This window comes from Benincasa hispida, chromosome 3 (assembly GCF_027475165.1).
Source record: "Benincasa hispida cultivar pf3 chromosome 3, pf3_genome.v1.1, whole genome shotgun sequence".
Taxonomy (NCBI): domain Eukaryota; kingdom Viridiplantae; phylum Streptophyta; class Magnoliopsida; order Cucurbitales; family Cucurbitaceae; genus Benincasa; species Benincasa hispida.
In genome coordinates, this window is record NC_143480.1 from 51,369,641 (window position 1) to 51,441,729 (window position 72,089).

Here is a 72,089-nt window from a genome sequence, read left to right on the forward strand (position 1 = left end):
GTACTTAATGTAAATCTCCTTTACATCAATCCTCCACTAGATTTATCTCATACATCATATATAATCAAAATACCTCTTGTCAATTTGAACATTTCAAGTCAACACTAAGAATTGATCCTCAACTGAATCCATTGAGCTACTAAGGGGACCTCATGGACCTGTAGCTTGAAGCTCCAACGATACGTGAATAATTTACCAAATCTTTAGTCACAGGATCCACCATCTGTTAACTGCCAGGCACTTCACTAAAGACCGACAGCTGAACTCTTCTTACCATAGATATATTGTGTGACCATTTTAACAAATCAACAGTGCGACAACCCTTCACAGATCACTCGTAAGTACAGCTAAGCCAATAACCGTTATTCCCCTATAGTTACATCTGTCTCTTTAAGTATCACTGATCCCTCTAATGAACATAAGTCATAGTCCTACTATTACTGAGTCTTCTCTTCCAAAGAGAAGTTGTGGCCACTATATTCAAGCCCCGGAATTAGCCCTTAAGAAAGTAATCTCTCTACTTATCCCTACTTCGGGAAAGAAGTGAATTCCATATTGTGGATTGAGTTCCCAGCTCCTAGATCAGACAAGTCCCCAAAAAGGTAGGCATGTTGAGTTGGCAATCTGGCCACTCTCACCCATACTAATCAAAGGACTGCCCTCAAAGGCAGGAGTTCCCAAAACACTCAGGATTAAGGTCGTATCACCTATGGTCGTTTAGGTGAGATGCAAGTCTCCAGTATCAACGGCGTTATATACAAAGTCTAGTCATCTCGTGGTCCAGGTCTTATACAAACTTTTTGTATAGGACACCCCTACTTCACGTCTCCACATGAATGGTCAGAATCTACCATATGTAGTAGTTTACAACACTTGCAAATCTCTACAAAGCGAGCCGTATCCGTAGTGTTACCAGGATTAGGTATCCCACCTTAATCTTTATACTACAAACATATTTAGATTATTACTTAAGGCATGATCCACTTGTATATCACATATACATGCTTAAGTTCACATAAGATAGCCAAGGAGCTTTGTTTATTAGATATGAGTAAATGCCATAATTAAATAACACTTATTTTATTCATTGAACAATGTCTTTACAAAACAATGAGACTCTGGGAGAATTAGGACACAAATCCCAACATTTGTAAGATTATTATTATTATTTTAAAAATTACCACGTTAGCATCTTTGTGAAGTATTTCATGGAGATGTTGATTTAGGGACCAAAATTGAGGATTTCTTAAACTTAGAGATTTTCTTAGCGCACATTCTTCCCCCTCAAACAAAGTATTAAACCTAGACCTTTACTTGAATAAATTTGTCCAAATTTTTTTTAGTATTACGGCTACCTCCATCCATTATTTGCCACAAAAAATAACATTTAAGAATTACATAGGTCCACAAAATAAATAAATAATAAATTAATAAATTATTTAATGACATGTCAAATAATGAATGAATGTCGTAGGTATGCTATAATACCTAAAATTTTCCACTTCCACCAATTATAGCTTGTTTTTCATCTTGATGGTCCAATTGTTGGGAATGTCCTAGAACTTACAGTTTGTGTTAAACATTCTATTTATCAATAATAATAAGTTATTGATATTGCACTCTATTATGAAAATCCAATAAACATATCCATGGCTTAGGGTTTAGGGTTATAGTCTGAATATTTTAACTTTATGTAGTGACATAAACATAATCAAGTTAACAGTATATAGCCTAAATGGTCTAATAAGTATATGGATGAAATTGCATCCTGGTAACACTATTGGATGCGACATACTCTGTAGTTGTTACAAGCAGTTGTAAAGTGCTACAAATGATGTCATCCACAGATTGTTCATGTTAAGACATGTGAGTGAGGGCATCCTATGCAATGAATTTGGATATAGACTGGACCATAAAAATAGTCACTTTTCTTTATAATAGCCATTTACTGTTAAAACAGACTTTTTCATTATAAAATAACCTAGACTAACTCGATCTTAATCCTGAGCTAGCTATGAACTTCTGTTTATTCAGGATTATCCTTTAATCTACAACTGGTGAGAGTAGTCCAATAACACTACTCAATAAGCCTCCCATTTTGAGGATATGACCGGATGAATAGCTGGGGACATAGCCCTGCAAGATAAAATTCACTCCTACCCAGTTTAGGGTTAGCAGATAGGTTGTTCTCTTAAGTACTAATTCCAGGTCTTGAACAATCAAGGCCCCGCATTCTCATGATAGAGAAAGGACTTGATTCATAGGTATTATGAATCAAAATTGTTCATTAAAGGGTCAGTGGGAACTTAAGGAATAAGATGTATTCATAGGGGTAAAACGATTATCTTGACCCAACTGTGATGACGAACCACCTGTGAGTGCTTCTTGATACATTTGGCCTAGGGCGGAGACCATTGGGAAGGAAAGATATTGGTTGGGAGGGGGCACATTCCATTCTTCTTTTGATCCAATTCCATATTCCTGTGAACCAGAGACTGGAACCTTTTTTTTAATGAAGAATACTAGAATAAAAAGTTTGCTTAATCCAGGGGGAGTTCCTTGTAAGTTTTTTCACTATATGGAGATGAAGATGGAGAGAAATACAACTATTTATAGTGTAGGAATATCTGATAAGGGCATTCAACATGTCTAAAAGAAAAGCTTAGCCTAATGTTATTGGCAGGTATTTATGTTACAAGTTAGTTTCCTAGGAATTTCCAGGAACTGCCACACAAGGTACATCTTGTGCCTATGGGCCGCTATAACTATCCAAGAAGACACTCGAAACAGGAAGGATAAACAAACCCACACAGTGGACTGCCGAGCTACAAGTCCCATGACACAGGAGTGGGATTCTCTAAAAAGCCAAGGTCGCAGGTGACCAAGAGGGCCCACTTGGAGACTTTGGAGCTCAATCGATAGGGAAAGGGGCGAAACAGCTCGACCGCTAAGCTTGTTGATGAGAGATGGGACAACATTTTTCGTTGTCTTTTTTGAATTCCTTTTCACCGGGTGGGGATTAGGATAAAGGGAAACCAGAAGTTGGTGGCTCATAAAATCCTCAACTTTCATTTATCCACATATTCGTTCATCCCCACTGGGGGAATGGGATTTGCCCATAAGCTACAAGGGCGAGGTTGTTGAAGGTGAACAAAAGTGGAATGACGGAGATTGGATGGCTTGGAAAGTTGGGTCGGGTTTGGGACGAGTTGTGGGCTACATTAGATATGGGTTGAAATTGCGAGAGCTGATATAATGATGATGTTTGGGAAGAAGTAGGCCTGATGGTGCCAAAAATTGAGGAATGACAAAGTACTCCTTTCTTTACGGGGCTCATGGAGTGGAGTATTTCGAAAGAGGGGCCAAAGAAAGATCAATTTATTGATTATGGTTATATCAAGTGGACATAATATATCTACAGTGAAGGGAGTTCAACTATGGGCTATAGTGAAGTGACCCATTAGTTAACGAATGGGGATTAATTCGGTCTAATGAGTTTAGCCGATTAATCTCGAATCGTTGGAGCCCATGATCTGTAGGTCCACGAGGTCCCCCAACTAGCTCGTAAATGGATAAACTTTAGAGTAGCATGATAAGTTAATTTGAAACGTTCAAATTAGAATGAAACAGAATAGAAGAATTTATATTTAAATATGATTTAAAAATATGAAGGTGAATTTGTGTAAAAATTAATTTAATATTTGATATTAAATTAATTAGAACTATTTATTAATTTTGTTAGAAAATTAATTTGTGAAATTAATTTTATAAATTAATAATATTTTCAATTTTAAAATCAAAATTGATTTTGAAATCTTATTTGATGAAAAGAAAAGTTTGAAAATAAACAAAATGGAAAATTGGTTTTTTCCATTACCATCTTCAAGTAGCTCACTCAAATCCCGTTGATATTCTCTTCAATTACTCCAAGCATGAGCTGCATCTCATGTAGCCATCTTCTTTGCATGTTCATCTGCAATAAGTAAAGAAGATTAGGGCGGAATTGAGGCATGCATTAAAAGAGTTTTTAGAGAAAATTTCATGTTGAAGAAAGAGTTCTTCAAAAAACTGGTGCAGTAAGCTTTTCTATTGTTCTCCGTTGGTTCAAGCTGTTCGTGAGTCCCACAACTTATTCTAAAACTCCAAGAGGATAGTGGGGAACATCTTGAAGTGGTTCACGGTGAGTTTTGGAGAAGACAACTGCTGAGGATCAAGATCTTGAAGAGTTCTACAAAGGTATAACTTCAAACCCTCTGATATTAGATGAGCATGCTTTAGTTTATGCCAAAATTAATGAATTAGAATGCTTATTAATCCTTGTTTCTTTTGCTACATGTTGATACACTCTTACACCGACTAGTTCACTTCTTGAGGTATCATCACTAAATTGAGCTCGATTGAACGCATATCACATTTGCATGACCATAGTCTTTCAGGACGAGTGGGAAATGTCCTGATTGAGCACAGTCAATGCGCTCTCTCTATTTCTATTTGTTCTGAATATCTAATAAGAACTAGGTTTAGATTTTGGCTTGGATACTGATCGATATGAACAACAGTCCTCTACTTATTGTCACAATAGTATGATGTTGTCAATTCTATTAAGCAATATTTTATTCGACATTTAGAACACATTAAATCAATCCAATAAACTAAGATCCATGATTATTTTATGTAATTTGAATAGTATGTGGTAGATATATAAATAGATAATGTTCAAGTAATAACCTAAAAGGTCTACAATATATGGATAAAGTTGGGTATCTTATCCTTGTGACACCGTGGATGTGACTGATAACTTGTAGAAATACAAGTTATTTATGCCACCTTATGTAGATATTGCGGCTAAAAGTTAGTGAATATGCACCGATTGCATGAAAATTAGCCTAGAATTACAATAATTATAAATGATTGCAATTACACCCACTAATACCGTAAAGATGGAAGACAAGCCGAATTTACTCTGATTTGCAGGAGACCAAGTCACCGCTTGCGCTCAAGGCTCACAAGAAACTGATCAACGCATCTCTGTCACACTGCGCCCATCAATCAACAATGAAGAGAAAATTACCACAATGATGGCACAACGCGACAGTTGATTCGGATTGTAATTCAACTGCATGCGGTAATAAAAAAAACACCGCATGCAAATCCACGATCGAAAGATGTAGTTGGGCAACACAAAAGTGGAGGATTGAGACACGCGTACAACTAACGGTTGTGCAGAATTGACGTTTTGAATGCATAACAGAAGGAATAATATCCCTCCATCTTCGGAATTACCATGACAATCAGTAGGGACCACAAGGCCGGGTCAAATACCTACACCTATAAATACCCCATAGATTTTAGAGAAAACTTATGCTACTTGATACAGGGCTAAGTGCTGCTAAATTGTTGAGAGAAAAGGCTGAGCTGAGTGCTTAAGTGAAGAAACTCGGGAAAAAGATGAGATAAGGCCGAGAGTGAATCTTAGATCTAACCTGCCAAACACCCGATCGGAAGCGGTGTGCAAAGATCCCTGCTACCGATGGAGCAAGCCTGAGAGGGAAGCTCTTCCTACCATCAAATCAATCCTATCCGGCAAGCAGATCTCCACCAAATCTGTGCCAAGACATTGGCACTTGTTTGTATCTGTTCTATCTCTTCCATCGTTGTATTTCATTCTCTCTTTATCACTTCATTCATACACCATGTATCAAACGCTTAATAGACATATTAAATGTTTCGATAACTTTCATTTACCATTTTCTGTCTATTTCCGTTCACCCGTCAATCACTTTCTTCATGATGTCTTCTTAATTCCCTGATAAACAATATGAATTAACCAAGTACTTAATTTGTATTAAAGATATAAAATGCGTTTAGCTAACGCATGCTAGATGGCATCTTCACCTGTGAGAACAGAAGTGAAGATGCCATTCTGATCTATCGAGAGAAGGTTGGAAGAATGTGTTAACTAAAGCGAGTAGTACTTCTAGACATGGAAGCAACCTTGTGTTCATTACGCTAGTCTCTGTTTCACCATAGACATGTGGGAGCGTGGTCGATCACTGAAATGTGTACGCCAAGAGAAGAGCAGAACAATATTTATAGCTTCAATGCAATTAAAAACTTGTGCTGTTTATATTAATTGTCTTTCTCTTTCTATTATGTTCATAATACTTGCCACCGCATTCCACGTTCTTTGCATAACTTTCACAACCAGCCTTGACCCCAGCATCTTGTAACATGAAGCATGTATCTTGTATCATCTAGCTTAGGTTACTGTGTTTTTATTTTATTATCGCATCTTTACTGTTTTACTTTATTTTATCGCAATTTTAATACTCGTACAAACACACCTTTAAAGATTGAAAAACTTGGTCGCATATATCATAAACATACCACAATAACCTAAATCAGTCCCCGTGTTCGACCTCGAATCATACCGAGAAACTTACGGTGGAATTACACTTGGTTCCATCGTAAGGAAACTTGTGATAATGCATGGCATACTACATGAACATCCATAATTAACGCATATCTAGCAGTAGTATCGCATCATTTTGAGCATAGAAGATCATACATCTCAGTGTTAGCGTATAAAGTCAACAATGACCCACTTTGTAAGTGTTACAAGAGCATAAAAAATATAAGACTGTATTTGTTCCCTTACACCTTGAGGGACGAGGCTAAGAGGTGGGCCTACTCACTAGAGCCAAATGAGATCACTTAATGGGAGCAATTGGTGGAGCGGTTCATGAAGAAGTTCTTCCCACCTGCCGTCAACATAAGGCGACGAAAGGACGTGTTGAACTTTGAACAGAAGGAGAATGAGACCCTGAGCACTGCTTGGGTTCGATTCATGAGACTGGTGAAAAACTGCCTGCATATTGGGATCCCTGATTGCGTCTTGATGGAAACATTTTACAATGGCCTGAACAGAGCAACATAGACTGTTGCTGATGCCTCCGCGGCAGGAGGTTTTATGGATAAGACATATACAGAGGCTAAAGTCATCCTCGACCGCATCTCGCGGAATATGGATGACTAGATCGATGATGGATATAGAGGCCGAGGCGCCGATAGAAGGAAAAATGAAACAGCCATTGTCCCTGCAGAGACAATGACCACGTTGGCCGCACATGGCCACGGTGACCTCGATCCTCCAATCAATGGAAATTAACCAATGAGCCATTGCTCCACAATTAGCGCAACCCGTTGCACCGGCTCAAGTGGTTGCAATCAGTTGCGTCAATTGTGGAGGGGCTCACGGAGCTGACATGTGCACATTGAACCTTCAGTAAGTGTGCGCTATCCAGAACAACCCTTTCAGCAATACCTATAATCTGGGCTAGAGGAACCATCCCGACTTCGGTTGGGGAGGTAATCCCAACCTAGGGGGGCCAGTTAACCATCAAGGGGGCAGTAGAGGAAATCCTCCTTTTCACCACAATCAAGGGTAATCAAGACCGCACAACCAGCAACCATCATCATCTAACACCTCGGGAAGCTCGTTAGAGACGCTGCTGAAGCAATATATGGATAAAAACGATACAGTGATGTAAGCACAAGTGGGCCAATTGGCCTCTAACTTAAAAAGTCGAACATCGGGAACATTCCCCAGCAATTCAGAAGCCCCGGTATCTACAGGGAAGGAGCAATGTCCTTAAGACATTGAGCAGGCAAGCCTGATCGCCTGCGGAGATATGGATTGTGATCACCCATGACAACACAATTTTCGATCCATATCTCAATACTATGTTTAATGCTTTATTCAATTTCTGTCTCTTTAAATTCTAAATTCTGTCTTCAATTCTTCATTTAATTCAATTTTGAATTTATGAATTTATTTCCTCATTTACTTCTTTGTATTTAATTATGTCTCATCTTTAATTCTTTGATTTTTTTTTTTTTTTTGTAATCAATGTGTTGTGTTTTAAATGGTGGATGATTGAGTAATAAAGGAAAATCTATTGCCGCAAGTAATAGCACTTGTGTTGATGAATATATATATATAATAAAAATAATCAAAACAAGTAATAACAAATATGCAAGGCGACAATGGACGCATCTCAAACCAATTAGAAATGCTTTTCATTCAACTAACTCAATTGTATTGAGTTGACTGGTGTGTTACGCTCGCATATGTCCTTTGCCCGTCCATAGCCAAATGCACTATGTTGAGGTATCCTCCAAAAATGCGTCGATTAAGGGGTGTGTTGCGGGGATATATGCGGTGTTGCCCATCCACTACAAAAATACAGTTGCGTTGGTGAGTACAATGCGTTATTCTTTATCATGCGTCCATTCAAATAAAATATTGAAGAAAAATTCTTTTGGCAACTTGGGGGGAAGTCCAATCGATTTGTATCCCCAAGAAATTATGATTTGGCAGACGAAAGGACAACTTTACCTGAAATTCCATAAATTAGGGAGGTGGAATGACGCGCCTGTTGAGCTGCTCGAGGCCTATCACCGCAAAAATCGCGTTGGGCCCTACCACGGGCCAACCTATAAATATGACCTCCTTCTTTGTTGGAAACTCTTTACCTCACTTTGGCAAACCATAAACCCTAAGCATCTTGTAGCCAGACCTTTCTTTCTCCCCTGCAGCTCAAGTTTTTAGCAGACCTTTCCAAGCTCGTATCCGTGGCTGACCAAACCCTAAACCAATCCGCTTCATCTTCCACCCCTAACCAAGTAGCCATGCGAGAGGTAGCATTCCTGGCTGCCAGTCGCAGGCTTGCCGCCCAAGCCCACACTATCCCCAGACTCGCCGAAAGAGCCCGGAGAAACCCTCTGGCCGTTAGGCCTTCTGTGTTCAAGAGAGGATGAAGCACCGAGAGCATGCCTTCGCCAACACCTTCCATCTCAACTGAAAGTGAAAGGAAGAGACGCGATGATACGGAGGTGTTTGGCAACATCCTGTGTACCTTGGAGCAAGGAGGTAGACTGCCCGAGGCAGGGGTTGTAAACCAACCACTGCCTATGGAGGAGGAGGTGGTGGTAGTGGTGGATGGAGCAATGAAGGGTGGAATAGTGGTGGTTGAAGAAGAAGAAACGAGGAATGATGTTCTGGTCCCAGAGACTCAGGAGGCAACTGCCATCGCATAAGCCTATGACGAACCTCCAAGAAGAGAAGAAGAAAAAATTGTGATCAGGGAGAAAGAAGAAGAAGAGATTACAATCGAGGTCAAGGAAGTTATGGTTACGTTGGGGAACCCTAACATTGCGATGGAAGAGGTTGCAGGGGATGCGCAACCAGAAGGGGCTGAGAAGAAAAAGAAGAAGAAGAAAAGCAAGGGAAAGAAGGCTGGAGAGGCGGAGTCTTCACATCATCGTAAGGCAAGAAAGAACAAAGAGCAAAAGGATCATGATGAAGATGAAGAGGCCAAGAAGAAGAGGAAGAAGAAGGAGAAAGAAGAGAGAAAATTACACCGACGTGAAGAGAGGCGCCTGAAAAAAGAAGAAGAAGCAAGGCAGAGGGCTGCAAGCCCTGAGAAGGATGGAGAATCAACCTCCATGAGGCAGGATAGGGGGAAACGACGCAGTTGATGGAACCGGTGCAACCTGAAGCAACGCAATTGGTTGCGACGAATGAAGGAGAAGAAACAGAAGAAACCCACCTAATGCGGCGTCGCAGGGAGAATGTGCCGCAAGGGTCCATCATCGACCTTCAGAGATTAATTTTGGCATTGGAAGAGGAAGAGAGAAAAATAAAAGAAGAGGAGGAGAAGCAAGAAAAGATGGAGAGGGGTAAGCTCATCATCGCAGAGGGAAATAGAAGAAGAAGATTGGAGTTCGAATAGATGCGAAGCAACAATGAGCTTGCCAGACTTGAAGAGATCTGGAAGCGCGAAGAGGAACAACACCTATTGCTGGCCTCTGAGTAGTTTGAAGAGGAGTTTGTAAGTGAAGAAAGAGAAGAAGAAGAAGAAAAGAGAAGAAAGAAAGAACAAGAGGATAGATTGTTGTTGGGAAAGAAGAGAAGGAAGCGCGAAGCCAACCAGAGGCGCTTATATAAGAGCAAGGGCAAAGAACTCGCTGAGCGTGAGAAAGAAGAACAGCGCAAGGAGCGGGAAAAGAGACAAAGACAAGCAACCTGCCTTGCATTGGCAAAAGCCAAGGCTATAGCAGAAAGTAGCGAACCTGTGGTGGCCAAGAAGCGCTCATCAAAGAAAAAGGAGAACGGCGATATGTTGATCGAGATGGGCTTCTTTCCTGCACCGAATCCACTACTTGACCTCATCACGAGCGTAATTTTGGAACATGGGTGGGACACATTCTGCCAGTGCCCATCCATCATAGTGCCTCAGGTAGTGCGAAGCTTTTACCGCGGGCGACTACATGGAGATAGGGATGCGGTGACCTTTAAGGGTGAAACAATATACTTCAGCGAAAGAACATCAACGAAATTTATCAGATGAAGGACAACCCTAATGCACCAGGGAACAAGATTATTGATGATCCTACAGAAGAACAGATGGCAAACGCACTGAGGGTATTAACGCAACCGGGCACAAGATGGTCGATTTCACTTAAAGGCATCCGCACTCTAGAGTCCAAGTCCTTGCTTCTTGAGGGAAGGCTCTGGTTTACCTGGTCAAGAAACGGTTGATCCCAACAACGCACGACAGAACTGTATCAAGGGATCGAGTAATGGTCGCATACTGCATCAGTCGTAGTATTCCTATCGACATGGGGCAGTTGATCGCAAGGCAGATCAGAGCATTGGTGGAGCATATACGGGGGCAATACTTCTTCCCGTGGATCGTCTCAAGTTTATGCCTAACTACGGGTGTAGGCATTGATGAGAAGCCCATGCTAGAAGTCTACGACCTCATCAACATCAAAATTTTGAGGATGCTCCTCAAAGATTCCCCGCACTGCCCCGAGCTGCCAGCAAAGAGACCTGCGATCGATTTGAATGCACCGCAGGAACCCAGATAAAAAAAGAAGATGAAGAGAAAATAAGGGAAAAGAAAGGGTTCATCAGTCACCAGAGTTAGATCTAGAACCTACGGAGCCCCTTCCCTTTGTTATCCGACCTCCATGCCCTCCGAGCCCGCCAGCGTAACCCTCTTCCCTTTTACACGAACATTTTACAAACCTTCTTCTTGTCCTCAACTCTCCTGTTATTTACCCAGCAGCCCTATCTTCACCAACAACTTCATCACCGAAACCCACCATCCCACCATTGCAAGTTGATGACCCACACGATTTGGGTGAAGACACCTCTACCCAACCCTAAAACGGTACTGGCGAGACATCACAGGCACAACCATCCTTCACCTTCATGGATGTTAAGTTAGCTGAAATGAGAACCTTCTTCTCTCAACAGCATCACTTCTTCAATCAACGATTTGAGGTAGTAATGGAATGCATTGATGAGATTCAACGCAGTGCTGCGACTTCAAGAGAGGCGCTCATCAATATACAGCGCAATATGCATAGGATTTTCCTGCACCAAAGACATATAGCGAAGCGTAATCAAGGGCATTTTAATTTCCTCACCACCTATCTGCATGGTCCAATGGTGCCTCCACATCTAAGGTAGCACTTACTGTTTGATGACGCTCCTGTTGCACCGCCTCAACATCCCCCGCCGGATCCCCCTACTCCTCAACCTTAATGTTACAATTTCTTCCAATATTAATTTTTTTTTATGCGGCCATTCTTTACTTTGTATTTAATTCATTTATTCTTTGTGAGTCAAATTCTTTGACTCTTGTACAGACAATAGAAAATTTTGTATTGCGTTCATTTGTACTTTATTTGTATACTTTGTTAATATTTAATACAATCAGAGTACATATTCACTCCACTTTTTGCCTGTGCTTTTTTCTTTATCTTCCTTTGTTAATTTTTGTGACATTCTTAATCTTTTATTTTTACGATCTTCATTGCGTTGCTATGATGTATTATATGTTTATACTTAGAAACATTTATCACACTTAGTAAATTCTGACAAACACTTAGTTAATTCTTAGTTTACCAGTACTTTACCTTTTATCTTTCAAAGTTCTGCTCAAACATTCTTTTTGAAATTTTCTTCTAAGTGTTTGTCTAGTCTACCCAAACAACACAATGAGGACCTTGCTTATCTTTAAATTTGGGGGTGGGGAAGGTCTGAGTAGATGAGATCAGGAATATGCAGTATTTAAGAAAATGTATCCATTTTCATATAAAAAAAAAAAATCTATGCAAAACTCCAATGTTAGCGCAATGGAAATTTCAAAACTGATCTCAACCTGATAAGAGTTTAGTTGTGAAAGGAGCCTGCTCGTAGTTGGATGTTCGTATGACACCCTTAGGAGCAAGCCAAAACGAAGATGGGTTTCCAATAAAAACACAGTATAAAAAGAGAAAAATAAAAGAATGCAAGAGACAACTCCTCTGAATATCATGAGTTAAAGTTGAATTGGCACACAACCGTAGTTGGATGTTCGTATAACACCCATGAGAACAAGCCAAAACGAAGAGTGTAACCATGATCAACAGTCTCTAAGTGAATAAATGACGCAAAGTTTTGCTCACCGCATATAGATACATCAAGCTGTTTTGACAAAGAAGAGATAAACATTCTATTTTGAAAACTAGAAAAGCATCTTTGAGCAAAATTTTGTTACATAGAAGAATAAAGTAGGGCTTGTTAAGAATTAGCAAGGATAGAAGGAAATTTTGATGTCATGTAATGTGCCTAAGTGTAACATTCGAAGTAACCAATCGTCGCAAAAATATAGGATAGGAATTAAGCATGATTGCCTGAGTAGAAGATATGTTTGAGGACAAGCATATATCTAAATTTGGGGGTGTGATAACTTGTAGAAATACAAGTGATTTATGTCACCTTATCTAGATATTGCGGCCAAAAGTTAGTGAATATGTATCGATTGTATAAAAATTAGCCTAGAATTACAATAATTATAAATGATTGCAATTACATCCACTAACACCGTAAAGATGGAAGACAAGCCGAATTTTATTCTGATTAGCAGGAGACCAAGTCACCGCTTGCGCTCAAGGCTCACAAGAAACTGATCAACGCATCTCTGTCACACTGCGCCCGTCAATCAACAATGAAGAGAAAATTATCGCAATGACGGCGCAATGCGACAGTCGATCTAGAGATGTATTTCAACTGCATGCGGTAATAAAAACAACACGCATGCAGTAATAAAAACAACACCGTATGCAAATCCACGATCAAAAAATGCAGCTGAGCAATGCAAAAGCGAGGATTGAGACACTCGTACAACTAACAGTTGTGCAGAATTGACGGTATTATTGCATAACAGAAGGAATAATATCCCTCCATCTTCAAAATTACCATAACAATCAGTGGGGACCACAAGGCCGGAGTCAAAGATCTGCACCTATAAATACCCCATAGATTTCAGAGAAAACTTATGCTACTTGATACGGGGCTAAGTGCTGCTAAATTGTTGAGAGAAAAGGCTGAACTGAGTGCTTAAGTGAAGAAACCCGGGAAAAGACGAGATAAGGCCGAGAGTGAATCTCAGATCTAACCTGCCAAACACCCGATCGGAAGCTCTGTGCAAAGATCCCTGCTACCGATGGAGCAAGCCTGAGAAGAAAACTCTTCCTACCATCAAATCAATCCTATCCGGCAAGCAGATCTCCACCAAATCTGTGCCAAGACATTGGCACTTGTTTGTATCTGTTCTATCTCTTCCATCCTTGTATTTCACTTTCTCTTTATCTCTTCATTCATACACCATATATCAAACGCTTAATAGACATATTAAATATTTCGATAGATTTCATTTACCATTTTCTGTCTATTTTCGTTCACCCATCAATCACTTTCTTCATGATGTTTTCTTAATTCCCTGATAAACAATATGAATTAACCAAGTACTTAATCTGTGTTAAAGATATAAAATGCGTTTATCTAAGGCATGCTAGACGATATCTTCACCCGTGAGAGCAGAAGTGAAGATGCCATTCTGATCTATCGAGAGAAGGTTTGAAGAATGCGTTAACTAAAACGAGTAGTACTTCCAGACATGGAAGCAACCTTGCGTTTATTACGCTAGTCTCTGTTTCACCACAGACATGTGGGAGCGTGACCGATCACTGAAAGGTGTACGCTAAGAGAAGAGCGAAACAGTATTTATAGCTTCAATGCAATTAAGAACTTGCACTGTTTATATTAATTTTCTTTCTCTTTCTATTCTGTTCATAAACTTGCCACCACATTCCACGTTCTTTGTATAACTTTCATAGCCAGCCTTGACCCTAGCATCTTGTAACATAAAGCATGTATCTTGTATCATCTAGCTTAGGTTTACTGTATTTTTATTTTATTATCGCATATTTACTGTTTTACTTTATTTTATCGCAATTTTAATACTTGTACAAACATACCTTTAAAGATTGAAAAACTTGGTCGCATATATCATGAACATACCACAATAACTTAAATCAGTCCCCGTGTTCGACCTCGGATCACACCGAGAAACTTACAGTGGAATTACACTTGGTTCCATCGTAAGAAAACTTGTGACAACGCATTGCATACTACGTGAACATCCATAATTAACGCATATCTAGAAGTAGTATCATATCATTTTAAGCATAGAACATCATACTCCCAGTGTTACCGTATAAAGTCAACAATGATCCACTTTGTAATTGTTACAAGAGTTGTAAATATTACAACCGATTTGATCTAAATCATTCATGTGGAGACATGTGAGTGGAGGTATCTTGTACAAAGAGTTTGTATAAGGCCGGACAAAGAAATGATCGATCTTTCTTTATAACACTGTTAATTGAAGAGACTAACATTTCGTAGGATGACTATAGGAAACTCGATCTCAATCCTAAGTGAGTTTTGAACTTCTGTCTATGAGGGCAATCATTTGATTTGTATGGGTTAGAGTGGCTCGAGTTGTCAACTCAATAAGACTACCATTTTGGGGATGTTCAAGTAGAGAGCTGTGAACATAACTTTACAAGATAGAATGCACTCTTTCCCGTGATTGCAGCCTTTTCCGGTGTCGTTTAATTCTCGAAAAGGGTCTCGAAACAAAAGAAGATTTATAATACACCAAATTGCTCTATTACTAAAAAACATAGAAACAGTGGTGTGTGTGAGGTCAAACCACAGAGTAGCCAATAACTAAATCTCTTTTAAGCTAAATTTGACTATAAAAGCAATAAAAACTGGGGTTTGATTTTTGGACAAATTGAAAACATGCAAGAAATTAAAATGCAAAGAGTAACTGTAATTTAGGAATGGAGCCCATCTTTTTTAGAGAAAAAGGGAGAATTCTAAGAAATTTCTATCATGGGCCTCAATAGTTAGACAAATGTTCAATTCATGCGTGTACAACTATCAAATTGATATGATTTAACTAGTCTCTACAAAGGTTGATAACTAATTAAAACAAAATCAATCAAGCATCCTAATTGTGAATTAAGGTCAGAAAGCCAATATCTTAATTGAACTATATGGTCTTAATTTTACTGGGTTCTCAGCAATCATATAGAATTAAAAATCATATGCATTAAGAATGAGGATTCAATTGTGTGATTAACTGATCAATAGCCTTATTCAATTAACCAACATATTCTTAGAATCTAGATTAAACATGCATTACCAAGATTCAAGACCAGCCTATAAATCTAAATATTCACATTCAATCTTTTGCCACTAGAGTGATTTTAGGTACAGACAAACACAAAGGAAACACGTAGGCTCAAAATCAACTAGCTAAGACATGCGATTATGATAGGTTCGTCACTCCAACATGTAAATGTAAATTTAAATTATAGCAAGATTCAAAGAAAGCATAAAATTGAAGAACGTAAAATTCAATCAAAGAAATCTCAAGAAAATTGCATTAAACCTCTACAAAGGTCTGACTTCAAACCCTCTGATATTAGATGAGCATGGTTTAGTTTCTGCTAAAATTAATGAATTAGAATGTTTATTGATCCTTGTTGTTTTTTCTGCATGTTGATACACTCTTACACCGACCAGTTCACTTCTTGGGTATCATCACAAAATTGAGCTCGATTGAATGCATATCACATTTGCATGACCGTAGTCTTCCTAGACGAGTGGGAAACGTCTTGACTGAGCACAGTCAATGCTCTTTCTCTATTTCTCTTTGTTTTGAATATCTAATAAGAACTATGTTTAGATCTTGGTTTGGATACTGATTGATAAGAACAACAGGTCCTCTACTTATCGTCACAATAGTATGATGTCAATTCTATTATGATTTTACTTTTGTTCACCCAAAAAAATGTTTTATTGGTTTGAGATAATTTCCTTCGTTTATATACTTATGTATCACTCCTATGTTTAAGTATATTATTAGATGATATAATATTAAATTTATATTCAGTCGTGAGTGTTACATGTGACATAATAAGTACACACTCCAAGAACGCTGATTCGACATAACAAAATTTACGGTTTGAAGTTTATTTTGAATAGTAAATTTGAACCATGATAATGAGGTGGAAACACATGAGTAAAGTTGATTATTAGAAATTCAAGAGGACAAATCATAGCCACAGCTATCAAGAGAACCCCAAAATTATAACACATAGCTGAAGTCTGGATATTACAAAACGTCTTCTCTTGCTCAATACTATATTGTTATATTTGGTCTCATGTTACTTCCTTATTTCACAAAAGAAAGGCAAAATTCATGGCACTTGATTGAAAGTTTATATAATTTTTCACATTTTCAACTTATTTATTTATATTTTTTTTATAATAAGTATAATAGAGGGAAGAGAATTCAAGCCACAGACATCTTGATCACCCTAATACATACTATTTGTCGCTTGAGTTATACTTCTAAATAAATGAATATTCATCGATTTTACAAAAGATTTGAAGGACAACTACCAATAGCTACAATCTTGCTTCCAAATTCAAGTAACTCTTTACTAGTATCATCTCTATGAACAATAACTTCTATAAAGCACAAACAATCATTTCGATCTCCTGTTGCTATCTCAATTGCATTCACCAACTCTTTCTCTGTGTGAACCTGACATGCAAACACAATTTTATTTTAAAGAAACTATTTATGGAAAAAAAATACAAATTTTCCCTCTTTGTCTCTAACTTCGGCACTTGACCGATTTTATCGAACAATTATTTATCCTTTGGCATTTGATACTTAAAAAAAAATTAGAGAATAATATATAAATATATATTTGTTTCAAAGTTTGAGTTTTATAATATCTAGGTCTCTAAACTCGACATTAGAGTTCATGAGATTTGAAAAATGGTTTATATAGTCCCTATTGTAGCTAACAAAAAATTGACTTGATGTTTTTTTATGAAAAATTGATAATGGTTTCAAATATATCATTTTCTTTTTTTCAAATTCTAAAGATCAAAATGTCAAGTGTGAAAACTTAGAGATCAAATACTACCAAACGTAAACTTTTAAGACGTTTATTTTTGCGTTTGAAAATAGGGCAAAGCATATATAACCATAGTTTCCTTTTATATTGAAATAATAGTGTAAATGAAAATTTAAAGTAAAAAGGGTATTGAGAATTGACCTTGGTGGTCCAACAATTGCCTTCACGGTTGTCCATAGCATCGACGATGGCAGTATAATCCCAATTCTTGATAACATTGTAAGGGCCATCGTGAATTTCTACTTCAATTGTGTATCCACCGTTATTGATTAAAAATATTATGTTATTTTGCCCCAACCTTAACATTGTAGACACATCTTGTGGAGTCATCTGCCAAAATTAAATAAGCATTCCATGTATTTCAATAATAATAATAATAATAATTAAATGGGCTTAAATTCATTTTAAAATATTTTAATTGAACTTTAGAATAAAGCATATGAACAACAATAAATTAAATTTAGAATAAGCTTATCTATTATATTAAAGTTAACCTGAAAGCTTCCATCACCAATACAAAGAACCACACGCTCTTTTGGCGCAGCTTGGGCATATCCTAAAGTTGCACCCAAAGACCATCCAATTGATGCATACAACAATTGTATCTCATACCTATGCATTTCATATCATAATCAAGTTGCTAAATTTACAAATTTTAAATTTTGATAACCAAAATAAGATTTAAAGTTGTGAAGAAACTACTTTATATATATATATATATACCCGCATGATTTTGGTAGTTTAAGTTTTTGAGAATGAAACCAAGAGTCACCCGTCTCAGATATCACAGTCATGTTATTGGTCAACATTTTTTGAATATGTTTGAAAAGAACATTGACCCGCAATGCCTCACCCAATTCGGATTGTGGTGGATCCGACTCGGGTATATAAATTCGGCGATAATTCTCATAAGCTGTTAAATTGGGTTTGAGCCGCTTAGTTAGAGCCTGAAGAAAGTCCTTCATTAAAATCAACCCAAAACACGATCCATTTGGAAACATGACGCGGTTTGGTTCTACGATAATGGCTTTATTTTTTTTGTAGGTAAGAGAGTAGCCAATGGTTTCCAGTTCGTCTAAAGTGGCTCCTATGAAAATTGAGGCATCGGCTATTTCCACCGTCTCCCCACAGAAGGCAGTGCTGATTGTTCCCCAATAAGTTCCGATGAAATGAGGGTGGTTCTCGGGAAACATGCCTTTTGCCGATGGTGTAACGGCAACAGCGTAGCCACAAGCATCGGCTAGCTCTAGAAATACGGCTTGTGCTTTGGCGAGTCGTAGCTTCTTTCCACCGATCATTACAGGTTTAACGGCTGTATTTAGAAGATCAGATGCTTTCTCCACTGCCATCTTCAAACACAATTGATTACTTTGCCTATGATAACATTAAGTAGAAATTAATGAAGGATTAACATTTTTTGTTTTTTGGAAATGAGTGAATTAAATTTAGGATTTGGAATATTTTGGGAGAAGAAAGATTTACTTGGGAGAGAGGGAGAGAGGGATGAGTTGTTGAGCAGAGAAAGAAGGATGAGGAATGGCCACCAAATTGCAACAAATGCTAATGTAAACTGGTTTGCTTTCTTCCAAACATTTGGATATTGCTCTATCTATTTGCCACTGTGCATCTTCCAGATTGTCAATAATGACCTATACCAACCATAAGAAAGGAGAACAAGAAGAGACATGAAAATCAGATGAACTCTTCAAAGTTCCAATATCAAGGAGATGTATAATTGTTGTCGTTTATATACTGAAGATCACTTCTGTAATTTTCATAGCTACTGAGATTTTGTTTGCATCATAACAATAATATCCATCTAGAGTTATTAGGACATAGCCACACATGGCAAACTTATTTCATTAAGATTAAAACACCTGTTTTTGGTATCTCTACTTTGGAGTTTGTTTAAGTTTAATCTTGTGCCTTTAAATATATCATTTTAATTCTTGTACTTTCAATCAATTAGTTTATATTTAGTCTCTTGAAATTAACTTTTATGATAATTTGATAAATAATAGTAATAGTTTTCATAAAGAAAATAAATTGGAAAGGGTTGGATACGTGGGGGAAAAACTTTTCTCGATGCCAAATTCAAAAGATTAGTATCGAGAGAGGGGTACCCTTCATGATACCAATCTGATTTAGCGTCAGGATAGGTTAGCTATCCCAACACCAATCTAGTTTGGTGTCAGGAAAGGTTTCAAAATTTTACATATTTTTATTTTTTTCAGATTCCTTAAAATTTGGAGTCGGGAATGGTCTTTTTTTATATAATTTTTTTCTAATTTTCTAAAAATCAAACCTATATTTTTTTAAATGAAAAAAAGCGACGATTGAAATCTACTTGAATCTTACAAATTTAAATAAATAAACTAAAATCAACAAATTTTATATTAAATTAGTTTTTCTTACCTGGCATACAATTTAATTTCACAAAACTAATTACAATTACATTTTATCCATAAAACATAAACCCCAAAATGCCTACAAAATACAAATGTACATTACATAATATATCCAGAAAACATATCTTGATTTTTCTCTACTTCATGTTTAAACATAAACTCCAAGATACCTACAAAACACAAATAGCAACATTAATACAAAACTTAAACATAACTAGCATTTATCTATACACCAGTCTCAAATTCAATATAAAACATAAACATTATAATATTAATAACTTCAAATAAAATTTTAACTCTCACGACCTCAAACTAAATGTATTTATTCATATACCAAACTCAATTCAATATAAAACTTAAATTCAACTCAAACTTGAAACATAGTTATGTTTTACCCTTATACCAACTTTAAACCCAACCTAGAAATATTAATAACTTCAAAAAATCTTAAGCTTATAAATATAATAACTAATAATTACATTTACAAATAAATAACGACCTTTAACTGAAACGTGATAATATAAACTACTCTTTACCATCAAATTAACTCCCGCCAAACTATGAATCTAACCGCAAAACATAACGGGTAATTTATTTGAAGCCAAATATCACGAAAAATTGAGATACCTACAAAATACAAATTTAAATAATTCTAATGATACTAAATAATTAACTTTGTATAAATACATCAGCTACGATTTAAAATTTATTCAAAACTTAAACATAACTGTTCATTTACCCTTATACAACTTTAAATCCAACTTGTAATTGAAATAAACTTTATGCAATCCCCCTCCCCAACACACACTTTAATCTCAAATTTAATCTCAAACTCAACTTAAACATAACTATATTTTACCTTTATATCAATTCAAACTAAATTTAAATTTAAATTCAACCTAAAAATATTAATAACCAAATAAAGGCCATTTTCTTCTCTCCCAACCAACTCTCCCTCTCCATTAAACATCAAAGGTATTACAATTCAACTCAAATTTAAATATAACCAGGCATTTACCCTTATACCAATTTAAAACTTAATAAACATTCACCACTCTAAATAAACTTTAGGCAGCCCCTACACACTCAACATCAAAAGATTAACAGAAATATTGGCCAACACAAGTTAACCATAAAAATGTCAACAATATTGATCAACAACAAATTAAGATTAACCATTTAAAAAAATCAACAATAATTACCAACAATACATAACAAAAATTTGAGTAAATTAGCATAATTTTGAGGTAAAATCCATTTTAATTTTACATTTCATTCAACGCATGAAATTGTTATCAAATAAAGGCAAAATAATTTACCTCTTTGCTCATCAAGTTCCTTGAGATTATCCTACAAACCAAACCCGCAATCCCATTTTAGAATACCAATATGTATAAAAAAAATATATTATTAAAAAATATGACATTACACAAACCTTTGAAGCGACACAAAATTTAGGAGAAATTACAGTTGAAGGTTTTTAAAAGGGATTTGGAGCGTATGACAGATTTTATGGTTCGATTTTAAAAAATGGCAAAATTGACAAATAATAAGATTTATCGCAATTTACATGACATACACATGACCACAAATTTTCAAATCTCTATTTTACCCTTGTTAGGTCGTAGCTTTTATTATTGATGAAACTACAAATACATAGTAAATATAGAATCATAAACAATGATGGGGTTTTGTATACATGGTAATTGATGATATCTTAGTTCTCCATTTTTTCTCTAATAAATTTATTTGAAAAACTAAAAATAAGCGTCTTCATCAAAAGAACCACTCTTCCTGATTTTCTTCATGTAGTTAATCTTTCAATGTTGATTTTACTATTAATTTAGATTTTATTTAACAACTTTTTGAATTAATCTCACTTGGATTAAATATCTAGTGTTTTTCTACCAAATTTATATTTTAAATATCCATATATTATCAAATTTCATTTATCTAATCAAATTTTAACTTTATTCAAATGTTTGAATTGTTTTTCATTATTTTATACATATTCTTAATAGATTAACTGGATATTTTTTCATATTTTTTAAGGTTTAAATTATTTTATAAATGTTATTAGATTCAATTGTCCATATAAATTAAAGGACTACCCTTATAGACAAATGTTCATAACTCACTCAAGATTGAGGTCGAGTTATCTATGGTCATCCTATGAAAGGTTAATCTCTTCAATTAGCAGTGGTATAAAGAGACATTAATCATTTCATAGTCCATTTTTATACAAACTCTTTGCATAGGTTACCCCCATCACATTTCTCCACATAATGATTTTAGATCAAATCGTTTGTAACACTTAAAACTCTTGTAACATTTACAAAGTGACTTGTATCTGTAGTGTCACCAGGATAAGGCACCCAACCTTATCCATATACTACAGACCATTTAGGTTATTATTGGAGCATGATTCACCTTTATGCCTACCACATACTGTTCAAATTATAAAATGGAGGGATTGAATCTTGTGAAGAAGTGTGTGAACGTTCCTGCTTCAATATTCGTTGAAGGAAACAAGAACAAAAAATAAATGAACATGGTGTAATTTTATAAAAGAAGATAGAAATACTCACTTTTGAAGACAGTTCTTCAAGCGATTCTCCTATCAAGATGTTTCGAACACCACCATTAATGTATCTCCACTATTTCCGGTAGAATCGTGGCTTGTAGGAGCCCTTTTAGAAGTATGAAGGAAGGAGAGAATTTCTTGAGAGAACCACAGAGTTAAGACTAGAAGGGAAGAAGAAGATGCAAGAAAAACAATTTTCTTATCTCTTTCTTCATTTCACGTTGAGTTAAAGGAGAGAAAGTTATTCCTCTCCCACTAACTATCAATAACTCTCCGCATGGGGAGTTATTATTTATTTATTATTATTATTATAAATTAAATAAAAATTTAATTTAAATTAATTAAATAATATTTAATAAATCTAATTTATTAAATTACATTTCATATTGTAAGATCTCCTTATTTTAAAAAATCAATCTCTTATTGTTCAAGAGATTCATACTTAAGCTTCATTTTTGTCAATAAAAGCTTTTTTACTTTCTTATTTTCTAACTCTATTCTCACACATAAGCTTAAACAAATTTGTTTGCTTTACCTAACATTCTTTGCGTTGCGAGGATTGAGTTTATGGGACAATTTAACTTAAAAAGGTAATAGTTTGATTTACTCTCTCAGTTATCAAAAGCAATATGTAGCATACCTCTTCAAAATAGTCCACCAAAATAAATATGGTTGAGAATATTGACATGTATAAAATTCTCTCTAAATGAGTGCTACTTGATTATTCTTATATTCATCTCAGATTCCCTTTTAAATGAGCTTGTCTGCTTAATACAATTGGAATAATATAATACTGGCATAGATCTCAATATACCTTCTACATGGGCTCACTAAATCTAATGTAATTGGAATTATCCTTGTATCTATTCCAATGATTAAAAAAAAAAAATCTTGATTCTCATGACTTATATTATAGATATTGATTATTAAGAATGGTGAAAATAAACAAGATTGTCATTATAGAGTCTAAATTTTTTTTTTCAAAGTTCTCAAAAATTAAAATATATATATATTTTGTTCTTCATACGAAGATTGTTCATTTATTTCATGTCAACATGTAGTTATGGTTAAAAAAATCTTGCATATTTGGTCAATCATACCAATATCTTGCATCATTTGTGCAAACACGTGCACTAAGTTATACTTAGGTTTTAGAAATCTTGGTCAATATTATTTAAAATTTCTAGCATTCAACACATCATAAATCTTAGATATAAATTTCACTTACCATATGTATTTGATATACTAGTATAGTCTTGACATATACATACACATTATTATTGCATTACTAAGAACAATAAGTTTTGAACAAAGAGGCACTTTACATCATTAAATATAGGGGCAAATGCAAGAGAAGATTGTTATGCAGTAATAGGAACCATGAATTTTGAGCGAAAAGGCATTTTACAACATTGAATACTTGAGCAAATGCCGGATAAGTGATGCGTGGAATTATCATGCGATAGTGTGAGTATGCGATGATGTGTGTGTTATGCGATAAACATGCAAGTTTTCTTAACAAAACCCAAGTATAAGCCTTCTTCGGTTTCCTAGTAAGTCCAGGGTCGAACACAGGGACTACTAAGTAGATATGCTACAGACTCTTTGATTCTATTGCGGTGGTGAAAAAGAAGTGGATAGTGTTTTGATTTAAATTTCCTATGTGACGGAGTTGAATGCGGAGTGATGAAAGCGTAGAGTTACAATAAGTATGCGATGAAGGGGTTGAAAAGGGGTTTAGCTAACATTTCCCAAGATTGTGCACAAGTTATGTGAACAAGCTATATACAAATAACAGTACTACATTTCTCAATGCAGAATATCATAATTCCTATTTCTAGGACGCATGCGATGTATATGCGAAAACTGTCGATAGAACTTATGTCTAAGTCTCTATTCTTGCTTATGATGAATGACGCACACATAAGACAAGCTGACCGCATATCATCATTCCTATTTCTAGGGCGCATGCGATGTGTAAATAGAAGATAGAACTTATTCCTAAGTTTCTACTCTTGCTTATCCGATTCTAAGCTGACTCTCCCAAGCCTAGATTCTGTCTTTAGACTACTCTCCCAAGTATGTCCAAAGGGTGAATGATGTATACATAAGACAAGATGGTCGCATAAAATGTAAATCTTAAGTCATGCTAGCTAAGTACTTCTCAACCCATTCAAAAATTTAGCTACTCCTGCATGGTGTAGAGAGGTCGAACATGAATTGAAATGAAGTTTCCATTTTCTACAATTAAAGTACTGAATACAAAATAACAAATTGATTTGAGAGATAAGAAGCCCGGTCAGCAATGTCTTGCTTCCCCTGGCCTTTTACAATGCTCTTTATCACTTCATCTCTGTTCTAAATGTGGATTCTTGCTCTCGCAAGGGTTGGCCCTCTCTCCTTTGTATTGCTTTCTGGCAATCTCTTGATCTATCCGGGAGCAATTTCTCTCAGCTTCATCTCGTCTTCTTGCTCTCTCCATCCTCTATGTATATGTATATGTATGTGCGTGGATTTATCGGCCAACCCTTTTCTCTCTGGTGGCATTTGGTATTTATAGAATTCAAGGTGAAGCAACTTTTCTTACTAATGATTGCAATGATGGGTGGCATTAATTTCCCTACTCTATTGCAACGTTTAAAAGTCACTAAAGTTTAATGTACTTGCTACAGTGTGGCTTTTAACGGCTTGTCAACTGAATGCAGAATCGATCGTCATCAGCTTTACGTCCCATCATGATTTATTATGTTGTCGCCTTGATGCGAGGTCTTTATGCGATCACCTCTTTAAGAAACTTCTCATGATCGCATGACTTGTGATCGCAACTTCAAGCGCGCTGTCGCATTGTATCTTTGGATCGCAATTTCATATCGTCATCGCATTGTACCTACACAAAATAGGTAAATTAACTGCTTTTATGCGATGAGCACTCGCGATCACAATTCCTTTTAGTTTGGCATTTTCAGACATGATATTGCCTATTTTACCATCTTATTCTTTCATTGTTTTACTTATTTGAGTTGTAATAAGTTGTATTTCTACTAGTTATCAATAAGGTTATTCTTTCATTACAAGAAAATATGTAGCTATGGCTTAAAATGATTTTTGCATTTGATCAGTCATGCCAATATCTTTCATCAGCAAGCACATGAACTAAATTCCATTGAGGTTTTAGAAATATTGGTCAAAATCATGTGAAGCTTTAGGCATTCTATATGCATCATGAATTAAGGACATAAACTTCACTCTCCATATGCATTTCATATACTAGTATAGTCGTACATAACCATTATCATCGTATTACTAGGGATCATGAGTTTTGAAATAAAACGACATTTTACGCTATTGAATATTAGGGCAAACGTAAATGCAAGGTCAATCATTTGTCTTGCATGCATTATTTAAACCCCATTTAATAATCATTGGTTTTTTGCTTTTGTTTTTTGAAAATTAAGCTTATAAACACTATTTCTATATTCAAATTTTTTCCTTTGCTATCTACTTTTGACCAGTGGTTTAAAAAATCAAGTCAAATTTTGAAAACTAAAAAAAATAGCTTTTAAAATTTTATTTTTGTTTTTGGAATTTAGCTTAGAATTTAATCACGTGTAATTAAAAAAAGATGCAAATCATTGTAAAAGAAAATAAAGAGAAAATACGCTTAATTTCGAAAAAAAAAAAACAAAAGACGAAATGATTACTAAACGAGACGTTAGTAATTCGTTTTCGCAGGAGTTATGCTTATAAACCATCCTTCAATTTGCATAATTATATTGCTTTCATTGCCAACAAAAGTTCTAAAAGGAAAATTGCATGCTTTATCTTTGCATCAGTTCATAGTTTACATACATGTTGCATTCTTTACACAAAATATAGTATTCGTTTGAAGCTTTTTAAAAAAATTTCTATCATTCTTTATTGGATTCTTGAATCATATGCTATTGCCTCTTGAAAAGAAAACAATCATTGTTTTGCATAGATGATTGAATCATTTTCATAAATGTCATGCTCATGAGAAATTAATCTTTTAATCGACATAGACACAAATTAAATGATACCCTTACCAACGAAAGGTTCAAAAGACACGTTGCATGTTTTATCATTGCATCAAGTCATAATTTGCGCATCTCTCATTTCATATTCAAAATAATATTTTCCTAAGCTTTCCAAAGATCCTTTCATCATATTCTTTGTGAACATTTTTAAAAAGGTGTCATTATATGTGAAAATAATATGGAAGTACCTATCGCACATCAAACATTGTTATGAACAATATCACTGTATTCCACAAAACGTTCAACAAACGTAAATAACAGATAAAAAGAACACCAAGAATTATTAGTTGAGTGAAAAACATCCAAGTCTGTGAGACAGTATGCTCAGGAAAGATAACTTTACTAATATATATGATAAACAATTACAACATAGTACTTATTGTTGGATTTAGTGTTCTAAATCTCATGGATCTTATAGTTTGTAATTTGTATATACAAATTATTCATTTAATAAAATAAGCAATATTTTATTCAACATTTAGAACACATTAAATCAAACCAATAAACTAAGATCCAAGATTATTTTATGTAGCTTGAACAGTATTTGGTAGATATACAAATGGATCATGTTCAAGTAATAACCTAAAAGGTCTGTAATATATGGATAAGGTTGGGTACCTTATCCTGGTGACACCATACGACCCACTTTGTAAGTGTTGCAAACGATTCGATCTAAATCGTTCATGTGGAGATATGTGAGTGGAGGTATCTTGAGTTTGTATAAGATCGGACAAAGAAACGATCGACCTTTCTTTATAACACTGTTAATTGAAAAGACTAATATTTCATAGGATGACCATAGGAAACTTAATCTTAATCTTGAGTGAGTTATGAACTCCTATCCATGAGGGCAATTATTTGAATTGTATGGGTGAGAGTGGCTCGAGTCGTCAACTCAATAAGACTACCATTTTGGGAATTTGTTCAAATAGAGAGCTGGGAACATAACTTCATAAGATAGAATGCACTCCTTCCCGTGATTGCAGCATTTTCCAGTGTTGTTTAATTCTCGAAAAGGATCTTGAAACAAAAGAAGATTTATAATATACCAAACTGCTCTATTACTAAAAAAACATAGAAACAGTGGTAAGTGTGAGGTCGAATCACAGAGAAGTCAATAAGTAAATCTCTTTTAAACTAAATTTGACTATGAAAGCAGTAAAAACTGGGTTTTGGTTTTTGGAAAAATTGAAAACATGCAAGAAATTAAAATGCAAAGGTTAACTGTAATTTAGGAATGGAGCCCATTTAATTTTTAGAGCAAAAGGGAGAATTCTATGCAATTTCTCTCATGGACCTTGATAGTTAGACAAACGTTCAATTCATGTGTGCACAACTATCAAATTGATATGATTTAACTAGTCTTTACAAAGGTCAATAACAAATTAAAACAAAATCAATCAAGTATCCTAATTATCAATTAAGGTCGGAAAGTCAATACCTTAATTGAACTATATGCTCTTAATTCTATTGGGTTCTCAGCAATCATATAGAATTAAAAATCATATGCATTAAGAATGAGGATTCAATTGTGTGATTAACTGACCAGATAGCCTTATTCAATTAACCAACATATTCTTCGAATCTAGATTAAACATGCATTACCAAGATTCAAGACTAGCCTATAAATCTAAGCATTCACATCAAATCTTTTGCCACTAGAGTGATTTCAGGTACAGACGAATACAAAGGAAACACGTAGGATCAAAATCAACTAGCTAAGACATGCGATTATGATAGGTTCGCCACTCCAACACATAAATATAAATCTAAATTATAGCAAGATTCAAAGAAAGCATGAAATTGAAGAATGTAGAATTAAATCAAAGAAATCTCTAGAAAATTGCATCAAACCTCTTACTCAAAGAAATTAGACAGATATATCTCCTAATCCATAAACAAATCAAGAACGATCATTCAATCCATCGATTACAACCCAAAATAAAACATAAAACTAACCTATCAATAATGAAAATACAAAGTTGAAAGAAGAAAACTAGGTCTCTTCTCGGCCTCCATGAATTTCAGCATTCTTTTTTTAATCTAAATTAGAAGGAAGTATGCAACGCTGGAAAGAGCATTGCAACACTCTTATTGATTCAGCCCTTAAGCATTGTGCATGTGTTGCAATGATGCTTCGACGCTCACTTGTGATAGGCGTGTGCATGCAGACGCTTGGATTCCGTTAATGATCGCAATGTTGCAACGCTAAAGGTAGTATTGCGACGCTACCTTGCATCCTTCGCTTCTACCATTCAACGTTGCACGGGCGTTGAAGCTATGCATGTTCTAGCATTGCAACGCTCTCCACAGGGGCAGTTTGGTCATTTTCACTCCTTTGAAGTCCGTGAACATCTGTCTGCTTTATTCCTCCCGCTCAACGCCCTTCTATGCTTATTGTTTATGTTCAAATCAGCTCCAAATTACTTCAAATTAACATCATTTCTCACGAAATAATTAATTCTATCTCTTGGTTGTTCTACACCTACAAAATAAGACAATTAACACATAAAATCCAAATATTAATGTCTATTAATTAATTTAAAATAATTATGAAGTAAAATTTTAAAGTTAATTTTAATAGTGGTGAAAAAAAGATGAAAGTTAATTATTAATAATTCTCTTAATTCTTTTAACAATTAATTAATAGAGATTAAAACTAAAAATAAACAAAACTTATACTTTGAAGGTATAAAACTCTAACATTTTGAAACTTAGGGGATTAAATTGAAATCAAATTCAAAATTTAAGAACTAAAAATAATATTTTGAAACATTAGAACTGAATGGAAAGTAAATACAAAATTTAGGAGACCACAAAAAGAAAAATTCCCTAAATTAAAAATTTTAAAAATTCACATTAATTTTGGGATTGTATTTAAATATTGGAAAATGAGCCAACTTATTTATAAATATAGCAAAATGTGATTGTCAATATGTGATAGATAATGATAGACATCTATCGTGTCTATCCCTAATGTCTATCACTATCAAACAATGACATTTTACTATATTTGAAAATATTTTCAATAATTTTGTCATTCAAAGCAATTACACTCAGTTTTCTAATCCTTATTCTCTTAACGAATTTTCAAAGGAAAAGTAACCAAATGGCTTTGGAGGTGGCAGTAGAAAAGGCAGCTCAACTCCTAAACAGTGCCATAAAACCAGTCATGATTGGAGGCAAGAAGCTGTGACCCGCCAAAGCACAAGAAGCATTCATGGAGCTAGCCGACGCTTGTCGCTATGCTGTCGCCGTCACGTCCTCAGCAAAAGGTATGTTTTCGGAGTATCACCCTCACCTTTTGCAGCGAGACAGTGGAAATAACCGATGCTTCAAGCTTTGCCGGAGCCACTTTAGACGAATTAGAAACGGTTGCCTTCTCACTTACCTACAAAAAGAACAAAGCCATTATTGTAGAAACAGAACGCGTTGTGTTTCCAAATGGGCCGAGTTTTGGACCGATTTTAATGAAGGATTTCCTTTCGGCTATAGCTAAACGATTGAATCCCAATCCAACGGCTTATGAGAATTATCATCGGATTTACATAGTAGAGTTGGGTCCATTCCAATCGAATCCGGGTGAGGCTTTACGAGTCAACGTTCTTTTCAAACATATTCAGAAAATGTTGTCGAATAATATGGTTGTGATATCTGAGGCAGGTGATTCTTGGTTCCAATGTCAAAAATTTAAACTACCGAAATCATGCGGATAAAATTTATTTTCTTCTAAAACTAACCAGTTTTTAAAAAACTAAATCGATGATTATAACATGAAATGGCTTTGGATAAAGTGTAGGTATGAGATACAATTGCTTTATGCATCTATAGGATGGTCCTTGGGTGCAACTCTAGGATATGCACAGGCTGCACCAGAAGAGCGAGTGGTCCTTTGCATTGGTGATGGGAGTTTTCAGGTCAATTTTTTGCTTTTACTAAATTTAAATTCTATTCAAATTTTAGGTTGAAAGATATATTTAGTCATTGAACTTCTATCAAACTAACTTAGTCTAGACTTTAGTTGATAATAATTTAGTCTATATACACGGTCAAAGATGTTATAATTTAGTCATTAAACTTTAATAAGTAACGATTTAGTCCTTACACATATTGTAACATTTGAGTCTCTATTGTGAAAAATTTTCATCAAAATTAAGTGTCAATTTTTATTATGTAACGAATAAATCTTTATAATTTATAAATAAATTCGATTCCGGATCAATTTATCAATCTACAAATATAAAAATATCATTAAATATAATAATATATTTTTTTATAAGGACAAAATCATTACAAATTGTAAAGTATAGAGACTAAGTAGTTATTTGTTGGAATTTAAGGATTAATTTATTACTGATTTGAAAATATACGTGTTAAATCATTACCTATTAAAGTTTAAAAAAATATTCGTTACTTTCATAACAATTCAATTCAAGGGTCAGAAGTGTTTTTAATCTTTTACTATTTAAGATTATTTTGAATTAATACGTTTTATTCTAGTTAACCAGAGAGAGAATATAAAAGCATATTTTTGTGCTAAGTTTAAAATTATTGCAATCATTTGAATATTTTAAAAAGAATTCAAATCCAGTTAAATATTAACATTTATTTAAATATTAAAATTTTTTCAAATAAATGGAATGATTATTGTGACAGATGACTCCACAAGATGTATCTACATGGATAACATTGAAGCAAAAAGAGTCAACGTATGTAACTTCCTCCGATGGTACAACAATGGCGTCAAGATAAAACTATTCCGACGGATTATTTACTATCAAAGGGATAACGCATCTATCCCTGCAGTCTAATAACCAACGGTCGGGCGTATTCAGCTATCCCGATGATATCATGATCGTCAGGCTATCTTTCTCTTATCTCGACGGTCGAAGCAACACCGTCGAAGTAAAATTAAATTCTCTTGATGGTGGTCGAGCAACCATCGGGAGTAGTTTGATTTTTAAAGAATAAGAAATATAAATGAAATGATTTATGAAAAATTGTTACAATTCGACCGACGGTATGGAAGTAACTGTCGGGATAACACTTGATTTTTCTGATGGTCACTCAAATACCGTCGGACTTTGTGACGTTAGCCCGACAGTATGCAGAGAGACCGTCGGGTGATCATTATTACAATAAAAAATTTATGGAAAATGGGGAAGTTATGCTGACGGTGGTGTAAGAAGACCGTCAGGAGGTGTGGAGTATGCCCGACGATATGCGAAGGACCGTTGGCCCATGGGTATTAAATTAAAAATTAGGTTGGAATTTGTGAATTTATGTCGACGGTTGTATCAGAACACCATCGGCAGAACTTGGTGTTAGCCCAACGGTTTGCATGTGACCGTCAGGAGTGTGCAACTCCCCTGACGGTTTTTGATTTATCATCGGGATATTTTCATTTCTCCTGATGGTTTACCAGACGACCGTCGGGAGAAGTTCGTTTAAAACCCTCGCTCAACTTCTTCATCCTCTATTTTTCTTCTCCTCCTTCTGATCTCCGAAACGATTTTTGATCTCCCTTACTCATCGTCTAGTCACCGTCCAGACGCCGTCAGCTCACCGTGTAGTCACTGCCAGCTCTGCTTCAATTTTTGGTAAATCTCTTCCCGTGTCTTTTGGAACTCCCATGCATTAGATTTCAGCTGTGTATTAGTTGTACTCACTTGTAATTGGTCATAGTTAAATCTTAGGTATTGATTTACTTTAAGGACTATATTGAGTCTAATTTCCATTTGGTTTTTATGTGTTTCATTTAGTTTCTATTTAGTTAAATCTAATTTTTATTTAGTTTTTAACTTTGGATTTAAAAGGGGTTTTTTTTTATGTGTTTCGAAACATTTTCTCAGCAAAATTACTCTTGGGTCCTATATTGAGTCTAATTTCCATTTACTTCCAATATTTCAAAATGTTACGGTCCCCTTTGATAACTATTTCGTGGTTTAATTTTTTTGTTTTTGAAAATTAAGTTTGCATACCTAAGTACAATGGTTGAAATCTAAAGATAAAATAGAAATTGTATCATAATTAAGTTTGCGTGCATAGTTATGAGAAATATAATAAAACTTAATTCATTATAATATTTTTAAAATTAATTAATAGACATCAACATTAAATAAAGTGAGAATTTAGTAAAAAACGGAAATTGTAATATTTCAAATATGATTGTTAGAAGTATACATAGTTTTTACAATTTTAATATGAAAAGTATTTAGGTATATCCTACGTTGCATCTATCTTCGTCCAACTTATTCAAAATCAGTAGAAATTTAGAGGTGGAATGAGTTTAAATAAATTTAATTTTAAAAAACCTAAATTTAATAACTAAATGGTCACTAAGTAGGTCTTTAATCATATTTGCAGTTTATGTGATGAATTTCAAATATGATTGTGGTGACAAATATTAATAAAGTATATAGTTTATATTCTCTAAGGTTGTATTTATTCATGGAATTTATCCTTAGCTACAATTTCAGTATGAAAAGTTGGTGTACTGTGGATTGTACTTATTATATGTGCAGACAATCAAATTAAATAACTCTTTTTTTTTTCTTTTAACATATTTTTGAGTTTTTTTTTTCTTTTTCTTTTTTGTCATGGGATTGAAGTGTCAACGTCAATAAAAAAAAACATTTTTTGAAATCATTTTTACATATAAATATATGAACAGAAACACTTTTAAAATAGATATAAAACAATTTTATTGTTTAAAAAGAAAATTGATCAAAACTTAAAAGGACTTTTTCCATGTGTTTCAAAACAGTTTTGCTTTTTGTATTTACAAAGATAATTTAAAAAGCCATTACAAACACACTCTCTTGATGAGTAAAAAAACAGTTAAAAAGAAAAAGAAAACAATCAATATTTTTTTAATTAAAAAAAGGCAATCCAACCAAAAAAAAAAAAAAAAAAGAAAGAGAAAGAAATTTCACCCAATAAAAACAAAAAATATAATAGAAGAAGAAGAGGTATAATTTGGGTTTGGTTTACCTAAAAAGTAACAGAAGAAAGAGCATCTCTTCTAACAAGTGTGGTTTTTAAATTAGGAACTCATGCATGAATCATACAAGCCAATGATTCCCACTGGTTCAAGCTCATTGAATCTCCCACAAATATTATCTTCTTCCCTCTCCATTTCTCCAAAAAATTCAACCCATTAAACCTATAAATTCGATTTTCAATTTCTAATTAATCCTCTATTTTTCTTTTTCACGACATGTTGTCTTTCATCTCATTTCTTACCTGGAATCCCACACCCGAAGGGCTGCCACCGATACTTGAAGTACAACTTGTTGGGACGATCATACTTTTGGCAATTAAACTGTGGAGTGAGCCTGAGCCTGATTGGCCAATTGGACTCTTAAAAAAAGTCAATTTTTAATTATCCAACCGACTGTAGACCCATTCTGAAACCATCTTATGAGCCCGATTAGCCTAATGGGCATCTTGAAAGTCCATTATAAATTTCATAACTGTAGACTATTCTCCAAAAAAAAAAATAAATAAATAAATAAAAGAAATAAATGAAATGAAATTAAAAGTTAGAAATTGGAACTATGTGTTCTAATATAATTAATTGTCTAAATCATATAGGTTCAACTTATTGCATATATTATTAAGAGTGGATTAAGATTAGGAACAAGCTATCAACTGAGTATGCAAAAGGAGTACATTAATTTCCTGAAGTTGCAAAACTTCATGTTAATAACTCGGAAAAAACAAGAACATGCTCCTCTTTAGTTGGGTGCCCATTGACATGAATATATCCTTCAAAAAATTGCTCAAGAAAATCTTGTCACGGCCTGTTAGGATGGATTTTGTGACACCGTGGTGCCAGATAACTTCCTCTATAAACAACTCATCCACTTATTTTGCCGTGAATGGATGTTTGAGAGAAATAAAATGGGTGTACTTACTCAATAGGTCAATTACCACCATGATAGAATCAAAATGGATGTACTTACTCAATCGGTCAATTACGACCATGATAGAATCATAACCTCCTGCTTTCAGAAGTCTTATAATGTAACGACCCGAGTTCAGGAGGGGTACATGAATGAACCAGTATCACATCCGAACGAAAGAGATCTTAAGGACATGAAAGTATGGTTAAGAAAGGCATAAAAGAATTGAAAGTTACTACCTATACCAACAACGTGCACCTTCCTTTTCGGTGGTTTAATCATAAGAACTCCAAAGTTAAGCGTGCTTAGCTTGGAGCAATCCTATGTTGGGTGATATTCTAGGAATTCTCCTAAGATGCATGTGAGTGAGGACAAAGCATATTGAAAGGATCCGTATTGGTTTATGGGGACAACTTTCACTTCTAAAGCCTTCAAGGCAAGGGAGAAAGAAGTAAGGATGACATAGCTAGATCATAGGGGACGTAGGGGAATGCCGGGGCCATTAGGGGTCGAATCCGGATTCCGAATCAGGAGGCCTACTGGTGATAAGGATTCAGTTTTGTTTCTTTTGCAAATCTCACACCTCTCAACATACTTTTTAATGTCTACCTTCATCCTTTGCCAAAACAATTCTCCGTTCATTCTTTTAAAGGTTCTCAGGAACCTCGAGTGGTCTCCTAACACCGAGTCATGGAATGTGTGTAATAAGGATGGAATCAATGTAAAGTTTCGAGATAGAACTAACCTTCCTTTGTAAAGCAGGTGGTTGTTTTTCTATTGATACTTAGGCTTTTCATCAGGATCTAACTTTAACATGGCTATTATTTTTTTTGGAGATCTTCATCTTCCTCAACTTCCTTCAAAGCCACCTCCACATCCAGTAAGGTCGAAGCTGTTAGAACATAGGCTTCCGTTATACCAATGACACAAGATAAGGCGTCCACTGCCTTGTTCTGTAACCTGGGTTGGTATAATATCTCAAAATCATACCCCAATAATTTAGTTAACCATCTTTGAAATTGGGGTTGGACCTTATGCTACTCAATAAAAAATTTAAGTGCCTTCTGATATGAAATTACTGTGAATAAATTTCCCAACAGCTAGTATCTCCATTTTTGCACCGCCAGGACTACTGCTATTAATTCTCTTTCGTATATCAATTTCTCTTGTGCTCTCGGAGATAGTTTTTTACTGAAGTAAGCAACAGGTTTGGATTCTTAAGATAACATTGCTCCTATCCCAAATCCGAAGGCATCCATATCAATCACAAAAGGTTTCGAAAAATCGGGTAGAGCCAAAACCGGTATTGTCACCATTGCTTGCTGTAACTTCTTGAAAGCTTAAGTGGCTTCTTCATCCCATTCAAAAGCACTTTTCTGCAATAACCGAGTTAAAGGGGCTGTAACGTTGCCATACCCTCACATGAATCTTCGATAGTATCCTGTAAGCCCCAGGAATCCACAAATCTCCAATTCATTCTTTGGTTGGGGCCATCCTATCATTTTCGTAATCTTATCCCCGTCAGCTTCTACACCATGGTGTGATATCCAATGCCCCAGATACTGCATCCTTGATTGGCAAAAAGTACACTTATGCTTATTGGCATATAACTGATTGTCTCGCAGAATGTTGAAAACCACTCCTAGGTGTGTCTTATTGAGTAGAAATGTCTGGGTTATACACTAATATATTGTCAAAAAGCACAAGTATATATTGATGAAGGAAAGGTCAAAATACCTCATTCATTAGCGACTGGAAGGTAGTAGGGGTGTTTGTTAAGCCGAAAGGCATCACCATGAATTCATAGTGTCCTTCGTGAGTTCTAAAAACGGTCTTTTCAATGTCCTCTTTTTGCATCTTGATCTAGTGATACTCATCTAGAAGTTCTTCTATCACGAGAATAGGGAACTCATCTGAAATTGTGGCTTGATTTAATTTTCTATAATCCATGCAGAATCTCCATCCACCATCCTTTTTCTTGACCAATAATACCAGACTGAAGTATGGACTGTGGTTAGTCCCAATTATTCCGCTTAACACATCTCATCGACGAGCTTTTCGATTTCTTCTTTCTATGCGTGGCCGTACTTATAAGGTCTAGCGTTGATAGGTTTTTGGTTTTCTCCCTTCACTATCTGATGATCAATGGATCGTTTCGGGGGAAGGGTGGTGGATGTCCCATATACGTCTTCATTTTGTTCTAACAGGGTTTGAATCATCACGGGCAACTTTTTATACCCCTCATGTTCTGGTCCATCCTCTATCTCCCCATTTCCTTCAACTTCTAAATTCTAAAATTCGATTAGGAACCCTTGGTTGTCTTCCACCCATATTTTCACTAAGGTTTTAAAGGATATTTCTAATTTTGTAAAGGAAGGGTCACCTTGTAGGATTACTTGTGAGTTGCCAGCTAGAAAAGACATGGTCAATGATGGCCAATGAATGCACATAAACCCGGTGGTACACAACCACGACATCTCTAGCACCATATCCATTTGACCCAAATCAATTGCGAGGAAATTGGCTTTCACTAGTAATTCAGGAAATTTCAGCTCTACAAATTTGCAAACTCATTCTCTTTGTATTGCTGTCCCATTCCTGATAACTACCTCAAACTTTGTCTTCCTTATTACCAGTAATCTCAGTTTTTTTCATGATCTTCTGATGAATGAAATTGTGAGTTGCCCCATAGTCGATCAGTATTATGACTTCCCTACCTTTCAATGTACCTTAGTTTCATTGTTCCCCTTGCCGAAAATCCGAACATTGATCTCAGAGCTATTTCTGCTTTCTCTGTTACTTCGATTGCCTTCAACTCTAGGTTTTCCTCTTCTTCTTCTTTCTCAGCCTCCGATTCATCTTCCTCATTCGTAATGAACAACATCAACTATCGATTTTCCTTTATTCTCCAACGATGGCCCATTGCGTATTTTTCGTTACACTTAAAACACAATCCTTTCTCTAATCGATCTTGGAACTCACTGTCCGAAAAACATTTCATTGGAGGATTGCGCTTTGTGTAGTTCCCTTTCACTAGAATTGAAATATGTTCATCACTAGGGTTTTATTGATCATAATGTTCATTTTTTCAGTGGAATGACCATCTTTTTTTCCGCGTTGGGCTTCTTTTTTATTCGGCCTAACTATTCCTAGGTCCGATATTTAATGAGACCCATCGTATTTGATTCGCAGCAGTTGTGCCCCCAAGCTCCCTTCTCCGATGGGTCGAAAATGCTCGAACATCCGTCTCTTCATTTCTTCGGAAGTAGTAATGGCTTTCCAGTTGTGACTCCATCGAAACCAGTCCACTTTGTCCGGTGCAAAGCTTATTACCGCCACCTTAACCTTTTTCGCATTCGACAACTCATGAATTTCGAAGTAATGTTCGATCCTATACACCCACAATTTGGGATTTTTTCTTAAGAACATAGGGATCTCTAGACGTTTATATTTTCTATTATCGGTTCCCCCTATTCCTTGATTCTAAGATGAATTGGTCTCATCCAGCTTCCTTTTCAGCTTCAATCGAGATCCGTTTGAGGTGCCAAAATCCTTATTCCTCCAGCTTGGTTCTCTCGTATTTCTTCAATAACCTTTTCAATACTCTTGCATAGTCCCAACAACATATCCTTCATTTCGAAAATCTCCTTCTCATTATTCTCCATTCTCTCTTCCATTTGTTTATGAGCCATTGCCCTAGTTCACCCCAGGATTGGTAAGCTTTGATACCAATTTGTTATGATAATAAGATGAAAATAAGTTTTCAATGTAGTACAAAATATTCCAGAAAGTTATCTGCTTAAAAACAAGTAGTCACAACTCTAAAGAAGAAATAAAAACGACCTAAATAAAGAAACAAGTAGTCACAACTTTAAAGAAGTAACAAAAACGACCTAAATAAAGAAAGCAAACTAGCACATTTGAGAGAGTTGATGGTCCTCTCCTAAAAGCTTCCCTCAGCTTTTCACCCAAATTATTCCCTGCCTTCGTAGACTCTCAGACTGTTCTTTTTATAACAACCTTGTGGTCCTTCAATGGATTTCTTCTTCTCCCATATTCTGTATTTCCTGTGTATTTCCTTTCTTGCTCCTCCTTTTATACTTGTAGATAATCGGAGGTTTAACATGATACTAGAAAGTTTGACAGATAGATGATTTTTTGAGTTAAAAATGTGACCTTGTGAAACATTTTAAAAATCAGATTAAAAAGAAAATTTAGGTAAAAGTAATATTTGTAAGTTTAAAAATTCAAAAATAGAAAATGAAATACAAAATACTTACAAGGTTTAGGCTTGTCATTTTTACTTATATGTTGGAAGCCAAAGCTGTAAATTAGTACATTGCAATTCACTTATTCAAACAAAATTATTATTTTTTGTTCTGGTGTGTTATGCAAACATTTCCCTTGCAAGCTTGGGTTCGAATTTTAAGTATAAGACACGTATAATGCATGTATTTATAATGTTTATGATAATTTCTATGATAAAATTTAAATTTCAATTGAGAATTAATTTTTCTTTTAAGTTCAACTAGTAAACAATGGTCACTAAGTGAAATAATAAAGAAAGTATCTAAAACTATATACTTATTGTGAATGTAAAACTATATATTTATTGTTTATTCTACGATATATTAATAAAAAATTATATCATGTAATTCTTGATTTTTCAAGAATTTTAATTTAACTTAGAAAGGAAATAATTTCGAATCATTGGTCCAATAAAACTAAAAGGTATAAAAAAAAAAAAAAAATCTAATTTGTATAGCAACCGTGATTTTATAATGATTCTACTTTTTAAGGCAAAGATTACAATTGTGAAAATTAAATTCTATATATTTATTCTTTCATTCAAGATATTTATTCTTTCATTCAAGTCAAAATATAAATAACGAAATTGTGGTGAAAAAATTTGAGACATAATTTTTAATGTAGAAATAGATTTTTGAAAGAACATATTTGTAATTGAATTTAAATTTTAAATATTTGATAGGAATAATAGCAAAGAAGAGAAAAAAAATTATAAAGTAGATGGGATGAATAAAATTGAAATATATGTGATGTAATTGAAATGAAATTTGTAAAATAAAATTGATAAGAAAAATATACAAAATAAGATAACTTATTATTTGATCTTATTATGTCAGGTAATTATCTCGCACACAGATCGACTTCTAGAGATAGGAAAAGAAACAAACAAAGAAAGAAAAAGGAATATATTTTCTAAAATTGATTAGGAAAAAATTGTACGTAAGTAAAATAGCTCACTGAAATAAGAAGAAAAGGTACAAACAATTAAATTTGAGGATATAATAGATATTTATTTAAAAATAGATGACAAAATATGAAGATAAAAATTCTACCGTCTCTCATAACCCCTTTTATATTAGTATTTCAAAATAACAAAATAGTAGAAATTTCTTTTAATCCCCAACCTTACGTATCAATCCAAACTAAATGTTAAACCATATAGTATTAAAGTTGTTTTTCTACTCTATTTCGTGGCTAATTATGTACTATTTGTTTTTCTTTTTAGTTGTGAATCATTGTCCATTATCATGTCCACACATGTATCTTCTTTTTGTATTTTAGAGATATTTGTATCTATGCTTCTTTATATTAGTCGTCTTCGATTTAGATGAAACGTTAAAAAAATGTATTCTTGAATATCTCCATCTTTTCAATTTTTTTGTTTACTTAACCTCCTCTATTTTTTTTTAAGAAAAAAAAAGTTAGAGAGAAGAAACTCACCTGGTTCCCATTACGAATGGAAGAGCCCAAGATAATTCCTTAGAGACTTCACCGTCTAGTGAGAGTCTTTGGTGGTAGTGACAATAAAAATCCAACTAAAAAACAATCAAATGTTGCAATGTAATGCGAAACGACCGATGTTTTCTTTCAAGGGCCTCTTAAAATAAAGGTGTTTCAAAGTCGTCACCAACTAGATTAGAGGTGTGATTGGCCTGATTAAAAAAGTATTGGTCTACATAAAGATTTGAGTCTGAGAGTCATTTGTGTGTAGGGAAGGAAATAGAGAAAGAGATAATGGGATAAAATTAAGGGAGAGAAGGTGAAAGACGTTGAAGGAGAAATGTGAGAATATTGTCAGAAATAACACCTTTGAGTTTACACCTAACAAAACTAGCACACATTTTGAAAATTCATTCAAATATTTTTTTCTCGGGCCTTGTTTCACTGCATCTTGCCAGATTACACATCGAGATTTGAGTAAAAATAATTGAAATGTTACGTAATCTTCCCAAATATTTTCAAAATTAAGAAAAAAAATCACATTACCAAATATTACACAATTTGGAGATATTTGAAAAGATAATCGGTAAATTATTTAGTTAATCTAGAAATCAATTTAGAAATTCGTGTAAATATAAATTGAAAGTACGATTTGCAACAGTTTGTATAAGTTTGGGAAATATTGCAAGAGGAAATTCGAGAAGAAATAAGAGATGTTATAAGATTTAGAAAAATTGCATATAATTTGAAAAAAATTGCGTGGACCTCGGTGTTAATCTCAAACAAAATAATAATTCAATATATTTCATCTTTCTCAGTGAAATCTTAGGCATAATTAAGACTGAAACTCAATATATCTTTCTTGATGGAATCTTGGGCAAGATTAACACTGAATTTCTATATATATACCCCAAACTTACCCCTTTTTTTGCAAATTTAATCTTTTCCAAAATTTAAAAATGTTGAATCAATTTGGAAACTTGATAACTCTAGAAAATAACTAATTTTATGTCCTTAACTTTTTCCTTTTTGTACAATTCTTATGCATAAAATGTTCGTTTTATAGGTAAATTTATCCCGAGGGTCAAAGGAGTCACTTAGGAGAAAAATGAGTCAAATTGGTGTAGAAATGGAGCTTAAAAGCACAAAAATCAAAGAAGTCACCAAAATTACCAAAATACCTCTCAATATAAAGCACCTGGCAATGCATGTAGCATTACAATCTCACCTCAATGCTACAACGCAACGCTGAAAGGTAGTAGGCGAGGAAACAGGGCAGCGTCACAATGCTACCCTTGACGTTGCAACGCTACGAATTTTGATGGAATACTAAGCTTCCGCACATGCGCGCCTTGTTGTAAGCCAGCATCGCACCACCATTGTAGCCCTACCCCAACGCTTGAGGTCAAATCGATACCAAAGTTGCAATGCTTATCCAACGCTTGAGGTCTTGAATCAATAACAGAGTTGCAACACTATCCTCTTTGTCGTAACACTACACCTTTAATATAAAAGTAAAATTTTGCATTTTCACGTGGAAGATCCAATCTAAACTTGATTTTCTCTCAATTTTCTTAGCTTTATGCACTTTTTCATTGTTTTCTTTCCTTACCTTTGGTGCATCCATCTATTCCTTGATCAAATCATCAAGGCGATGCTACATTAAGATAAGTATTCTAGTTTACTTTAGGTAGATTCTTAATTTTCTTAGTATGAAGTTGAATCTTTTATAATTTTCATGTATTTCTTGAATTTTTGTAAAAAACTTTTGCTAAAATTGATTATTGAATGTGAAATAATTTCTATGCATTAGATTTAAGAATTTTTTGCCAATTTTCTTTTATTCAATAAATGCTAGTAAAAAATAGCATGTCTATATGCTTAATTTCGTAGGGCAACCACAACTAAAAAGTACAAATGTGTGAATTTAGATTATTGGGATTAATCTTGTTCACAATTATGCATGCTTAGTAATTCAAGAACACTTGGACTTGTAAACCAGACTTTCCGAACTACTAATCAAATCTTAGTCAAGAATTAACAATTAATTAGGTCGCTATCAATTCTTATTAATTGAGCCACTTAGGTTTTATTAATTGTTTAATAAAGAAATTAGGGTTATACATTCCTATATTTTTAGGGTGTATAGACTATAACTAGCAGGAACCTCGATTTTATTAAATGCCTATGATTATCAAGAAAAATTAAGAGGAAACCTAACTAAACTAGATCAATAAAAAAAAATCAAGTTTTCATTTTTTTCAATTACGCATCTACATTCCTGTATTTACATTATTGCACAATTTTGTCATTTTCTTTACAAAAAAACCCTTCCGATTACCACTCGAATTTTAGGTTAAACAATCATAGGTTCTCTATGGACGGTTCCTTTCTTGCCATCTATACTACATGTTGGTGTAGGTTGTTAGATTGGAGTTACAAATTTATTTGGTCCTTGGATGTGTGATAACGATACACATTTTCAAGCTCGATAAAAACTCTATTTTGATAATTGGAAAACCCATTTGAAATTTTGAAAATTCATATAATTGTAAAATTAGAAATTATGCCAAAGATTTGAAAAATTAAGTAATAATTTGATATAATATTTATAAAGATAACTAAATTTGGAGAAAATTTGAAAAGATATAAGATTTGGGAAGATTACATAAAAATTTAGCTCGGTGTGTATCAAGTGAGATGTACCCCAAAACAATTAATAAGTTAGCAAAAGTTGATTTTTTACAAATCTTGGTGGTCGATCTCGCTTGAGATGAACCGAAAAAAGCTATTCTTATGGGTTTTCAAAAAGTGTACTAGTTCTGTAAAGTGAAAACTTAAACGTGTTATTTCGGACAATTTTTCAAAAATGTGAAGAGAAGGCAGAAGATGTAAAGTGATGATGAGGAGAGAAAGTGTTGAAAGAAAATAGGGAAGAGAGAAAGATGATAGGTGAGATATGGAATTAAACTTCCTTTAAAAAAATGATTTTCTTTAATATCTACCGTTCAAATTTTATCATTTATAGTTTTATTATAAATTTTTATTCAAGGAAGTTATATTAGACAATGGAAGAAAATAAGAGAAATGAAAAAAAAATGCATAAAATAAAAACATATAAAAATAAAAAAATAAGCCAGACAAAATGCGATATCTACCGTTTACCCCCATTTGTACATTCTGAAAGTATTTTAAGGTGAAGAAAGGAGAAAATAAGGTATTTAGGCTGTAATATTTTCTATTTTAATGAAAGTGGACAGCTCACCTGAGCAAGGACTTTAACCTCAACTTAGGACTAGGTTATCTAAATATTGAACCTAATAGACAAAGGCTTCAACCTCAGCTCTAGGATTGGGTTTAATTTGACCAAAATTTTAGAAGATATCGTCCTTAGCTCTAGGGCTAGGTTCGATAAATATTGGACTTGATAAAAAGACTTCAACTCAACTTTAGGACCAGGTTTGAATTTTAACCAAAATTTGAGAGATCATCGACCTTAGCTCTAGGGCTAGGTTCGAATGGACTTGACAGATACAGGCTTCAACCTCTGCTCTAGGATTAGATTCAATTTAACCAAATTTTGAGAAGGCATCGACCTTAGCTCTAGGACTAGGTTCAATTTGACCAAAATTGTGATAAGACATCGACCTTAGCTCTAGGGCTAGGTTCAATTAACAATGGATTGAAAGACTTCAAACTCAGCTCCAAGACTGGGTTTAATTTAACAAAAATGTGGAAAAACATCGACCTTAGCTCTAAGGCTAGGTTCGATAAATAATGGATCTGATTGAAGCAGGCTACCTCAATTTTAAGATTGAGTTCGATTTAACCAAAATGAGAGAAGACACTAAACTTAGCTCTTGGGCTAGATTTGATAAACAATGAACCTGATACACAAAGGCTTTGAGCTCAACTCCGGGATTGGGTTCGATCGAACCAAAATTTGGGAAGACAATGACCTTAGCTCTAAGGAAAAGTTCAATAAACATTGCACTTGATGCATGCTTCGACCTCAACTCTAGGACTGGGTTAAAAAATAGATAGACTTGGTTGGACCTAACCTCCGTTTTAGCATTGGGCTTGATTTATTGACAACTTAAGGAAAATAAACACTATCATAAAAATAAAATTGCCAATTGGAAATGATAAATGAGTAGCACATGACATAATTAAGGTATGGATTGAGGACTAGGAGTAAAATCAACAATGCTATAATGAAAAGTGACAAACTAGAAGTCAAAGATAAATAAGTTAAGCACCGTCATATCCAAAGGTGTCAAAAGGAAAAGATAGACAAACATCATGTGACATAACTAAGGTATGTACTGAGGGCCAGAGATAAACAAGTACCTCTTTATCAAAAGTAATAAGTTGGAGGGTAGAAGTAAAATTAAGCCAAATTTTGAAACTGTCCATGTACGACAAAGGTTCAACATCAATCTTGGAATGTGTTAGATTAAATGTACTTAGTCTTTACTGGATTGATACCCTAAATCTCGTGGGTCCTGTAGTTATAATTATATTGTAAAAGCAATTTATTTATATAATAAAATAAAGAGGTATTTTATTTATCATTTAGTTGCATTTATCCATAAAAACCAATAAACTAAGATCTAGGGTTATTTTCTGAAACATAAATATGTATGTAGAGACATATAGGCGGATGGTGTTTAAGTGTTAACCTAAACAATCTATAGTAGATAGATAAGGCTAGGTACCTTAATCTAGTGACACTACGAATATGACCTGCTTTGTAGTTGTTACAATTGTTGTAAAGTGCTACAAACGATCGGATCCTGATCACTCATATGTAAACAAGTGAGTAGGGGTGTTCTATGCAAAGTGTTTATATAAGACCGAACCATGAAATGTATAGTCTCTCTATATAACATCATTGATAGATGAGACTTGCATTTCATTAGGATAACCATAGGTGGCGAGACCTAAATCCTGAGTGAATTGTGAACTCCTAATTATGAAGGCAGTCATTTGATTTGTATGGATGAGAGGCCAGTTTCGCCAACTTAATATGCCTAAAATTTTGGGGATTCGTTTGATTGTGGAGCTGGGAATATAACTACACAAGAAGGAATTCACTCTTTCTCTATAGTTAGAGACTATAGATAAATTCCTCCCCTTAAGAGCTGATTCCGGGGTTTGAACAATGTGGTGCCACACCTCTCTTGGCCCATGAGGGGTTGGTCATAGTTGGACTATGACTTATTGTTCATTAGAGAGATCACTGGTACTTAAAGAGTTAGATGTAACTATAGAGGCAAAATGATAATTTTGGCCCACTGTACTTACGAGCAATTTTTGAAAGGTCAATGCACCATTGATTGATTATATTCAATAGACACAGAAATATATTTGTAGTACGAAGAGTGCAGCTGTCAGTCTTTAGTTGAGTGTTTGACAGTTAATGGAGGTTGATTAATTTAATCAAAGAGTTTGAATAATTAATTGAGTACCATTGAAGCTTCAAACTATAGGTCCATATGGTCCCTTATTAGCTCAATTGGGCTAAAAATGAGAATCAAATTAATCCGGATTAATTTGAATTGTTCAAATTAAAAAAGAGAATTATTTATATAAAATTATATGAGATATAATTTGAAAGAAAATATCAAACTTAATATGAATTTGATTCATATTAAATAATTGAGATAATTTATTTTTATAATATTAAATTAAAGTATATGTGTGTATTTAATACTTCATTTTTTACTTTTACGTTTCTCCTTGAATGTTTACACCGTAAGATCTATACTCGGCCCTGAGATACCTTTGCTTGTGTCCCCCTACAGGTGGTGTTTGTATAGGTCAATATCAAGGTGAAAGGAGAGAGTGTTTATAGTAAGTGGGAGCGAGACATGTGTCAACACATCCTATAGCCTCTCTCATTAGTTTGTAGTACACTTTCATGGTCAGCCTTGAGGCACCTTTGCTTGTGTCCCCCTACAATCTCCAGAAATGGATAGGATTTCTTTAGTTTTTGCACCGATCAGTTTTTACCTACGGTTGGCTCATTGTGGCGGAACTCTAGAATTTAAAACGAGGAGTTACATTTACAATAAAATGTTAAACAAGTTAATATTTTTTGGACCAAACTATAGTGACCAATAATTATAGGGACAGGAGTTGTTCTGGTGTAATTATTGGTTGAGATTGTCTCAATTCAGGGAAGGGGTATTTGATCACCCTACGATGGCTTTTACCCTGTTCCACTGTAGCATCTTTGCAAAATAGATGTCACATAGAGTACATTAGATTTTTGCTAAATTGATTGGTTGATTAATTAGGTAAAGCATTAATAAATAATATAAATAAATTGTATGGTTTCAACAATTTCATAATGATGAACGCAACTTTAAACATGCTTTCTACTGATAAGTTAAATGACGATAACTATATAAGTTGGAAACATATATTAATATGGTTCTCATTATCGATGACCTACAATTCATCCTAGTTAAGGATTGTCCTCAAGCCCCAACCACTGCTACATCTTGAAATGTTCGGAAGGCATATGAGCGAAGGGTAAAGAAAAATGAAAAGGCTCGAGCATGTATCTTGGCCAGCTTGTCTGAAATTTTAGCCAAGAAGCATGAGTCCGTGTTCACTGGCTGCGAGATCATGGAGTTCCTGAGGGGAATGCTTGGATAATTGTCCTCACAACTCAAGCATGACTTTCTTAAGTATATCTTCAATGTCCAGATGAAAGAAGGAACATCTATTCGTGAACATGATGGTCCACTTTAATGTGGTGGAGATGAACGAAATTGTCATTGATGAGGCCAGTCAGGTGAGATTCATCCTGGAAACTTTACCTGAAAATTTTCTACAGTTTTGTAGTAACGCTATTATGAACAAGCTTGACTACAACTTGACCACCCTGCTCAATAAGCTACAGATATATCAGTCATTGATGAATGTCAAGGAACATAAGGGTGAGGTAAATATTGCCTCGTCCTTTAAAAAGTTCCATAGAGGTTCGACCTCTAGAACAAAGTTTGCATCTTCTTCTTCTGGCACTTAAAAGTGGAAGAAGAAAAAAAGAGGCCAGGGGCAAGCTAACCATGCTGCTGCGCAAAAGAGGAAGAAGACCAAAGTTGTTAAGGGATTCTGTTTCCATTACAATGAGAAGGGACACTGGAAGAGGAATTATACCAAATATTTGGTAGAAAGAAGAAAGCCAAACAAGGTAAATGTGATTTACTAGTGTTGAAAACTTGTTTAATGGAGAATGATAATTCTGCTTTGATAACTGATTCAAACGCTACTAACCATGTTTGTTCTTTATTTCAGGGAATTAGTTCCTGGCAACAACTGAAGACTGATGAGATAATGATGTGGGTTGGAATTGGGCATGTCGTCTTAGCTGTGGTAGTGGGAGGACTCCAACTTTGTTTACAAAAAATCTTACATTTTATTAGAAAATGTTTATGTAGTTCCTGACTTAAAAAGGAACTTAATTTTTGTAAAATGCTTATTAGAACAATTATACACTCTGAATTTTTAATGTGAATAAAGCGTTTGTTTAAAAAAATGATGTTGATATTTGTTCTGTAAAGTTAGAGAGTAATCTTTACGTGCTAAGGCCGTTAGTAGCAAAGTCCCTCCTTAATACTGAATTATTTAGAACTGCAATAACTTAACTAAAAGACAAAAAGTTTCTCCTAAAGAAAATGCCCATCTTTGGCATCTACAATAAGGTCACATTAATCTCAATACAATTGAGAGATTGGTTAAAAACGAATTTCTAAGTGAGTTAGAAAATGATTCATTACCAGTATGTGAGTCATGTCTTAAAGGAAAATGACTAAGTCTTTTACTGGAAAAGTTCATAGGGCTAAAGAACCCTTAGAACTTATACATTCGGATCTCCGTGGTCCTATGAATGTTAAAGCAAGAGGAGGATTTGAATATTTCATCACCTTTGCAGTTGATCGTTCAAGGTATGGGTATGTTTACTTATTGCAATATAAGTCTGAAGCTTTTGAAAAATTCAAAGAGTATAAGTCTGAAGTTTAAAATGCACTAGGTAAAACAATAAGAACATTTTGATCTGATCAAAGTGGAGATTATATGGATTTAAAATTCTATGACTATTTGATGAAACATGGAATTATATTCTAACTCTCAACACCTGGTTCACCTCAGCAAAACGGTGTAGTAGAAAGGAGAAACCGAACCTTGTTGGACATGGTTCAGTCCAAGATGAGTTACGCTTTCTTACCTAACTCGTTCAAGGATATGCAGTACAGATTGGAGCTTATGTTTTGAATTGTGTTCTATCTAAGAGTGTTTTTGAAACACTTTTGGAATTATAGAATGATTGTAAAGGTAGTTTATGCCATTTTAGAATCTGGGTTACCTAGCACATGTGCTTGAGGCTAATCCTAATAAATTAGAACCTTGTTCAAAATTATGTCTATTTGTAGGCTACTCCAAAGGAACGAGAGGTGGTTACTTCTACGATCCAAAAGATAATAAAGTGCTTGTATCGAAAAATGTTACATTCTTATAAGAGGACCATATACCACGCAGTAAAATAGTATTGAATGAGCTTTCCACCGAAACTACTGAACCTTCAACAAGAGTTGTTGAAAAGACAAGTACATCGATAAGAATTGTTGATGTCGGTTCATCTTGAAGGTCACATCTACCTCAAACGTTGAGGCAACCTCGACATAGTGAGAGGGCTTCAAACCCACCTGTTCATTATATGGGTTTAACAAAAACACTAGTCGCCATATCTGATGGTGAAGTTGAGGATTTATTGTCATATAAGAAAGTAATGGAGGATGTTGACAAACATGAATGGATTAAGGCTATAAACTTCGAAATGCAGTCTATGTACTTTCATTCAGTCTAGGATATTGTAGATCAACCTGATGGGATAAAACCTATAGGTTGTAAATGGATCTACAAGAGAAAAAAAAAAGTGTAGATGATAAGGTGCAAACTTTCAAAGGTAGACTAGTGGCAAAGGGCTATACCCAGGTTGAGGGAGTTGACTATAAAAAGACTTTCTCACTTGTTGTCATGTTCAAGTCTATCCAGATACTCATGTCTATTGTCGCATATTATGACTATGAGATATGGAAAATGGACGTTAAGACTGCTTTTTCGATGCCAATCTTGATGAGATCATTTATATTTAACAGACAGAGGGATTCATAACCCAAGGTCAAGAGCAAAAGGTTTCCAAGCTTAATTGGTCCATTTATAGACTGAAACAAACTTCTCAATCATGGAACATAAGATTTGATTTTGCAATCAAGTCTTATGATTTTGATCAAAACGTTGATGAACCTTGTGTTTGCAAGAAAATCGTCAGGAGACCTCATTTGGTAAAAACCAGATCTCCTTCCCCATTTTCCCCTTCTTCTCCATTACTCAAGATTAAAACCCTAGCCGCCCCTTCCTCTTCCCCTTCCCCCTTGCGCCGCTGCCGTCCCTTCCCCTTCCCCCTCCCCCTTGCACCACTGTCGCCCCTTCCCCCTTGCATCGTCGCTTATTTCCTTCCCTTTTCCCCTTCGCGTCATCGCCCATTGTCGGCCACTTCTTCCCCATTAACCCTTTCATTCAACCAAGACTTAAAGGCCCTAGTCTTCGTGTCTCTTCCCCATTTCCTTCCCATTCATTTCCTTATCGTCATCGTTCCATTGCTTGCGAATTTTTTGTTCTTTACATGCTTTCAACAGATTCGCTCACATCCCTTTCATTTTCTTTCTCTTATTTTGCGAATGTAAGCCATTATTTAATTTCATCCTATTAATATTGTTTTGATTTATTGTCATTTAGCATCTATCTCATTTGTTGTTCTTTAAATTAAATCTAATGTTTCTAGCATATGGTTTTTTTCCCTTCCTTGTTGCACTAATTGATATTGACCCATTTTATTACGTTACAATTTCTGCAATTTGGTGGATTGTGGATGTTATTGTGAATTGTGGAATATGGATGTTAGATGTAATTAATATTATGGATGTTATTGTGAATTATGGATTATGGATTATGGATGTTATTGTGAATTGTGGATTATGGATATTACAATTTGTGGATTATGATACATCACAGAGCGTTCACCTCTGTTAATTCAACTAACTTAATGAAGGAAAATTAAACTTTATATCCCTAAAAACACTTTGGTTTTCAAACCAAATCAATAACATTCGGGGCAAAAGAAGGACTCCTTTTTTACTTAGTTTAGGGGCAAAAAAATCAATAATATTAGGGGCAAAAAAAGTCAAATCACTTATTAGAGATTATTTAAAATTTTAAATTCTCCGAACAAACTTGAAATTGTTTATTAAATTAATCAAAATTCATGCTTAATAAAGACTTTGTACTTTGTCCTCTAATCCAGGTTATTGTTTTAGATTACAAGTTGGTCAGAAAAGAATTATTTTTAAGGATGAATAAATAATGGATTAAACAATGGAATAAGTTATCAATGGAGTATAGAGAAGGAGTATCCCAGTTTTTAGATATGACGAAGTTTCATGTTAATGATTCCAGACGAATAAGATGTCCACTCAAGAATTGTCGAAGAAAATGAGATGTTGAATCTTATAAACGATCTGCAAGTTCGAATTAAAAACGAAAATACAAATAAAGAAGGGATTGAGAATGAAATGTCCTCTAATGGTCAAGAAAGAGATACCACGAACTTATTTGAGGATTTAATGACTGAAGCACGTAATAAACTATACCCTGGTTGTTCACAATTTTTGTCCTTGAACTTTTTAGTGAAGTTAATGTAGGATTTTATCAGCAACAGCGGAAGTACAAGGATCATCTAAGTACTTAAATTCACTAATTTTGGCAAAATATAAATCATGCTCTTGCAGAAAATAAGTGAGTTGCAAAACATACCTCTTGTAGAACTTCTTCAAAGTTCTTTCTCCTGTTATCTTCTCTGAATCTGTTTGCAGACCACCTCAAGATCTTCCTCACTATTCTTATGGTGCTCTAGATTGAGTTGTGGGACTCAAAACAAGCTTGAATCAAGGGATGAAGAAGAAAAGCTCACAACAGCAATCTTGATGAAGAACATTTTCTTCAAACGAAATTTTCTCTAAAATTCTCTATAGATTGTATGCCCAATTTTCAGTCCAATCTCTTCACTATATTGAATATCAACATGCAAAGGAGAGAGTTGCATGAGTTGCAGGTCATGCTTGGAGAAGACAAGGAAAACAAGAAAGCTTTTGTGTGAGCTACTTGAAAAATGAATAATAGAAAAACTTTTTTTCCATTTTAGTGTTTTGTTTTTTCTCTTTTTTAATTTATCTCAAAAAGGAAAATTTGATTTTAAAACTGAAAAATTAAAATTAATTTCATAAATTAATCATATTTAAATATATAAATTCTCCTATTTCATTTAATTCTCATATTAAACATGTAATTATATCTCATATAATTATTAATTCCCTTAATTCTAATTTGAACGTTTCAAATTAACTTATCAAGCTATTCTAGAGCTAGTCCGTTACGAGCTAGTAGGGGAACCTCATGAACCTACAGATCACGGACTCTAACGATCCGAGATTAATTGGCTAAACTCATTAGACCAGATTAATCCTCATTCATTAACTAATAGGTCATTCCACTAAAGTCCATAGTTGCACTCCTCTCACTGTAGATATATTATGTCCACATGATTTAACCATAATCAGTAAGTCAACCCTTCACAGGTTGTTCGTAATAACAGCTGAGTCAAATATCTGTTTTAGCCCCGAGATTACATCTTATTTTTCAAGTCCCTACTGATTCTCTAATGAACAACTGGTTTGTGATCCAATCACTAAACCAAACCTTCTCAGCCCAGTGAGAGGGTGGGGCCCCTTGTTCAAGACCTAGATTCAGTACTTGAGAAAGCAACCTTTCTCCTATCCCTAAATCGGGTAGGTGTGAACTCCGCCTTGCACTTTATGTCCCTGCTATCTATCCGGTCTTACACCTAAAATGAGAGTTTTATTAAGCCGGCGCTGTTGAGCCAACCATCACCTATGAAAATCTAAGGGCAATCCTGAATAAACAAGAGTTCATAGTTAGCTCAGGATTAAGATCAGGTTACCTAGGTCATCTAGGTGAAATAGTTCGTCTTAAACAGTAAACAACGTTATAAAGTAAGAGTGACTTATTTCTTGGTCCTGATCTGATGCAAACTCATGCATATGACGCCTCCACTTCTCATGTCATAACATGTAAGAATTAGGATCACATCGTATGTAGCACTTTACAACTCTTTGTAACAACTACAGAGTAGGTCGCATCAAATGGTGTTACCAGAATAAGGTACCCAACCTCATTCATGTACCATAGATCATTTTGACTATTTACTCGAATCTGATCCACTCTTATGTCTCCACATAAAGTTCAAGTACTCATACAATAGTCATGGGTCTTAGTTTATTGGATTTAGACTTTCATACAATTTATGAAATCAATAATAAGTATATTGATTATAGAAAATGTTTACCATTTTACAAAATGCGAGTTTTAGGACATAAAACCCAATAGTTGATGCATATCAAAGTTCTCAACGGCTAGAGTAACAAATCGTTTGACATGTTGCTGGAATTGTTAAAAGCAGCATTTCCAGCTGGGACCGCTATATCTACTTCATTTTATGAAGCTAAGCGAAAATTGTATGATTTAGGCCAAGGTTATGAGTCTATTCATGCGTGCAAATATGATTGTTTATTGTATTGGAAAGAATTTGCATATTTGCAACAATGCCCCGTTTGTGGTGAGTCTCGGTACAAAGTTAATGATGGCAAGGATAAAAAAATACCACATAAGGTATTGCGTAATTTTTCATTGATACCGAGATTAAAACGATTGTTTGCATCAAAAGAAGGCGCTTCTGATATGAGATGGCATAAAAATAAGCGAGTTGAAACAGAGGATGTATTGTAACATCCAGCTGATGCAGAGGGGGGTGAAAACATTTTGATCATGAATTTTCTCATTTCGTTTTAAATCCCCGAAATGTTCGTTTGGGATTGACTTCAGATGGGTTCAATCCATTTCGAAATATGAGTACTTCTTATAATATTTGGCCAGTGGTGATAATTCATTATAATTTGCCCCCTTGAAAAAGAAAAAAGGAAACAAACTTCTTCATGTCTTTGCTCACACCTGGTCCAAAATCTCCTGGAAAGGAAATTGATGTTTACTTGCAGCCGTTGATTGAAGAGTTAAAAGAATTATGGACAATTGGTGTATGAACTTATGATTATGTTACTAGTGAGTTTTTTCAACTATATGCCACCTTATTATGAACTATTAATGACTTCCCTTCGTACGGCGACCTATCTGGGTGGAGTACAAAAGGTTATCAAACATGTCCAATATGCAAAGAAGATAATTCGTCCTTCGGGATAAGAGGAAAAATATCATTTATAGGACATCGACGTTATCTTCCAGATAATCATAGTTGGCACCGAAGTAGGCAACATGATGAAAAAATTGAATGTAAACCTCCTCCAGTCGTAATGAATGGAGAAGAGATCTTACAACAAATAAATACGTTGAACTTTTCTGTGCTTAGCAAACATCCATCGAAGCAAGATAAAAAAAAATCGAATTCTAACTAGACTAAGAAAAGTATTTTTTTTCCAACTTCCAAATTGGTCCAGACTATTGTTACGACATAAATTGGATGTAATACATATTTAAAAAATATATGCGATAATTTGGTGGGCACACTGTTAAATATTGAAGGAAATACAAAGGATACAACGAACGTTCGATTAGACTTACAAGATTTGAAGATAAGAAAGGGCCTACACTTGATACAAGTTGATAACAGATTTGTAAAACCACATACAGCGTACACATTAACTAATAGTGAACGGATTTTTTTTTGAAAGTATCTGAAATCAGAGAAATTTCCTGATGGATTCATGTCTAACATAGCACGATGTGTGAATGACAAAGATGGAAAAATATCGAGGCTGAAAACACACGACTGTCATGTGTTGCTTCACAGACTACTCCCTATTTGTATTCGAGCATACCTACCGAAGAACGTATCCACTGCTATTGTTGAATTGTGTACATTCTTTCGTGACTTATGTGCAAAAACAATACGTGTAAGTGATTTGAACAGACTACAAGCAGACATCATAGTCATACTTTATAAGTTGGAGAAAATATTCCTGCCTGCCTTCTTTGATGAAATGGTACACCTTACAGTTCATCTACCATATGAAACCAAAGTGGTGGATGTATCCTATTGAAAGAAATTTACGAACATTAAAACAATTTGTACGGAACAAAGCATGTCCCGAGGGGTCTATAGCGGAAGCATATGCAATAAATGAATCATGGAACTTCTGCTCATAATATCTAAGTGGGATTGAAACAAGATTTAATAGAGATAAACAAAACGATGATAACATTCCCGATCATGAGATATTTGGTGAATTTGAATTATCTAGGTAGAAGGTACGACCATCAGGGGCATCAATTTGACGGACGCTATCAGTGGAGGAAAAGAGTATCACACATTGGTACATTCTTAACAATTGTAAAGAAATAACAGACTATCACAAGTACATTCCAAACTTTATAAATTTCTAAGTCTAGGATAAATCCTTTGATATAACTTCCAAATGATCAATTTTCTAGGCAATACTTGAGGTTAATTCGTCGTGAAGCTCAAAGCGCCTCTGACTTATATATAAGACATCAACACAAATTTTCCAATTGGTTTATATCTCAGGTATACATAGTATTGGAAGTTGAGAGATGATTAATTTTTTGTAGTCATTTTAATGTATAATTAATTATCAGGTTCTACAACAACGTGAGAGAGAAGATATCTTCGAAGATTTATTTTCACTTGCAATGGGACCTTCATTTGAGGTGCGCTCTTACAATGGATGCATTGTTAATGGGGTACGATTTCACACTGTAGAGCATGATAATCGTAAGCTAAACAAAATAGTGGAGTCCTAGTGGCCGGGGAGATAAGTGGGAACGAAAGTGTGGATAACATTTTTTATGGTGTTGTAGATAAAGTATTAGATTTCCAATATGCAAACAGAAGACGTGTTTATTTTTGTTCAAGTGTAGATGGTTTGACACAGATAACAACAAAAGTAATAGGACACATGTGGATTTAGGATAAAAATCGATCAATACATCACACTTTTGGTATGTCGATGAGGCTTTCATCTTTGCTATCTAAGCACAATAAGTATTTTATATTGATGACATAAAATATAGTAGAAATTGGAAAGTTGTTCAAGTAGTCCAAAATAAGTGAATATGAGATGTACTAGAAGTGGATGATGTTGAAAATTCACAACTAGATTTACTAGAAATTGTCAGTGGAGTCCTAGTGGATGAAACTATTGAGAGGTTACTTTATGCAGAGTTGACGTTGATCCTATAGTTGTGGAAAGACCAATTATTCGACATTACGATGATGAATTCATAAACGATGATGAAGAACAATTATCTCTCAATAATAGTTCAAGCGTTGATGAATAATTTGATTTAGATGACGATGATGAGTAATCATGTATCTACTCAATTCTCTTTCTCTGTATACATATTTCATATTAATTTAATACTGTTTTGTCTTTTTTGTGTTTGTATAGATACGATGTCAACCCCTAATAGGCAATAGGAGGCTGATTAAGAATTCCAGGAACAGGAGATATATCTAGGCAACACGAGATCTTCTGTGGGTGACACTTCATGTTAGTACATTTTGAAATATATTCTATTAACTGAAATACATCCTAAACTATTTTAAATTTTTTATTCCTTAGATAGTAGCTAAGCATCCACTTGGGGGAAACGCGAGCATTCGCGGAACATCGAGTTGTAAAAATACGTCAAAAAATATGGTAGAATTACAATCGTGATAAATGAGGGTGTGACGAAGATGATTTCTCAACATTCGATACAATTTTAGTAATGCAATTAGTGTTGCGGTGAGATCTACATTTCCAGTACGAGGTCATATTTTTGTTGAGGTTCCTAACGAGTTTATAGAATTGGCTTAGAGTCAATTGTTGGCAAGTTATAAGTTTATTCTTTTAGAGTCAATTGTAGACAAAGAGTCATGAACATCATATATGTTAATTCTTCATTTATTCTTTTGTAGCCTCATTTCGTACTTGAACTATCCAGTCAACGACATAACCATTTTATAGAACATCAAATGCAAAACTCCTTTAAAGAATTTAGAGCAAATTTGCACAGATATTACAAGAAATGTGGAGATCTTCAGCAAGTACGTGCCAACTTGCCTAACTGACTTAAAAATAGACCAGAAGATTGGTATTTTTTGTGTGACCGCTTCGCGAGTGAAGCGTTTCATATTAGAATAATTTAGGGCGCGTATCATTTACTGCATTTACTATTATAGAATATTTGTTTTTTATTATTTTTTTTGGTTGAAATGTATGAAATGTCGGAGACGTACAGGAAGAATAGAGAGAAATTACCGTTCGACCACGTAGGCGGATCGAAGTCGTTCCTGCAAATTAAACCATAGTTGTAGGCAAAGAAATGTTAAGAAATAGGGTGTGTTAACCTATTTAGGGAAACACACTCTAAAGGTAGTAAGTTCGTGAACGAGGCAGCTAATGCACATGTAACATTTTTTATTTTACTTTAGTGTTGTTTTTAATTTCTAACTTTAGTCGCTCGTACTTACACATTTAATTAATATGTCTAGAATCAAATGTTAGAATTACAATCTAACCTCACTCTAGAAGATTCTCAACCACTAACAGGGGATGAAATCTATGAGACGGTTTTGGGTAGACGACCCGGATATTCAAAAGGCCTAGTTTTGGGCCCTAAACCTAAGTTTTTGAAAGGGTAACAGCTCATCGAGTTCGTCATCTACTCACGGAATGGAGAAGGAGGTGAAAATTGAGAGCCAATTTCGAACAGTCTCAGTCGAGGATTAAGAAACTTGAAGACGCTTAGAAACAAATGAAAGAAGATCATGTAAGACAAATGGAAGAAATGAAAAAAAATGATTGAAGACATGATACGGTCACAGAGAGGAGGCCCATTGAATTAGGTATGATTACTTCATTATTTAGCTGTCTAATATGTTGCTATCCTACAATTATGGTAGCAAAGTAGTTATGTCTTAGTAGTTTTATGATAAAGAATTGTTGGTTATCCTACAGTTATGGTAGCCAAACAACTGGATTTTGATGTGCTTTTTATCGTTTTGTCATTTTTGTGTATTTATGAATGTTTATGAAGTTTGAATATGTTGTGGGGGTGGATAGAGTTCGTTTATAATCGTTTTGGAGTTGAATTTGTAGGTTTTTGTGTGTTTTTTTTTTATGTTTATGAGAAGTTTTATGTTTGTCGTCGGGGGTGGACAGAGTTTGATTTACTCGTTTTGCTTGTTTTATCGTTGAACTTGAAGTTTTTGCGTGTTTATGAATGTTTATGAAGTTCGAATGTGATGTAGGAGGTGGGTCGAGATTGGTTTAGATTGTTTTGGGGAGAAAGTTTGAGTTTTATGTGTGTTCGTTCTTGTTTATGAAGTTTGAATATGTTGTGGGGGTGCGCAGAGTTCGATTATAATTTTTTTTGGAGTTGAATTTGTAGGTTTTTGTGTGTTTTTTTTTATGTTTGAGAGGTTTCATGTTTGTCGTGAGGGGTGGGTAGAGTTTTATTATACTCGTTTTGCTCGTTTTGTCGTTGAACTTGGAGCTTTTGTGTGTTTATGAATATTTATGAAGTTCGAATGTGTTGTAGGGGGTGGATCGAGATTGTTTAGATGGTTTTTGGGAGAAAGTTTGAGTTTTATGTGTGTTCGTTCTTGTTTATGAAATTTAAATAGGTTGTGGGGGTGCGTAGAGTTCTGTTGTGATCGTTTTGGAGTTGAATTTGTAAGTTTTTGTGTGTTTTTTGATGTTTGAGAGTTCGGTTTCGTTCTTGTTCATGTTTGTGTGTTTTTTGGGGAGAAATTGATTGTGCTGTGTTGCTATCATTGACATTGAGCATTCATGTGTTGCTATCTTGGAGACTGAATGAGCGTTCGTGATCGAGGAAGTTTGAAGATGAGTCTTCAAAGGTATTGATGATCTATCCCTTGATCTTGTGGTTAAGCATGCTGTAATTTCATATTGTTCATGACCTGTAAGTTTCCGTTTCTTGACTATAATTGTTTATGTTCAATTTCGAATAAAATTTGGAACAATCATTCTATTGCTCATGGAAATCCTCATGTATGATTTTCTTCAAATGCACCGTTGATTGGTTATATCCAATGGACACAAAAATATATATGTAGTACGAAAAGTGCAGCTATCAGTCTTTGGTGGAGTGATGACGATTAATAGCAGTTTATTAATTTAATCAAAGAGTTTGATTAATTAATCAAGTACCATTGAAGTTTCAAACTATAGGTCCATATGGTCTCCTCGTTAGCTCAATTGGATAAAAATGAGAATCGAGTTAATTCAGATTAATTTGAATTGTTCAAATTAATAAAGGAAATTATTTATATAAAATTATATGAGATTTAATTTGAGAGAAAATATCAAATTTAATATGAACTTGATTCATATTAAATAATTAAGAGAATTTATTTTTATAATATTAAATTAAAATGTATATATAAATTAGTTTTATTTAATTACATAAACCTTCCGTTTTCTTTAAATAACTTATAAACTTTTCATTTTCTTTAATAAATTCTCTCATTATTATTTAGAAGATAAAAAGAAAGGATCTTTCATCTTCTACTTGCACTATTATAAATACTCCAAAATGTATTGGAATTGTAAGGTGTTGAAAATATTGAAGTTGTTGAAGGTTTTGGAAAAGTATTTTTTCTCTCAAAACAAAATCATTCCCTCCCAGAATACCGAGGTCTCCATGTGGTGGTGTCTATTATTTTTGAACACTTGTTATTGTGTTTTTTATTGTTCGTATTTGAAGATTTTGGAGAGGAAATCATAAAGAGACTAGTCTTTAAGGGTACATTTTCCAAATCTTTTCTTCTTCTTTTTATATATATATATGTATTCTTAATTGATCATGTGTATTCTGTTTTTGTCACATATATTCTTTGCGTTTTATGTAAAATTAAAATTAGGACACGATCTTTTCCCCAATAGGTACTCACGTATCCTTTCAGGCTTAGGATATGTTTCAACTAAAATCAACTACATCACTTGTTGATATTTTTGCCATGACCTTGAATAAGGTATTGTTTAATAAATCTAAGCTTGGCGTAGATTTGAACCATAATGTTGGATTGGGTAGTTTAACCAAAAATAGAAAAAATCTTGCTAGGTAAAGATTCAACCTAAATCTTGGATAAGATTTGATTTAAACCTTTGCTTGGTGTAAGCTTCAACCGTATTCATGGATTGAATTTAATCAAGATTTGAAACCAATACGAAGACAAGGTATTTGAATTGATAAAATTGAACTTGACGTATGCTTCAACTAGAAGCAATTGACATTGCATGATGAGATTTCTATCTCAATCTTGCGTCAGGTTTGGTTCATTGAACCAGTCTTGGTGCAAGCTTAAGTCTTGAGTCGAATACTTCAACAAATTTTGAAGCCAATATGAAGACCTATCAGATTTGTTGAACCTAGACTTGGGGTAGACTTCAATCATAATCTTGGATTAGGTTGAATTCAAGCAAAATGGAATTGAACTTGTTTGTCAATATTGGAATGTATGCCCTAAAGCCTCGTAGTTAATAAGTTATTTGAAATAATGGTTGATTATTTTTTATATGCAATTATCCATTAAGAAAAAACCCAAAGTTATTTCATGAAACTTGAATAGTATGTAGTAGAATATAGGTGGATCATGTTCAAGTAATAACCAAAAAGTTATATAATATATGGATAAGGTTAGGTGCCTTATCTAGTAACACTATGGATACAATCCACTTCGTAAATGTTACAATTATTGTGAAGTGTTACAAATAATATGATCTAAATTATTCATATAGAGATATGTGAGTGGGTGTATCTTATAAAAAGAGTTTGTATAAGACTGGACCGCGAAATATTTAATCTCCCTTTGTAACACCATTGACTGAAGAGATTAATATTTCATAGGATAACCATGTAACTCGATCTTAATCCTAAGTGAGTTATGGATTCCTGTGTATGAGGACAATTCATTCATTTGTATGGGTGAGGACTCAATAAGCTATCATTTTGGAGATTTGCCCGACTAGGGAACTGGGAACATAGCTACACAAGATGAAACTCGCTCCTTCCCGCCTTTAGGGTTAAGTACTGATTTCGAGTCTTAAATAAAGACTACTCACCCTCTCAACGGTTCGGGAGGGACTTGGTTTATGGTGGGATCATAAACAAATTATTCATTAGAGAGATTAGTGGTACTTAAGAAGTAAGAGGTAATTACAAGGGTAATTGACCTAGATGTAATTACGAACTATTCGTGTAGAATCGACTTATTGCAGTTAAATCCATGGACGCAGAAATATTCTGCATTACGAAGAGTACAACTGTGAGTCTTTAGTAGAGTGACCTATAATTAATGAATGTTCATTAACATAATTAAAAAGTTTAATTAGTTAATGTTGAATTATTGGAGCTTTTAATATGTAGGTAGGAGTCTACAAAAAATGGACATAATCGACGAATGGAACTGGGTGGTTTGATTCAATTCCTTTAAAAAACATGGAACTCTTGGTTCAGTGATAGGGAGAACTTATCAATTTGGTTTGGTTCTCGATTCAACATGCAAAAAAGCCCCCTAAAACCAAATCGAACCAAGCCTTAAAAATATATATGTTTATTTTAATATTTTTATGCTTCCAGCCAAACCCACATTTCTTTTAATTTAGTTGCCCAGCCCAACCTTCCCCTAGGATTTCTGTTAGTTTAATAAAAACAACCCATCCCCAGCCCAATCATAATCCTTCACTTCACCTTCACGTCTCAGCATGCCGCCACCTTAGTTCTCATTCAACTCTCACTAGACCTCCATGGCTCCTCCAAAATCACCACCGCCAGTAGCCACCGCCACCGTTCGCACACACGCCGGCTGCTTCAATTCTCTCTTTCAACCCTCACCAGACCTCCACGGCTCCACCAAAGTTGCCACCGCCACCGTTTGCATGCACGCTGGCCTTCCAGACCTCCACTTAGAGTTCAAAATTGACATTCCACGAAGTTTTTTTTATTGAAAAAATAGCATACCTATTTAAGTTCATTGTGGCTGTGCAACACATTAGAGATTTATGTTGACTAGGTCCAACTGGTTTATGTGAGGGATAGCTCACTATAAAACACATAAGAATTATACTTATTCACATTTTGGGACAGTAGACAAAGCTTGAGTTGGGGAGTGCAGAAGCATTAGGAAGGGAAAAAATCGGTTTTAACCGAACCAGCATGAACTGATGCAGGCCGGTTCGGTTCAAAAATCAAAATCGAGCTTAGCTGGTTTTTAGCGGTTCACGTTTATTTTAACCCGGCCAATTTGGTTCAGTCCTTAGTTTTGCTTAAAATTAGACCGAAACGAATAGTGCACACCCTTATCTATAGGTCTACTAAGTCCCCTGTAAGTTTACAACGGGTAAACAAGGATCAAAATTCAAGAATTTTGAAAGAATTATAAGTGTTCAAATTAAATAAGAGAATAATGTTAATTTCATATGATACTATTAATATAATGTATAAAAATACATTATAATATAATCTTAATTATGAATAAGATTCAAAACTAAAATGTATGATAAAAGGAGATTTATTGATTCATATAATTAATAGGGGTAAGATTCATATTAAAACTATAGGTGATGAGAGAGATAAATATTTGAATAAGATTCAAATATTTATGTCTCGTTTGGTAACTATTTGGTTTTTGGTTTTTTAATTTTTAAAAAATAAGCTTATAAACACCTCTCATACTTCTAGATTTATTGCTTTGTAATCTATTTTGTACCCATTTTTTTTTAAACCAAGCCATAATTTAAAACTAAAAAATAGTTTTAAAAAACTTGTTTTTGTTTTTAGAATTTGGCTAAGAATTCTACTCTTGTGCTAAAAAAAATACAAACTATGGTAGTAGAAATGGGAGGAAATAAGTTTAATTTTGAAAAACCAAAATTAAAAAAAAAAATGGTTAGCCTTAATTAATTAAATGTTAGTATTTAATTTTGTATATTAATTAATTAATTAAAGTTATTAATTATTGTAATTAATAATTAATTAAAATTAAATTAAATTATTTAATTTAATTTAATTTAATAAGTGTCCCATTTCACGTTAAAGTAGCGGGAAAAGTTATTTAATATAATTAATTGGATTTCATTTAATTAATTAAATAGGAAGTGGGTGAAGTAGGAGTTCATCCACACTTCACATTAAAAAAATGGGAGAAGTTATTTTCTCCTTAACTCTCAATTTTCATCATAGAGAAAGAGATATTTGTGGGAAAGCTCTCCAAAAACCATTAATTCTCTTTACTCTTTCAAAAAACCAGTTTTCACTAACCAATCATCGCCAAGAGAATAGTGGGGAAGACTTTTTGGTGACGTCTTCATACTATTCGTGAGAGATCACAAATGTGAAGATGTTTGTTTTAAAAAAAAAAAAAATTGGTGAAGACCTAAAGAAGATTTGAAAAATGGTTCTTCAAAGGTAATGTTTTCTTTCTTCTCTGTATTTTTATTTTGATGTCTAACCTGTAATTTTACAGTGTTATGAATTTAGGGTACCATTTTATCTTTTTTGTGTTGTAAATTTCAAAATGAGTATCAAAGTAATAAGCGATCACTCGCTTTCGTTGGGGAATTTGATTCCTTCAGCCAAGGGTTTAATCTTAATCTTGGTGGGTCGAACTTGTTTGATTTAATGAACCAAGGCTTGGTGTAGGTTCAAGCCATAATTGTGGATTAGGTTACATTTAACCAAAATGGAACGAACCATTTTTGTAAGAGTTCAATCTCAATCTTGAGTAGAGTTTGTTTCTTTTTTAAGCGCTTACTATTAGAAGTTGTGTGTTGGCAATATTTGTTTAAGTCTGATGAATGTCTCTTGGGTTGTCTTTGCATTCGGCCTATTTGGTTAAAGGAAGTTTTCTAGAAATACTGTTTCTACAAAATATTTTACTCATGTGGAAAATCTTGTATGCAATAATTTTGCAGATCTTTTTCCTTCTCGGTGTGCAACTATTTTTAGAAGTTAGGGTCACCCATTTGTGTTGTCCGTTGTGCATATTTAAAGACGCTTAGTCTTTAATTAGGGTCGGTCATTTTCATGAAATAATTTGGAGTGTCGTTGTATTGTAAAGTTCTTCAGTCCAAGTGTGTGGTTTGTCAATCATCGAAGGCGTTTATGTTGTTGTAAGGTCGGAGACATACTCCAAACCATCTATGTAGGTTTCTTGAGAAAAGATTCTCAAGCTTAGAAGGAGCCTAAGCTAGACGAGTGGAATGGTCTTTGCTCGAGAGGAAAAGAAAAAGTACAAGTGAGAGGAAGTCTCATGACTTAAGAGGAGCTTAAGTCTAGAAGAGAGGGAGTCTCAATCTCAGGGGGAGCCTAAAATGTTCTTCACTGATATCATTGCTTAGGGGAGCCCAAGTGTCTGAGAGAGAGAATCCCTCATTTAAGGGGAGTCTAGGTGAATGGTTGAGTTATTATGTTCTATAGATGTCACTGTAATGGTATTATTATTACAGATAAGTGAAAGGATTGAATCTCAATGCGGAAGCATTTTAACACTTTTTGTTTTTAAATTGGGATGGGAAAAATACATAATTGATTTTATAATAAAGTAAAGGCTAAGCATTCAATTAAAGGAATTTAGGAAAAGTACCTTTGAAGACCAATTTCTTCATGAATCTCCGTGAATTTTCTCTGCATGAAATCCCAAGAACTCGAACGGAAAGACACTAACAATAGAGCTTCCCGACTATGTCTTTAGAAAGATCACAGATGGTGGGATCCAAAATAGCAAGGAACTAAAGAAACTCTTGAGAGAATATTTTCTCTGAGAGATTGAGAGAGAGCAAAGAGATGATAACCACACCATAGTGATTTTTCGTATTTCTACGTTTCTATATTTCACAGAAACTAATGTGAGGGGAAATAACCTCGTCATGCCCCACTCTCCACTCTCCTGCATAACTGTAAGGGATTTATTTTATTTAAAATTATCTAATTAATTTAATTAATAAATATATATTAAATAATATTTAATATATAATAAATAATTAAATAAATATTAATTAATTAATTAACTATTAATTAATCAATATAAATATAAAAATTTAATCATACATTAAAATCATATAAAAATGCATACCTCTCTCTTATCCTATAGTTTTAATATGAATCAAATTCATATTAAATTATACCCTATAGTTTTAATATAAATTCAATTCATATTTATTTAATATTCAAATCTTATTCAAATCTTATTTTCTCATATTATATAGTTTTACTTATAAATCATATTTATAACTAACTATATTCTATAATGTATCATTATACATTATACTTTATGTTAATCCTTATTAATATTAAATTACCTAAAATAATTCGAACAATTCAAATTATTGCAAAATTAATTGATCTTTGTTTTACCCTTAGTGAGCTAGTAGGAGACCTAATGAACCTACACATTAGAAGCTTCAATGATTCAGAACTAAATTAATCAATCTCTTTAATTAATATAATCAACATTCATTATGGGTCATTCCGCTAAAGACTCACAACTACACTCTTCACACTGTAGTTATATTTCTATGTCTATGGATATAACTAGTCATCAATAAGTTGATTCTTCACACATTGCTCGTAATTACAGCTGGATCAAAATTACCATTTTACCCCTATAATCACATCTTTGTCCTTAAGTCATAGTGATCCTCTAATGAATAACCTATTTATAGTCCTACCATAAACAAATCCCCCTCTGACCAATGAGAGGGAGGGACCCTTTGTTCAAGACCCAGAATCAGCAGTTATGAGAGCAATTCATCTATTTTTCCTTGCTTAATTTAGGATCATTAATGGATTTTATGTGTTAATTGTCTTATTTTGTAGGTGTCAAACAACCAAGAGGTAGAATTAATTATTTTGTGAGAAACGAGGTAAATTTGAAGCAATTTGGAGTTGATTTGAGCATACAGACTTTAAAGGAATGAAAATGACCAAACTGCCTTTGTGGAGAGCATTACAATGCTAGAACATGCATAGCTTCAACGCCCGTGCAACGTTGAATGGCAGAAGCTAAGGATGCAGGGCAGCGTCGCAACACTACCCTTAGCGTTGCAACGTTGCGATGATTAACGGAATGCCAAGTGTCCGCACGCACACGCCTGTGCAAGTGAGCGTCGAAGCATCATTGCAACGCATGCCTAATGCTTGAGGGTTGAATCAATAAAAGTGTTGCAATGCTCTTCCTAGCGTTGCATACTTCCTTCGAATTTAGGTTAAAAAAAGAATGCTGAAATTCATGGAGGTCGAGGAGAGACCTAGTTTTCTTCTTTCACCTTTGTATTTTTAGTATCGATAGGTTAGTTTTATGTTTTATTTCAGGTTGTAATCGATGGATTGAATGATCGTTCTTGATTTGTCTATGGATTAGGAGATAAATCTGTCTAATTTCTTTGAGTAAGAGATTTGATGCAATTTTCTTAAGATTTCTTTGATTTAATTCTACATTCTTCAATTTCATGCATTCGTTGAATCTTGATATAATTTAGATTTACATTTATGTGTTGGAGTGACGAACCTATCATAATCGTATGTCTTAGCTAGTTGATTTTGAGTCTACGTATTTCCTTTATGTTCGTCTGTACCTGAAATCATCCTAGTGGCAAAAGATTGGATGTGAATGCTTAGATTTATAGGCTAGTCTTGAATCTTGGTAATGCATGTGTAATCTAGATTCGAAGAATATGTTGGTTAATTGAATAAGGCTATCCGGTCAGTTAATCACACAATTGAATCCTCATTCTTAATGCATATGATTTTTAATTCTATATGATTGTTGAGAACCAAGTAGAATTAAGAGTATATAGTTCAATTAAGGTATTGGCTTTCCGACCTTAATTGATAATTAGGACACTTGATTGATTTTATTTTAATTAGTTATCGACCTTTGTAAAGACTAGTTAAATCATATCAATTTAATAGTTGTGCATGCATGAATTGAACGTTTGTCTAACTATTGAGGTCAATGATAGAAATTGTATAGAATTCTCCCTTTTGCTCTAAAAATTAAATGGGCTCCATTCCTAAATTACAGTTACCCTTTGCATTTTAATTTCTTGCATGTTTTCAATTTTTCCAAAAACCAAAACTTAGTTTTTAATACTTCATAGTCAAATTTAGCTTAAAAGAGATTTACTTATTGGCTTCTCTGTGGTTCGACCCCGCATTTACCACTGTTACTATGTTTTGTTTAGTAATAGAGTAGTTTGATGTATTATAAATCTTCTTTTGTTTCGAGACCTTTTTCGAGAATTAAACAACACCAGAAAAGGCTGCAATCACGGGAATGAGTGCATTCTATCTTGTGAAGTTATGTTCCCAACTCTCTACTTAAACAAATCCCCAAAATGGTAGTCTTATTGAGTTGACGACTTGAGCCACTCTCACCTATATAAATCAAATAATTACCCTCATAGATAGGAGTTCATACCTCACTCAAGATTGAGATCGAGTTTCCTATGGTCATCCTATGAAATGTTAGTCTCTTCAATTAACAGTGTTATAAAGAAAGATCGATCATTTCTTTGTCCGATCTGATACAAACTCTTTGTACAAGATACCTCCGCTCACATGTCTCCACATGAACGATTTAGATCGAATCATTTGTAACACTTACAAAGTGGGTCATATCCACGGTGTCACTAGGATAAGGTACCAAACTTTATCCATATACTGTAGACCTTTTAGGCTATTACTTGAACATGATCCATTTGTATATCTACCACATACTGTTCAAGCTACATAAAATAATCTCGGATCTTAGTTTATTAGATTGATTTAATGTGTCCTAAATGTTGAATAAAATATTACTTATTTTATTAAATGAATAATTTGTATTTACAAATTACAAGCTATAAGATCTTCGAGATTTAATTAGAACACTAAAACCAACAATAAATACTATGTTGTAATTTCTTATTATATATATTAGTAAAGTTATCTTTCCTGGACATATTATTCCACAGACTTGGATGTTTTTCACTGAACTAATAATTCTTGGTGTTCTCTTCATCTGTTATTTACGTTTGTTGAAACGTTTTGTGGAATATAGTGATATTGTTCATAACAATGTTTGACGTACGATAGGTACTTCCATATTATTTTCACATATAATGGCACATGATTAAAAATTTTCACAAAGAATATGATGAAATGATCTTTGGAAAGCTTAGGAAAATATTATTTTGAGTATGAAATGAGCGATGCGCAAATTATGACTTGATGCATTGATAAAACATGCAACGTCTCTTTTGAACCTTTTATTGGTAAGGGTACCATTTAATTTGTGTCTATGTCGACTAAAAGATTAATTTCTCATGAGCATGACATTTATGAATGATGAAATAATTTTTTAAAAGCTTGAAACCAATACTATATTTTGTGTAAAGAATCCAACATGTATGTAAACTATGAACTGATGCAAAGATAAAGCATGCAATTTTCCTTTTAGAACTTTTGTTGGCATTGAAAGCAATATAATTATGAAAATTAAAGGATTCTTTATAAGCATAACTCTTGCGAAAACAAATTACTAAGGTCTCGTAACCATTTTGTCTTTTGTTTTTTTTTTTTTTCAAAATTAAGCGTATTTTCTCCATTTTTTTTACAATGATTTGCATCTTTTTTTAATTACACATGATTAAATTATGAGTTAAATTCCAAAAATAAAAGTAAAATTTAAAAAACTATTTTTTTTTTTTAGTTTTCACAATTTGACTTGATTTTTTAAACCATTGGTCAAAAGTAGATAACAAAGGAAAAAAACTGAATATAGAAATAGTGTCTATATACTTAATTTTCAAAAAACAAAAGCAAAAAACCAAATGATTATTAAATGGGGTCTAAATGATGTATGCAAGACAAATGATTGACCTTGCATTTACGTTTGCCCTAGTATTCAATAGCGTAAAATGCCGTTTTATTTCAAAACTCATGATCTCTAGTAATGCGATGATAATGCTTATATACGACTATACTAGTATATGAAATGCATATGGAGAGTGAAGTTTATGTCCTTAATTCATGATGCATATAGAATGCCTAAAAATTCACATGATTTTGACCAATATTTCTAAAACCTCAGTGGAATTTAGTTCATGATGCAAGATTTTGGTATGATTGACCAAATGCAAAAATCATTTTAAGCCATAACTACATATTTGCTTGTAATGAAAGAACAACCTTATCCTGCATTTGCTCTAGTATTCAATGTTGTAAAATGTCTTTTTGCTCAAAATTCATGGTTCCTAATACTGCATACTACCTTGTAATGAAAGAACAATCTTCTCTTGCATTTGCCCCTATATTTAATGATGTAAAGTGCCTCTTTGTGCAAAACTTCTTGTTCTTAGTAATGCAATAATAATGTGTATGTATATGTCAAGACTATACTAGCATATGAAATGCATATGATAAGTAAAATTTATATCTAAAATTCATGATCTGTTGAAGGTTAGAAATTTCAAATAATATTGACTAAGATTTCTAAAACCTAAGTATAACTTAGTGCACGTGTTTGCACAAATGATGCAAGATATTGGTATGATTGACCAAATATGCAAGATTTTTTTCACCATAACTACATGTTGGCATGAAATAAATGAACAATCTTCGTATGAAGAACAAAATATATATATTTTTTTTTTAATTTTTGAGAACTTTGAAAAAAAAAATTAGACTCTATAATGACCATCTTGTTTATTTTCACCATTCTTAATAATCAATATCTATAATATAAGTTATGAGAATCAAGATTTTTTTTTTTAATCATTGGAATAGATACAAGGATAATTCCAATTACATTAGATTTAGTGAGCCCATGTAGAAGGTATATTGAGATCTATGCCAGTATTATATTATTCCAATTGTATTAAGCAGACAAGCTCATTTAAAAGGGAATCTGAGATGAATATAAGAATATAATCAAGTAGCACTCATTTAGAGAGAATTTTATACATGTCAATATTCTCAACCATATTTATTTTGGTGGACTATTTTGAAGAGGTATGCTACATATTGCTTTTGATAACTGAGAGAGTAAATCAAACTATTACCTTTTTAAGTTAAATTGTCCCATAAACTCAATCCTCGCAACGCAAAGAATGTTAGGTAAAGCAAATAAATTTGGTTTAAGCTTATGTGTGAGAATGGAGTTAGAAAATAAGAAAGTAAAAAAGCTTTTATTGACAAAAATGAAGCTTAAGAATAAATCTCGAGATTGATTTTTTAAAATAAGGGGATATTACAATATGAAATGGAATTTAATAAATTAGATTTATTAAAATTATTTAATTAATTTAAATTAAATTTTCGTTTAGTTTATATTAATAATAATAAATAAATAATAACTCCCCATGCGGGAAGTTATTGAGAGTTAGTGGGAGAAGAGTAACTCCCTCTCCTTTTAACTCAACGTGAAATGAAGAAAGAGATAAGAAAATTGTTTTTCTTGCATCTTCTTCTTCTTCCTCTCTAGTCTTAACTTTGTGGTTCTCTCAAGAAATTCTCTCCTTCTTTCATACTTCCGAAAGGGCTCCCACAAGCCACGATTCTACAGAAAATAACGGAGATACATTAGTAGCGGTGTTCGAAACATCTTGATAGGAGAATCGCTTGAAGAACGGTCTTCAAAAGTGAGTATTTCTACATTCTTTTATAAAATTACATCATGTTTATTTGTTTTTTGTTCTTGTTTTCTTCAACGAATATTGAAGAAGGAACGTTCACACGCTTCCTCATAGGATTCAGTCCCTCCATTTTATAATTTAAACAATATGTGGTAGGCATAAAGGTGAATCATGCTCAAGTAATAACCTAAATGGTTTGTAGTATATGAATAAGGTTGGGTGTCTTATCTTGGTGACATTACAAATATAACTCACTTTGTAAATGTTACAAGAGTTGTAAGTATTACAAACGACTTGATCTAAAATCGTTCATGTGGAGAAATGTGAGTGGGAGTATCTTATGCAAAGAGTTTGTATAAAACTGGACTGTGAAATGATTAATATCTCTTTATACCACCGTTAACTGAAGAGATTAATCTTTCATAGGATGACCATAGATAACTCGACCTTAATTTTGAGTGAGTTGTGAACATTTGTCTATAAGGGTAGACCTTTAATTTATATGGACAATTGAATCTAATAACACATACAAAATAATTTAAACCTTAAAAAATATAGAAAAATATCCAATTAATTTATAAAGAATATGTATAAAATAGTGGAAAACAATTCAAACATTTGAATAAATTTAAATTTTGATTAGATAAATGAAATTTGATAATATATTGATATTTAAAATATAAATTTGGTAGAAAAAACTAGATATTTAATTCAAGTGAGATTAATTCGAATAGTGGTTAAACAAAATCTAAATTAATAGTAAAATCTACATTGAAAGATTAATTACATGAGGAAAATCAGGAAGGGCAGTTATTTTGATGATGACGCTTATTTTTAGTTTTTCAATTGTATTGATTAGAGAAAAAGTGGAGAACTAAGGCATCATCAGTTATCCTATATATAAAACCCCATCATTGCTTATGATTCTATAATTACTATGTATTTATAGTTTCATCAATAACAAAAGCTACGACCTAAACAAGAATAAAATAGGGATTTGAAAATTTGTGGTAATGTGCATGTCATGTAAGTTGCGATAAATCTTATTATTTGTCGATTTTGCCATTTTTTAAAACCGACCCATAAAATCTATCATACGCTCCAAATCCCTTTTAAAAACCTTCAACTTTAATTTCTCCTAAATTTTGTGTCGCTTCAAAGGTTTTTGTAATGTCATACTTTTTAATGTTTTTTTATACATATTGGTATTCTAAAATGGGATTGCGGGTTTGGTTTGTAGGATAATCTCAAGGAACAAGGTAAATTAGTTTGCCTTTATTTGATAACCATTTCATGCATTGAATGAAATGTAAATTAAAATGGATTTTACATCAAAATTATGCTAATTTACTCAAATTTTTTTTATGTATTGTTGGGGTATTATTGTTGATTTTTTTAAATGGTTAATCTTAATTTGTTGTTGATCAATATTGTTGACATTTTTATGGTTAACTTGTGGTTGGCCAATATTTCTGTTAATCTTTTGATGTTGAGGTCGTGAGAGTTTAAATTTTATTTGAAGTTATTAATATTACTATCTTTAAGTTTTATATTGAGTTTGACATTGGTATATAGATAAATGCATGGTTATGTTTAAGTTTTGTATTAATGTTGCTATTTTTGTTTTGTAGGTATCTTGGAGTTTATGTTCAAACATGAGGTAGAGAAAAATCAAGATATGTTTTCTGGATATATTATGTAATGTACATTTGTATTTTGTAGGCATTTTGGGGTTTATGTTTTATGGATAAAATGTAGGAAAATTATTTCAAATGGTAAAACTGCCAAAAATATTTACAAAATATAGCAAATTTTCAAAACTATGAATGATAGACATTGATAGACTTCTATCAATGTCTAACAATGTTACTGATAGACACTGATAGAAGTCTATCAGTGTTTATCAACGTCTATCATTAATAGTTCTAAAATTTTGCTATGTTTTGTAAATATTTTGATTCATTTTTCTATATTTAAAAATAGTCCTAAAATGTAATTGTAATCAATTTTGTGAAACTAAATTGTATATTATGTATGAAAAACTAATTCAATGTAAAATTTGTTGATTTTAGTTTATTTATTTAATATTGTAAGATTCAAGTAGATTTCAATTGTTGCTT

At 33.8% G+C, this 72,089-nt stretch overlaps 1 protein-coding gene, 1 long non-coding RNA gene and 1 pseudogene across 2 annotated transcripts; 2 read left to right on the forward strand and 1 right to left on the reverse strand.

Moving 5' to 3' along the window:
- Nucleotides 1-17,287: 17,287 nt before the first annotated feature.
- LOC150037369 (pyruvate decarboxylase 2-like) lies at nt 17,288-19,184 on the reverse strand. Its single transcript, XM_090311977.1, has 5 exons — nt 19,170-19,184; nt 18,889-19,055; nt 18,130-18,780; nt 17,901-18,018; nt 17,288-17,736 (listed from the first exon to the last, which is right to left on the reverse strand). Exons 1-5 carry the CDS (start codon nt 19,182-19,184, stop codon nt 17,398-17,400), a joined length of 1,290 nt encoding a protein of 429 aa, XP_090168103.1. The 3' UTR covers nt 17,288-17,397.
- Nucleotides 19,185-24,760: 5,576 nt separating this feature from the next.
- Nucleotides 24,761-31,205, forward strand: LOC150037370 (pyruvate decarboxylase 1-like; annotated as a pseudogene).
- A 31,316-nt stretch (nt 31,206-62,521) lies between these two features.
- LOC150037371 (uncharacterized) lies at nt 62,522-65,781 on the forward strand. The gene is made up of 2 exons (XR_016528741.1): nt 62,522-62,761; nt 65,171-65,781. It is a non-coding gene; the product is annotated as an uncharacterized LOC150037371 (long non-coding RNA).
- Nucleotides 65,782-72,089: the final 6,308 nt, after the last annotated feature.

Coding starts and splice junctions, on each gene's coding strand:
- LOC150037369 (XM_090311977.1), bottom strand. Junction 18,781..18,888: donor CCTCTCTCCCTCTCTCCCAA/GTAAATCTTTCT, acceptor ATGTTATCATAG/GCAAAGTAATCAATTGTGTT. Junction 18,019..18,129: donor AAACTACCAAAATCATGCGG/GTATATATATAT, acceptor TGAAATGCATAG/GTATGAGATACAATTGTTGT.